Consider the following 72089-nt stretch of genomic DNA (forward strand, 5'->3'; position numbering starts at 1 on the left):
CCAGCACCTCTGAAAGAATCCAGCAATCTCGACGCCGACGGACGCCGCCGAATCCAGCTCGACATCGTGAGTAACGGCTCCAGTGTCCCGCTTCCTCGACGCCGGCCGCCGGGCCCGATCGACGCCAGCAGTAACGCCAGTGAGTAGTGAGTTCGGCTCCAGCTCCAAGTGACCCCGTGTCTGCACCGCTGCTGATCGCATCGACTTCGAGCCCTCTCGACGCCGTGAGCGCTGCTCACTCTTGCAACATCGACATCGACGACGCCGTATCCCGCTTCATCCCGTGAGCGCTGCTCCCGCCTGACTTCGGTCGACGCCGCTGCAGATCGCCCCGACTCCGAGGCCCGATCGACGCCGAAGACGCGACGCCGGACATCTCGACGCCGCTGATCATCGAGTGCTTCACTTTTCCAAGGTACTGTGTTGTTGGGGTCTGTGCGACTCCGGGCTCGACGTAGCGCTCCTCGCGGTCGACGCCGAACCTTTGGATTAACTTTGCCTCGACGTCGTGTGACTCCCGTGTGGGTTACATTGTTGCCAAGAACTGCGTTTTAGAGAAGAAGAGTTGCTTTTGATACTAAAGACTTTGTGCTAAGAAGAAACCGTGCTTGAACTATTATTTTTCCTTCCAAGAGTATTTATTAAGACTGTGGTATATTTTTGTCGTTATTTGGTCTTGTGCTAAACCTTATATAAAAATACTTATTTTTATAATACTACTGTGTCGTGTCCCTTTGTAGTGTATTCACTTCATTACTGTATGTGGTCATAAATGCTTAACGCACTGCCTCTGAGATAAGCCTGTCTGCTTTGCCAAGCTACCAAGGGGGTGACCAGGGGTTATCTAAGTGTGTGATCTCCTTGCCCTGACTAGAAAAGGTGTGTCCCTATTTGTCAGAAGTGTATACCTCTGCCAACTAGAGACAGCCGCTTCTAACAGTCGGTTAACAATGCTGGCCTGTGGCGGTAAGGTCATTATCAGTGAGCACATATTTGAGGTCTGAGGGGGCGGGCATCATCCTATGGAGGTTCCCGCCCAGGGGGAGGGGCCTGCGGGCCACTCCCAGAACTCCAGGGGCAAGGTAATAGGCAAAGGAGCGCGGGTAGGAGTAGTTCACGCTTTCCTTAGGCTGGTAGCCACCCCGCGCGCGTGGACTCATGACGCCACCGGCGCAGAGTAAGGGCCCTCCTTTAGTGGGTAAATGGAGTTTAGGGCGTAGACCGGGCAATTTCCGGGGTAACACTGCGCATGCGCACACCTAAGGGGGGAGGCGCAGCTTGTAGGACCTGACACCGGTAGTGACCCTGCCATATGGCCAGAAATGTACAAAAATCAAGTTTAGGATGTTTAGTCTAAGTTAGGAAACAACATGTATTAGAGTTTTGTTAAGGTCAGGCTCTCAAACTTGTTGATAAGAACTGTATAACTAAATGTCCTGCTGATTTTTGTATTCATTGTTGATTATGCAATTAAAACCTTTTTTAATTTCATACTTTAATAAATACGGCCGGGCGACTAGCGCCCGCCTTCCAAAAAGTAAAGACGTCTCGTGTCCACGTTCCGGGGTGTGGGGTGCCGGATTGGGGGGGAGGCGGCAGCTAGTCGCTGACCATGTGAAAAGGGGGGCCCTCGGCCCCACCTCACGCATGGCGGCGCGGCGATCGTCGCCCCCCCTTTCCCCTTTGTGATCATTCGGCGGTGGGGGCGTGCCCTGGGGGTGCGGCCCACCGCCGATTGGCCGGCGGCCTTCCTGACCCGGATCCAGTTTAGTGGGTCCGGGTCAGGGGGGGCGGGCGATAGGAGGGGCCGACCGGCCCCTCGGGAATAAGAAGTAGGGAGCGCCCAGGAGACCCCCTTGTCCCTGGACGCTCCCTCGCTGAACGTTGTGCCCCGCGTTCGGGGCTTCTTTGTTTTCCCACCCATCATCCCTTGGAACAAAAGTCTTGTAGCAGTTTTATGTCTGGTTGAATGGTAAGTTTTAAAGGTACGGTCCACAGGAGATATGGATCTGTTGGTGTATTTTGTGATGGGTTTGTGTAGGAATTTTTTCCCCTTTCTAGCGAAACATGTAGGAAGTGAATTGTATTTGATGCCATGTGTCTTTAGGCCTTTTTTCCCTTTGTAGCTATACGCTGATACTGTTAATTTTTAGCCAGTGTAGCTGTCCTTTAGAATTTTTTCCCATAGGTCGTCGTATTTATTAGGTATGGGGCATGCGGTAAGGTCATTATCGGTGAGCACATATTTGAGGTCTGAGGGGGCGGGCATCATCCTATGGAGGTTCCCGCCCAGGGGGAGGGGCCTGCGGGCCACTCCCAGAACTCCAGGGGCAAGGTAATAGGCAAAGGAGCGTGGGTAGGAGTAGTTCACGCTTTCCTTAGGCTGGTAGCCACCCCGCGCGCGTGGACTCATGACGCCACCGGCGCAGAGTAAGGGCCCTCCTTTAGTGGGTAAATGGAGTTTAGGGCGTAGACCGGGCAATTCCCGGGGTAACACTGCGCATGCGCACACCTAAGGGGGGAGGCGCAGCTTGTAGGACCTGACACCGGTAGTGACCCTGCCATATGGCCAGAAATGTACAAAAATCAAGTTTAGGATGTTTAGTCTAAGTTAGGAAACAACATGTATTAGAGTTTTGTTAAGGTCAGGCTCTCAAACTTGTTGATAAGAACTGTATAACTAAATGTCCTGCTGATTTTTGTATTCATTGTTGATTATGCAATTAAAACCTTTTTTAATTTCATACTTTAATAAATACGGCCGGGCGACTAGCGCCCGCCTTCCAAAAAGTAAAGACGTCTCGTGTCCACGTTCCGGGGTGTGGGGTGCCGGATTGGGGGGGAGGCGGCAGCTAGTCGCTGACCATGTGAACCCTGGTCCGGGCCAGACCTCTGCATCAGGGTCTGCCCCTCTAACCATTGAGCCACACGTCTCCAAAAGAAACACAACCGCCTCCTCTGCAACCCGCATGTGGTACACTTGTTGTCGTCGTGGTGTCTTGGTCGAGTGTAGAGAAAGGCAGTGGAATATATCCGAACTAGAGATAGGGACGTCATCCAGGACACCTGAGCGCTTGCATCCCATTGGTCTTGGTATACGGAGCCTGTAATGCAGGCACTCGAAGTTTCTCTTCTCTTCCCCCATTAAGGTTTCCCTCCAGGAGTCATGCACCAGGTGTAGTGCAATGGGAACTGCACCAGGTTAAAAGGAGTTCACATGTATCTATGGTTCAAAGAGGGACACATAGCTTTGGCATCTGCATACATGGCCTCACCCTGAATCACACATTGTGAGAATCTGTGAACGGTACAAGATTAGTGATATTTAAACAAAAAAAAAACAACTGACAGTGCATTTCGCTTTCGCACCAATTCCCTTTGCAATTTTGCTCATGCACTTTTTCACTATCTGGTATCCTTAGATGTGGTAAGTGCTTTGATAATTAAGCCCTTTGAGTAAAGCAGTTATATCGATGTTTGCGATGAAACAAACAAGAGTATGTGTTTCCCTTTATTAAAAAGGAAACTTTCCCCAAATATGAAGGTCGCATCTGTAGGCCTTTAATTCAGTGAAAAATATAAATGTTTCCTTCAGTTAATAAAGTGGCCACCTTTGTGTGAGGACAGATGCGATGTAGTAGAAATTAAAAACAGACCAATTGATCGCCATAGTAAAATGTCTGCGTGACATCAGTTCGGCACAGCGAAATGACACATGGATACCTTCTTTGAGAAAAGGTCTCCTTTATTGATGGAGCGAGACCAACATTAACTTTCCAATTTCGAAAAACAAAGCTAACACTTTCGGGTAAGGACGAGCCAAGTCTGTCTTTCTTAAATCAGGTAGGTAGGCAACCAATAAAATGGGAACTTGAGGAAAAACATTAGCTATTAGACTTGATGTGTTCCCTTAACAGGCCCATAATGTAAGTTTTATAGATGTGATGCTGTAAATCAGTTTCTGGGCTCTGGTGGAATTCTTGTTATGTGATGCAGCTGAAGAAAGTTGAGTATCTGGTGGCTTTGGGCCTCTGGTTTGAAAGGTGCTTTCATTTAACGAGCACTGCAGAAATGTTCTGCACAATTTGTCAGACTGTCTAGGCTGAGGAATCATGTTGATGCTCCAAGAAGTAGAACTGTGATTCAGTTGTCAACACATGAAACTTTGTAATCCTATCAGTGCTGTAGCAAAAAAAAAGAAAATTGTTGCATAAAACTCATTAGAATGAAGATACAATTAAATGCAGTCAAGATTCGTATATGGCTAGCGAAGCACATCCTTGGTCCAGGACTAGGACATCCGAGTTTCAAAGATGGTGGGTGTCTTGGTATCAATGGGCTAGATTTAAAAATAGGGGAATGGCCTGTTGTTCCACAAGAAAATGAAGTAAATTACTCTGTCCTCCTGGTGGAGGAACCGCTTGTTACATTAATAAACAACCGTCATGCAGGCACTCATTTATAATGTATTGACAGGAACCGCCACCAAGACAATGCATTTCGATGTTTGATGCAGGGCTTTGTCTGCTGGACAGAGCCCTGCCCCATTCTTTTTTTATTATCAAAAATAAAATGCCCCCATCGCCTTGGACGTTATCTTCCCTGGCGAGGAGGGCATTTTTTCTATTTTACTGTCCCTAACCGCAAGGGTTTCCCCAGGGGTGATGGACACTAAAAAAAATGGCTATATGTTGACCCATCCTAATTTAGCGTGGGGACATATAGCCATTTCTCAGATGGCCCTTACTCTGTCAGGCCATTTGAGAAGTTTGGCTATGACTGTGACAGAGTAGTCACCGCCATTGCCAAACGTATGGTCCACCCACCTCAAAATCTGGCAAATGAACCATTATCTTGGTGGTATAGGTATTCCGTCGCTATTGCAATTGAGTCCTATACCACCAAGATATAAATTATGCCTGTTAAAAATTGGGTTTCTGGTTGGCTAGGGTATGCACCTAAGCCAGGCGGAACCCACCACTCTAGTCAGGGCAAGAGAGTTACACACAGAAGATAACCCCTGCTCAGCCCCTTGGTAGATTTGCAGAGCAGTCAGGCGTATCCCACAGGCAATGTGTAAAGCATTTGTGCAGCACACTCACACAGCAGCGACACACTAGGCACACCACAAAAGAAACTCCACACAACATTATATAAATATAGCCTTTGTATTATCCATAAAAACACATTAAAATGCAATCACATATATTACACTGTGCCATTGGCACTATTCATGACTTCACAGGGAGTACATAAATCACTAGGCCAATCGGGCCACTGTCATAAACATTACAGTTAGGCTACCCAGTACTTACTGGTAGGATTGTACTTAGCACAACACATTATGCCTAAACATCTGCAACAGTGTACCATAGTAAACACTGGCCGCAGCGCACATTCCGTCAACATATCATGCCCCTCTTCGGCATAACCTGCACAGTATGACACATATCATAACCACAGCAGCAAGACAGTAAACATGACTGCATATTCCACATGGAGGCCATTGTAAAGCAGCAGGCCTTGCAATGCTGATCCTAATGTGTAGAGCTACATGACATCACTCTAATGGCTTTGCTCAGGGAGGCCTGCATGCCTATTTCCAGCACGACCGTAGGATTTAGTGGAGTGATACCTCCGTGGAGGATTCCCCTTCTGTTCTGACTTAGCCCAGATGCCCTGAAGGCACGTAATCAGGCAGCTGCCCGCATTCACACGGAACAGCTGTGGGTGGCACTACTGCACATGTTAGAGACCTCTCCTGGTCTTGACTCTTTGCTGGCCTGTCCACTTCGTTCCTTTTCTGGTGCCACCAGTGCTGGTGGCCGCTGCTCATGATGATGCGGCCAGCGGAACTCGCTCTGCTCTCCACCAGGGCAGGTTCACTACTCTCCTTGCTTGGAGGTAAAAACAGAGCTGAAACTGGCTGATGCGCAACGGTCGGGTGCTTAAGGATAAGTGACACGGCCCGGCTCCTCCGCCCTCACTCTCCACTGCTTAGGCAACACATGGGGCTCTCCTCTGCCTCTCTGGAGCCCCACCCACAACCAGGCTTGGCCTCTGCCTGGCTTCCGTTTGCTTATCTCCGAATCCCGCTCCCTGATCGGGAGGTCCTGAGAAACTAAATGCGGCTGGTAACAGACAAAAAGTGGGCAAGAGAGAGCGCTTCCCTCAAGCCCTCCCCTCATGCTGCCCTTAGCAATAAGGACCAGGCAGCACTGAAAGCGTGCTGCGCACCACTATCACAGCGCTCACCATGCGTTTTCCTTAAGTAATCAAAGGAGGCTCTTCATGGTCTTTCGCCAAGCAAAAGACAGAAGTAGGGAAAAGAGCTCTCCAGACACTGCCTAGTGCTCCACATGCACTCTGGGAAAGCAGGGTTAAATTCCAGCACTCACCATGCGCTGAGTCCAAAAGCACACAGGGTAGAGCTGGGCACAGGCAGGCCAGCACACAGGGTCCCTCAGTGGAGGGGAAGTCCTTTCAGCCCCCCATGCATGCAGCAGGTCAGTCCCAATTGGCAGTTCCTCTTGGCACACTCCAGTCCTCACAGTGTCTTCTTCAGTTCCAGATCAACAGACATGGGGTCAGATCCTCAATACTTATAGTACCAACAGTCTTTGTTCTGCCCTGGCACAGGGCCCTGAGCCCAGTTTAAACCAGTTGTGGCCTGGTGCACTTTAAACATAGAATTATCAGTGCACACACTTCCCATTCAAAGTGTAAGCCCTGGCTCCAGACACATCACAGGGGGTAGGAGCCATTGATGGAGCAAGGTCTAGGATAAAAGAGACTTGCTTGGATGCAATCCACTCGTTTAACTCACTAACAAGTTATTAATAAAGGTTGTGGATATAAATACACATCTACACGAACACTTTTGGCTTAGCGAAGCTTGGGTATGGATGTACTAATGCAGATAAAATTGAAGAAGGACTAATACCGCTTTAAACGGGAAATCTGTTTTGCACATGCGTCAACTACATCTATGTAGTATGATGAGGTAATGTTTGGAGGGAAATTCTGGCACATGAGCAGAAGCTATTAACATGGCAGCTTGAAAACTCGCATGCATGGCACCTGCTTATCCCGAAATTAGAGTACACTAGTTTACTAATGCTAATGTGGAGATATCTCTAATAAATATAATGTGATAGGGTAGAGGTGGGTGATATACAGAGCAAACACTTATTTTGAGAAATTAACATCCGTCATTTGACTTTTATCATTAGTGTGTATTTGGGCCTTTCTCGCAAAACTGAATGAGCTGAATGATGCGAAGTGTGTGCATGCCCACTGAGGGAAGTCATGAAGGTCAATGACACAGCAGTTGAAAGAAAGCTAAGAACAAGTGTCACAGTCTGGGAACGGATGGTGTAGAGCTCAGCAGTAAAATGTTCTATTCATTGTAATGTTTTAATTTTGCCTTATGGATACATGTAGTATATGGGAATAAAATGTATGAAGGAAAAGTAAGGGGTTGGGTTTGCAAACAATGGTCTGACTGAATGTTGGGACATGTAAGCATGGTGTGATGAAGACCTACCTATGCCGGATCAATTAAATTTCGTATTATCAGATATTGAAACATTAATGGGTGTAACATGCAGAACGAAAGGTATAATTAAGATATTTTTAATTAGTTAGTCAGAAGATGATGACTTGCTGAATGCTGGGGAGAGAAGCTGATGCCGAGTTGCTGATGAAGAATCAATTGCAGAACCTGAAGTAGAACTTCCTATCATAAATTAATTTTTGAGTTAGATTCGAAGATTGCGGAAGATTCTGGTGGAGGAAGAGAGTGTCAGAGTGGGGTGCGGCACAACCGTCGGTATCTTAGAGAGGGTAACTATCCTGTCCTGATTCCTGTCCTGAAGTCTTTGTCTCCTGAACCTATCTCAGGGGACCCCCACCGGTCCTTTGGCCAGGGGCTGGTCTTCCACACCATCGTTGGTAATTATAAATTTCAGTTATTCGTAAATGTTTTGATATGTTTTCTCTGTCCCCTCCTTTTCCGGCATTGATTATCATTTGAGTCAGAAATAAATGCATTGTGTTTACAGATTGAATTTTCTCTCCTATGAATGATGGTGACTGCACTGTATTGAGACTGTTCACATGCACCTACATTTTAGATAACAATTTTAAAAAAAACGTATAAAGTCTGTGGTGGGTAATTTAAAGTATAGAAAAGTTAGTGTATGTTAATTATCGCCATCAACTAGATTCAACTAATGGTCCATCGACCAGAGGAAAGAACTTATTGATCTGCAAAGGGTTAGTTGGAAATTTAACAGAGGCATTGCATAAACTAATCCTAAACAGGTTGTGAACTTTTTAATAAAACTTGAAAGCCTACACCAGTAGTTTATCCACATTGTGAGTTTATGGGCCCAGGGGAGTATATGGTAGTAGACTATCTGCTGTTGTTGGTGAACCGCTGGATCAGTTTTCTGGTAGCAACGCTATGGTTATTAATGACTAGTTTGGTGATAAGTATTGATTATTAATTATTGTTTATGTTTAACAAAAGAGTTAGCGTTATGTTGTCTAGAAGCACAGGTACAGTGGATACCTGAGCATCCTGGGAATGGAATTTTAAATAGTGGGTGGTAACCGAAGCCATACTGCTGAAGATTACTTGTCTGTTGATGTAATGCCGAAAAGTTACGGAGGGCTAGCATTGTTACATTAGGGCCTATATCGTGTAAGAGTAGAGTGCGAATGATAGCAGAGGGTGTTATCAGAGAGACCCAAGCCTTATTTCCCAAAAAGGGGTATCACTGTAGTAGAACAGGTACTCCCCGAGCTTGAATAAAGGGTAAACAGTGGTGTTACATTTCAGCCAAGTTAAATGCTAATATAGTCCAACTGACATTCTAGGAAGACTGGATTTCCAGCATAAGGATTGGCAATTCCAAACAGACTGAACAACTGATCTTGATTAATGTCTACATTTCCCCAAGCGTCAGGGAGAAAAAATCCAAGTTGAACCACCTAATCCATATTTTGAGTAACCTACAAAGTCATCACAGAGCAACAGCCTGTTTAATATCTGGTGACTATAATACAAACCTTTTTCAAGAACTTCCTGAAGAGTATGATGCACCTTTGCCAGATATTTTGGAACAAGCAAAACCTACTGGTAACAAACATAGCAAACTTGGTGAATACATGGTGCTACAACTCAGTGTTCTGGGTTAGTCAATTCTGAATGGTCGCTTCCCTATGGATAGTCCACCAAACTGGACAAGATTTAATGGTCATACTCATTCCTTTTTAGATTACACCATCTGCAAAAAGGAAATTCTCCCTTTGATTGAGAATTACACCACAGCTGCATGAGGAGACAGCGACCTCAAGTGATCACTATGTCACTCCACGTAGCACGGCACACAGTGACAAGCCGGGCCTCAGGAGGAATTCACACTGAAAACCTCAAAAGGTTGCTATGGTGAGATCCTATTATACCAATGATAATGACCAAATTCAGAGCCCTGCAAGGTTCAAGAAGCACCGACGTTTTCCCGCCTACTACAGCATGGGAACTCTTCTCCCGGGAATTGCTTAAAAACTTCCCACATACCACACGAAAAATCAAAAAATATAATTTAATAATGTCAACTGCTGAAATTAAGAAATTAAAATCATTACGCAATAGTACGCTAAGACAAGCATGTAGGCACCCAGGGGAATATCACATATTCAATACATGTAAGCAAGCTCAAAAAGCACTCCGACAAGCAATATTCCTAGAGAACAACAAGCGCTCCAAGCAGTTCTGGTTAAAACCGATACATGCAAGTAAAAACCACAACCCAAAATCTTTCTGGTCGCTTGTTAAATGAAAAACACATAACCAAGGAGGACAAAGTAGGGTGAACATCTCTGAAGCAGAATGGGTATCCTTTCTAACAACGCATTTTGAAAAACCAGAAAAGGAAGGTCCACTGGCCAAACCTCCAACTATGGCCCGCAACTTAACTTACGCCAATCGCTAAGTACCACACATGTTGGGACACCCAAGGAACCTGCTGAATTGAAGATAAGGATGCCATTGGCAACCGATAGCAAATTGTTGCTTCAGCATGAAGAACTGCCTCAGTGAGTACCCACAGCACTAGAAATTCTAATGGAAAGAACAGCACATATTATAACTGAGAGTCGCTCAGACGGAGCGCCTGGGCCAAATGGTCTACCCCAGGCTCTGTATAAACAGGACACAAAATTCTGGGCCAAACAATTGGCACCCTTATTTACTTACTGCTGGACTAACCAGGTACTACCGGAATCTTGGCGTGGTGCCATTATACACCCAATGTACAAAGGTGACAAGAGACCAGATCCGAAAAATGACAGGATGATTACTCTATTGAATGTGGAATCCAAATACTACGCCAAGTTGCTCCTTCAAGATCTAGCATCTTGGGCTACAAATAAAATATTATTCCCTTTAACCAGACAGGATTTGTGCCAAAATCAGGTACTATAACCAACTTGCTTGCAATATCTGTCCTGTTGGATGAAGTAGCAGCGTCAGGTATGCTAATGCATGGCTGTTTTGTTGACTTCAAGGCTGCTTTCGACCCCGTACCCCAAAGCCAATTATGGCTCAAACTACGATATGGGGAATTCCACCAGTGCTTCTACAAGCCATAATTGAGCTACACACTAACACATGGATCCGTATAAAACTTGGGGACGGATCCTATATCTCCAGAAAAATACAAACCTCTTGTGGAGTAGAACAAGGTTGAGTGCTGGCACCCCTTCTTTTCAATCTCTTCATTTCCGACCTGTCAGAGTCACTCGACTAAGTCAATTCTCATCCTCCAAAACTTGCTGGGGTAAGAGTTAGCAATTTAATGTATGCAGATGACCTTGTCCTGCTCAGTCATACCAGGGTCGGCTTGCAAGGACTACTCGATCAGTTGTCTCCTTACACCATCGAAAATGAACTGGAACTGAACCTATCAAAGACAAGGGCAATCACCTTTGGGTTAAGGAAATACCAAGGTGGTGGTTGGCAGTTCAAGGGTAAAAGTATTGACAGGGCCGCTTCATATAAATATCTGGTGGTCCACATGTACAGAAGATGTTCATTCTCCAAACATAGAGACGAGGTAGAAGCCAAAGCTTTGACAATCCAGGAGGCATTTATGAACCTCGCAAGGCAGTTGTCCAGCCCAAGTCTGACCCCTCTCATAAGGGTCATGAAGGCAAAAACCCTCAACTTCCTCACTTACAGCCAGGAGATCATGCGAGGGAAAGACAACAGCCTTGTGAGCAAAATAATAACAAGAATCTTCAAACAAGTGCTGAGTCTTCTGAAAACGTCTTCCTCTGCTCAAATACGACTTGAATTTGGTCTTCAATATCAGCAAGCGGTAGGGGCTGGAGCAATCATCAGGCTGTGTTACGTGCCTCCAGAGAAGGAGGAAGCTTGGAGGCCTTTTTCTGGTAGGAAATCTCAGCCGTTCAGTTTGGTAGATCATACCACTGTTATTTACAAGACTCTTTAAAACTGCTGGATGCAGAAGAAATCTGGAGCCTTAATCCATCACAGCAGGCACTTAAAATCCACATCAAAAGAAACGTCCGCTTCTGGTCTTTCCATTCCGACAGAGCCCAACTGGTACAACGTAAGCATGCTTGGTCAATCGTATCAGGGTTTAATCCAGGGATGGTGGTGCCCCATATGTCATGCACCTATTCGGTGATGTGGAACAAAAGATTGTTGGCCCTCAGAATGGGTGAATGGCCATTCCTGTATCACTTGCCAAGTTGGCATCGCTCAAATACCGACATAACGTGCAGGGGGTGTGGGAGCAGCAAGGAAACTATCAAGCATGTGGTATGTCTTTGTCCTGCATGCCTTGACGATTCAATTTTTTTGCTAAAGAGCGAATGGACCAAACTAGGCATCCGCACTTGTCGTCAAGCCATCCTTGCATCTATGAATCCAGACAATCCACTGCTTAATATCCAGTTCACCAAGTTTGTCACAAGAGCAGTAAAAAGACTTATAAACAGCGAGAGCCAGCAAGCTAACAATTGTTAACCATAACAGGGAGGAATGAGCCTGATGTTGTTTTGTCAATTTACTCACCTCACCGGACCACTCAACAGCAGTGGAATATGGCATTTTGCACATTGTTTACTTACTGTTCTCTGTCTTGCATGACCTTGGAACTTTTAAATAATTGCATGTAGGGATCTTACTTAACAAATGGAATTTCACTATTAGCGGTTTCGCTATTAGCTTTTAATAATGACTAATGTCTTGTCCTGTGGCCTTATTTAATGCCAAATAGGAACGGACCAAAACGGCTCTCAACTGTTTCTTAACTGTTTCTTAAAAAGTCCCAATTGTCTAGATGAAGTTTCTATTTTAACACAATGAATAAATATAGATTGTTAGTTTTTTTTATTATTCATTAATGAACTTCACATTTTTCTATTTGCTTGCGACGATATTAATGGATGCATTTAGACGGATTCTAAAAAATCAAGAAGAAATAATGTAAGCAAAAACACTGGATTTAGTTAACCCTTGTTTACTGTTCTATGTGTAAATATTTAGCAATTGTTCGACATATGTCTTTTTTTATCATTGATGCACGCCCTCTATTGTAATGATTTTTATCAATCAAACAATAAAGTATTCTTCATACAGTGGTGTTACTCGCAGTGAAAATAAGTACTTATTTACTTTGGAATAAGTTGAATGTATTCTTTATCTAGTGGAGCAGACAGAGTAGCGCTGTTTTTATGTTTACTAACAAATTTTATTAAGAAAAGTTAAAGAAATAAGTTTTCGTATTACCTTGTGAAAGGAGGGTCAGTCGCAGGAGTTATACTGAACTCACAGAGAGCCGCGCTGGGATTGGTTGAAGCAGTGGGCGTGAGAAGGGAGCAGATTGTAAAGAGAGGGTCAGTAGTGAGGAGCAAAACTGACATCACAAAAGGCAGCGCTAGTATTGGTTAGATGAGCAGCTAAAGGCTGAGCTTCAATTGCCTGCTAGATAGAAGATTTTTTACAATTGGTTAAGAAAGAAATTATATGTTGAATTCTTATTTGATTGCTGGTGTGAGTCGCGCTGAGATAGTACGAGACATAAGTAGTAGAGTTTGAGGGTTTACGGAAGACTCTTTCATATATCTCGCGTATAGAATGTATGGAGAAAAGAGAAAGATGTCAATAATGAAGAAGATTAAGAATTTCTTTAAGAAAGATAAGCTTGTTTTGACTAGAGAGGGAATTCCTATTCCGCCACCAAAAATGCCTGCTTTTATTATGATGATGGAAAGAGGATAACATACTTGCATATTGTTGGAGAATTGGATAGAGTATACAAAAGGTGGTGGTGTTCTAGCTTTCCCAGAATGTGGTACGTTTAATTGGAGAATTCTTCAGAATTTAAGAATGAGAATGAATGATTTAGAACCAGGATCTAGATTAACTCAGTGTGAGGCTTTCGAAGAATTGGTAACTGAGGCATTTGAACAAGAGAAATTCAGAGGTGGAAAGAGATTTAGAGGATTTTTACCTAGATATCCATATGAGTCATGTGAGAATCAAATGAAGCAATGGAGAAGAGCTGTGGTATTAGAAGGTTTATATCCAGTGTTAATGGCTGAAGAGCAGTCTGGAGGCAAGTGTAAGGTGAAAACGAAGCACATGAAAGGTTTGCTGGGCCCGCAGGAACCGGTACTTCGTTACTCCCTAAGCCCAAAAAATACTCTTTACTTCTTATTAATTGCCATTCACTCCCAAAACATGCTCATGAAATCCGCATGATATTGGAGGAGCGTGAGCCAGATGTCCTGTTCCTTACGGAAACGTGGTTAACCGAGGCCTCTGACCTGGACTTAGTCTGTGCCCCCCCCCCCGGGGTTCGTAATCTGTAGGAATGACCGGCAGATCGGGCGAGGAGGTGGGGTGGCAATTATATATCGAAACTCTTTTAGGTGCCGTATCTCTGAGAGCCCGCTCGCTGACTGCGAGAGTTTCTCGTTTGTATTAACCTTTTCCTCCACATGCTCCCTTTCAGGGATTGTGGTGTACAGGACTCCTGGATCACACACGAGTTTCTGCGACAATCTTCATGATAAAACCACCCATATCATCAGTAGCGCCCCCAATTTCTCAATCTTGGGAGATTTTAACATACATTTAGACGATCCATCTGCCCCTTCTTCGCAAGCTTTATTGGAAGGACTGGGGATGCTGCAACTTAAACAAATTGTAGCAGGACCTACCCATTTGGCAGGGCATCTAATTGATCATTTCTTTACTAATCTGGATGAGATTATTTGGGATGAGTCACTCTCTGTCCCTTGGTCAGACCATGCGCTGCTATCTTTCACTTGGACCCCGGCCGATGTCAGCCGTCCGACCACAACCTCTAAGAGATTGGGGCGTATTTGGTCGAGACTCCCTCTAGAGGAATGGCTATCCATATTAAATAAATCTCCCCCTCCCTTCTGTGCCGATCCTATCGCAGCGAATGAGGCGCTCAACAGGTGGCTAGAGACCTCTCTCGATCCCTTCCTGCCTGTAAATGAGATCAATCATCGCACCGGCGGGAATAAACTGCCTTGGTACTCCACTGATCTGAAGGATCTTAAAAGGAGCTGCAAGAGGGCGGAAAGAAAGTAGAGAAAGAACTTCTCCCTCGAGAATAAAAATTAGTATTGAATGGTTCTCAGGGATCATAAGAAGCACCTTAAAATGGCACAATCATCCTATTACCAAGGAAAAATTGCTGATGCCGCCAATTCACCCAGGGAAATTTTTAAAATCTTTAAATCTCTAGTTACTCCACCATGTCCGTCTATTGAGGTAAATGATCCGCAGAAACGGTGCACCGAATTGGCCGACTTCTTCGCCAAGAAGGTTGCCAACATATACTCAGCTTTTCCACCCCCACGTGTCACCGAGTCCACGATCTCTCCCTCTGGACCGACCTTCCTCACAAAACTCGAGTCCTTTCCACCACTAGATCTACCTACGGCTGAAGGGCTCCTCAGGAACCTTAAATCTGGCTCCCCCTCTGACATTGCCCCGCCTTCAGTTTTAAAACAGGCCTCTGACATTGTGGTTCCTGTTATCAAGGATGTTATTAACTCCTCTCTGGCGGCAGGTGTAGTTCCCCCTCGGTGGAAGCAGGCCAGTGTCAAAGCTCTGCTAAAAAAACCTAGCCTTGATCCAGAAGAATGGTCCAATTATAGACCTATCTCTCTCCTGCCAGGGGTTAGCAAAATTGCAGAGAAATATGTCAACCGCATACTATCAACATTTATTGAGGACGAGGGCGCCTTGCATGTCACCCAAACGGGTTTTAGAACGAGGCATGGAACTGAGACTGCTCTGGTCGCAGTAGTGGAGGAGGCAAGGAAAATTGTGGATGGAGGAGGCTGCGCTGCGGTGGTCCTTTTGGACCTCAGCGCAGCCTTCGATACTGTAAACCACACACTCCTTCTCCAGCGGTTGCGGGAGGTTGGCATTTTGGGGACCGTCCTTATTGGTTTCGGTCCTTCCTTGCTAACAGATCCTTTGCAGTTTTCAAGGAGGAAGCAGCATCCGATCAATTCCCACTGCATTACGGTGTTCCCCAGGGATCCTCATTGAGCCCGACCCTATTTAATATCTATATGAGGCCCCTGGCTTATGAGGTCCTTCCCTGGGGAATCCAATTGGTCACCTACGCCGACGATACGCAGTTGGTGGTTTCCCTGGCTAGGGCAGATGCTGTGGATTCCGGGGTCAATAACCTTTCCCCGTGTCTCACCAAGGTCCTCGATTGGATGGATGCCTCTTTTTTTAAACTTAACGGTTCAAAAACAGAGATTATGATGCTGGGATATAAGGCCCCATCAATCTTGACGCTTGGTGGCCCATATGTTTGGGTCTGCCCCCTCCCCCGAAGGAGAAAATTAAAAGTCTGGGGGTGTGGCTTGATCCCACCTTTAGTTTTCAAGTTCAAGCCCGTAAGGTCGCCGCTACCTGTTACGGCCTTTTGAAGATCCTACGGAAGGTCCACTCCTGACCCTTCTTCTGTTCGAGGCAAGACGGATCCTGGTTCAGTCCCTGATGCTCTCGCGGCTTGACTATGCGAACGCGGTCTACTTGGGGGCACCATTAGGGACCATTAAGATACTCCAGTCAGTCCAGAACTGCGCAGCCCGAATGCTTATGGATGTCCCTAGACACAGCTCGGCGAAGACGGCCATCCGGGCTCTACACTGGTTACCTGTTCAGGAAAGGATCCAGTTTAAGGCCTTGTGTATGGCCCACAAATCAATAATCAACAAGGGCCCTGCCATTCTGTGCCCTCTTCTGAGGCACCATCAAGGGCCCAGAGCTCTTAGATCCAACCACCGCAATCTGCTCTCTGTCCCGAGGATCAAGCGTTCTCGTACAGGGGGCCGACGTTTTGCAGTACAGGCAGCAAAAAGTTGGAATCAGCTGCCCGATTACCTGCGACTTGAGCCTAATCATCTACAGTTTAGAAAGCGGCTGAAGACCTTCCTGTTCTGCTGAGTGATTGTCTGAGATGGGTCTAAAGTGCTGGGATGCCCCTGGGTAGCCAGCGCTATACAAATCTGTACTCATTCATGAATGTGTCAGGGTATGGAGAATCAGATGATGAAATGTTGTAGGATATTTTAATTAAAAACCCTCCACCGTATCAAGAGATACCATGGAGTCACCCTGAGTGCTCCAGTGTTTGGAACGCCACTGATTCCACAGATTCTTCATGATACATCAAATGTTAGGGTGTTGCAAGACAGTGACAGAGAAGCTTTGAACAAAACTAGAGAAGAATTAGTACAGAAAATAAATCAGTTGAATTTGAATACTAAAGCTTTGACAGTACCAGTCTCAATTGGTCCTGTGTTTCCATTGTATGGAAATAAAAAGAGTAGTCTGAAACCACAAACTGTACAGTACCCTTAGGTCATTTTAGAAAGGAAATAGTTATGTCTGATGAGAGTGATTTGGTTATTTCATGAATGGATCTTCCAATTATGGAACCCTTAACTGAGACCCCAAAGAGAGTTACACCTGGACAGACGAAAGGAAAGGTTTCTACTAGCCCTAGTGAAACAGGAGGTTCAACAATGGTTACTCCTGAGGATATAGAGAGATGGGCACAAGGAACAGAAAAACAAAATTCACAACCAAAAGTTTTAGATATTAGCAGATTGAAAGTGGATTTGGAAGGCATTATAGCTGGAAATGTAAGCACAGAAAGATTGAATATTTATAGTGAAGAAGAATTGTTGTTTTTGTGTAAAAGCATAACTAGAAGAGCAAAGATTTTTCATGAGAAGTTAACAGAGGTTGCTTCAGAGATTGGAATAGATATAGAAAAATCGAAGTTGTTGCAGAAACCCTATCGAGTGGAATTCACTGAAAAGGATTTACAAAAAAATACTTCTGGTAAAAGACTTCAGATAAAATAATTAATGAACATTTTGAGAAAATGGGGAGACATTGATAAATGGTGAACTAGATGAATTAAAAAGAAAGAGGAAGCACAAGCTAAAGAAACATAGTCTGCGTTTCCAATTAGGGAGACAGAAAAGATTGAACGGGTATGTCCAATGAGGGATGGCGGTGGATATGTTCATGTTCGATGGAGTAGACAGGCTATTTTGTCATTTACAAATGATTTTTTCAGGTTGAGAGAAAAGCCTGTTGAATGGTACAAGCAAGTGTAAAGGTTTGTGAAAGTTTTAAAGGTATTATTGAAAGATTTGGATGGTTTATTTGACATAGTGGTTCCTGCTGATTTATGGACGAAGTGTAAGATTACAATTGATTGGCCGAATGAAGAGTATGCAAGAGATCCCAAAATAGGAGCCCAGTCAGAAAATGTGATGAAGAAGTATCACCAAGTGATTACTTTCTTAAAAGGGAAGATCCCTCCTAAAGAAACTGATTGGGTGAAAATAGATAGAACGACAAAAGAACCTAAGGAGTCTGTGCATGCCTATTATGAGAGGTTGTTACAGGTGTTTAAGCAGTATAGTGGCTTTGAAAATATTGGTGATAAGGATATGGGACATTTCGTGTATCGGTTTGTATATGGTTTGAAGCCGACGATTAGTCAGATGATTCAGCAGCACATGTTGTGCCGGCCGAGAAAGACAATTGATGAGATAATAATAATAATAATACCGATATTTATATAGCGCGAACAGCTACCTCGCGTGGAGGTGTCCCGGCGCTGAAAAGAAACCGCAGAACCCAAGAGGAAATGCAGGGAGAGGTGCTAAACTTTCTGCGCAAAGAGCCAGGTCTTTAGGAGTTTCCTAAAGATGGCTTCTGACGAGGCAGATTGGATGGCAGAGGGTAGGGAGTTCCAGAGCTTTGCAGTGCCTACCGAAAACGATCTGCCTCCGAGTCTCGCCCTTCTCGCTCGTGGTACGGCCAGTAGGATCTGCGAGTTCGAGCGCAGGTGTCTCTCTTGGTGGTAACGGGGGAGTCGGAGTTTAAGATAATTGGGACAGTTCCTTTTTTGTGCTCTGTACGCTAGGGTGAGCGCTTTGAATTTTACTCTGCTCGCCACTGGGAGCCAGTGCAGCTCGTGAAGATGCGGAGAGATGTGATGTTTAAAAGGCACGTGTTTTATCAATCTCGCAGCCGCATTCTGCACGCTCTGCAGGCGTTGTGTCAGATATTTCGGGAGGCCAAGATAGAGGTCGTTAGAATAATCCAGTCTGGATGTGACTGTCGCGTGGACCACCGATTTGCGACAGTCAGTTGGTAAAAGAGAGAGGAATTTTCGGAGGTTGCGGAGTTTATAGTGGCAGCTAGAGGTGATATGTTGTATGTGGGATGAGAAAGAAAGCGTCTCGTCCCACCACACACCCAAATTTTTTGCCTTGGTGCCAGGTGTGGGAGCAGGACCCATTTCAGTGGGCCACCAGAGGTCAGGGGGGGGGGTACTTTTCCCAAAGAATAGGACCTCAGTTTTGCTAGCATTCAGTTTTAGCTTGTTAGTGTTCATCCATCTGGCAACGTCACTAAGACATCCTTTTATTTTGCTGAACGCTGCTTCTGACACCTCAGCGTATGGGAAGACTAGTTGTGTATCATCCGCATACGAAATCGCCTTGACCCCCCATTTGGCGATTAAGGTAAAAAGTGGGGCCAAGTAAACATTGAAAAGTAGCAGGCTGAGGGCGGACCCTTGTGGGACGCCACACCACAGATGTTTAGGTTCAGAGGAAAAGGCGCCCAAAGCTACTTTCTGAGAGCGGTTAGTCAGATAGGAGTGCAACCAACTTAGTGCCGTGTCCTCTAGGCCAGTATCCTTCAATCTGAGCAGCATTCTATCATGATCCACAGTATCGAAGGCAGCAGATAGATCCAGGAGCACCAGCATAGCCGATGCTCCTGAATCCAGTGACCACCTGATTGACTCAGCCACCTCAATGAGGGCCGTTTCAGTGCTGAAACCGGCCCTAAAACCAGACTGTGTTTCGTGTAGAATGCCTCTTTTTTCGATGAAACTATTGAGTTGGCGTTGGATGAGTTTTTCAAGCATTTTTCCCGGGGCTGCTAGTAGGGAGATGGGTCGGAGATTACTCAGATCATCGGGGGCGCCATTAGGTTTTTTTTTCAATGGGAGAAGATTGGCATGTTTCCAGCAATCGGGGAACGTGCCAGTCTCGATAGACGTGTTCCAGATGTGTAGGAGTGGCCCTGCCGTGGCGTCCGACATCGTTTTCCATAGTTTGGGGGGACAGGGATCATCAGGAGCACCTGATTTGCATTTGAGTAGTTCTTTCACTGCATCCTCGTGGGTAATTGGGAGGAACCGAGTTAAGGGAGGGGTCGCCATCTCAATGATATCATGGTCTGCCATGATTGTAGGTTCGGAGGGGGTGAAGGAGTCATAGACCTTCAGGATTTTTTGGTCAAAGAAATCCGATATATCCTCACAAAGTTTACTAGAGGGAATAATTTCAGTTTCAATGGCCTTGGGTTTGAGGAAGGACTGAACTATTTGAAAAATCTCTTTGCTGGGTTGTTCCGCTTGTTGAATAGAGGATATAAAGAATAGTTTTTTTGCTTTTTTTATGGAGTGATGAAGGCTGCGCAGGGCTTTTTTATAGCAGATTTTTGCAGATTCGGAATAGCTTGCCCGCCACTGACGTTCTAGTCTTTTGCAATTGCTTTTCTCTGCTATCAATTGAATAATAGGTGAAGTACCGCAGTGATGATATTGAGGCAAAACACAGAAAGTTAAAAGAGAAAACGATGTGGGCACTAGTGAAGTTAGCAGAGCAGCAAGAAACGGATTTAGAGGCTCAAACAGAAAATCAGATGAAAGAGCAGAGGCAGAGTGAAAAAGTGTCGAACGGTAGTAAAGGAAGAGCATGAATGGGTAAAGAGGAAGCAAGGAAGAAATGTCCTTGTCATGCATGCAGAAAGCATGGACATTGAAAGAACGAGTGTAAGAATTTTCAGAATAATAATGGGGCAAATCAAAATTTAAATCTGCAGATCCAGAACAAAGTGGTTGTGAACCAGCAACAGCAGCAACAGGCAGTTACTACACAGTATCAGTTGCCACAAGCTCTTATGCCAAACCATGTGAACATTCAGAAATACAGTGCGAACACCGGATTTCAAGGAGAAATTGGTCAGAAAAACCCTGTGGTTTCACATAATTTTTTACAGAATGATGAAGATGACTCAGACTATGTGAAATGACGGTGCCTATGGGGTGAGGAAGAGGAGTGTGTGCTTGGCGCATCCTTGCCGGTAGATCAGACAGGTCCATTTATTGAAGGGATAGTTGAAGGTAGTGACATCACTTTTCTATTGGACACTGGTGCTACCAGGTCTACAGTGAGAATAGCAGACATCCCAAACCTACCACTCTCAGGAGAGACTATCCAAGTTGTAGGAGTATCAAACAAACAGATTAGAACCCCAGTTACAAGACCAATGGAAGTGCATCTTGGAAATTTTAAAGACGTGCATCAGTTTGTGGTGTGTGATTCAAGTCCAGTAAATTTGCTAGGTAGAGACCTATTGTGCAAGAGTACAATCTATTGTACTCCTGGTGGAGTTGCTTTCCAAACACCTGATGAGGAGATTGTTTACAAGATGTTGCTAGCTAAGCAAGGGACAGAAGTAGATGAGATGTGTTAATTAATGACTGAAAATGGCTTGCCAGAAGAATTGAAAACCACAGTGAATCCAGAGGTGTGGGATATATATATATTTTCATTTCTTTTTTTTGTCCTCATCTCACCAATAAGCTTCTTATTAAGCTTCTTATGAAGCAGATATTTCGATCTGTGAGCACCCTGGCTTACCGCACTTGCTTAGGTCGCCCGACCGGTCCCGTTCGTAGGGGAGCATGGTGTAATCATAGGACTAACTATATTAATCTCAAGTTACATCCCCATCTCGTAAGGGGCAGCCAGATGTTTGTTGAACTGTCCCCTTCTCCTTCATGGTCCAGGCGAGCCATAGCAAATGTGGCTTTAAGCCAGTCCTCACTCTTAGGAGGGAGGGGATCTTTCCACTTTTTACAGACCTCTCTCCGTGAAAGCAGCACCAGGTATAATAATAGCCCTCAATGGATCTGCGGTGCAGTCTGACAGAATAAACCATCATGCCCAAAAAGACTAGTGACAAATTAACATGAATGTTGGCTTTAAAAATATCTCGGAGAATGTCACCGACCCCCTTCCAAAAGATTTTTAATTTGGAACACTCAAAAAAGATGTGAAGGTAATTGGCAATGGGCATCATAAACCTGGGGCATTTTGGTGTTGGGGATGGAGCAAACTTGGCTATCTTAGCTGGGGTATAATAAAGTCTATTGATGACAAAGAAGTGATTCCTTTTTAGACTTGCGGGTTTGATGTATTTATATAGTACTTTCAATGAAGCTCAAACAGCGCATCTATAGAGGGTTCAAGGGAGGTTTGATTCCAGACCAAAGTTAGGGATTGGACTTCCAGGTCTTCAGCTTCTAAAAGATGGTTATACCACACTGAAATCTCTTTCTTTATTGGATGTACAGACGTTCAATATCCCAATTCCCTCTTACATCCCCCTTTACTGCGTCAAACCAGGATACCAGTTGTAGATACTTAAATGTGGAAAACCCTGTGCCGATCCTAGCCCTCAGCAATTTCCAAGGGTGGATCCCCTCTGAATCTAACAAGTCGGACCAAATATTTATGCCCGCTCTCTTGATGGGTACTGCCAAACTGTCTCTAAGACAACAAGGTGTTCCAGGGGAATCCCAAATAGGTGCTAAGTCTGAGTAGTATCCTATCCCCCATCTGATTCTGACTTTGTACCATGTTTCCAATGTTGCCCTGAGAACCTTCAGACGTACTCGCTTGAAATATTTTGGGGCCCCAAACTTATATAGGAAAGCCTCACCACCTCCTCCTCCTCCTTCCGTTCTTGCCATTTCTCCCAACAACCTTCCCCAAGCCGACTCTTCTGGTTTCTCAAGTAGCATCCGAACTCCTTTGAATTGAAATGCTACCACATACAAGCTGATATCAGGAAGAGCCAGTCCCCCTTTATTGAGTCTGCATCTCAGTTTCTTCCAGGATAGACTTAAACCCTCGTCTCCCCAGAAAAAACTCCCAATTTTACCCTGCACCTTGCTAATGCTCTTATGTGGAAAGGCCAGGGGTATTGTAGTAAACAGGTAAGACAGCTTGAGAAGGATGACCATCTTTACTAAGTATGGGCGGAAAATTCGTTCCGCTTGCAGAATTTGCGAATTTTTGTCAATTTTGTGATCCGCCAATTGCGCCAAGTTGCCCAAAAATCCGCAATTCGCGAGTTGGTGGATTTTTTTTCTTGTTCACGCTTCCAAAATACAATCTTGCCCGCGTAGCATTGACTTACCATGATTCTGCGTTCGCTGATGAGTTTTCCTCGCTGTTCGCGTGCGCTGCGAGATTTTGGTAGCTGGCCAAGCGTCGCTGCAATCACGAACACGTCATTGCGACCGGAAACAGGAAATTGCGAACGCGAACACGTCATTGCGACCCAAACAGAAAATCGCGAACGTGAACACGTCATTGCGACCCGAAACAGGAAAAAGGCAGTGCGAGCAAGCTGGTTAAGTGGAAACAATATGTGCGTTACCGTTGTGATCGCATGCGCTAGTTCTCGTTCCCAAACTGGTAAAAAAATCTTGCGAACTCGTAAAAAAAAAGAATTTGCAAACTCGCGGAATTTGGTGGATTTTTGCGAATCGCAATTACGAATTCGTGCGAATTTGCGTATCGCGAGTTCGCAAATTCCGCCCATGCTTACTCTTTACTAAATTTACTTTCCCATAGATGGTTGAGGGGAGGTTCCTCCATCTGCTAAAAAGGCGGTCTATTTCTTTGATGGTTCTATTTAAGTTAATCTGTGGATTTTTTCCAAGTCTTTGACAATGTAGATACCTAAGTATCTTAACTCATTGCTAGTTGTGCCCTGCCATTGGTCTAGGTTCCTGCACATCACCTCGGTTTTTGATGTATTTGCTAAATAACCTGACAGGGAGCTAAACCCCTCTAATAGCGCTTCCAAAAGAGGGATAACCACCTCGGGGTCATTGGTGTATAATATCAAATTGTCAGCATACAAAGCTAATTTACAGCTATAATGTTGGGACTTAAACGGGTAGATTGAATCGTCTAATCTGATGGCCTGCGCCAGTGGCTTAATATAGATATTAAACAGGAGAGGGGAAATCGGGCAACCCTGTCGGGCCTCCCTCTGGATGTTAAAACTAGAAGTCAGTAAACCATTCAAAAGAATCTGAGCAGAGGCTCCCCAATAACAGCTCCTCAGGGTTTGGATGAAAATAGGGCCAAAACCCATCACCTCCAGTACTTCCCAAGGTACACCCAGCAGACCCTGTCAAAGGCCTTGGCCGCGTCCAAGGCCACTATGACCAAAGGATCAGGGACCAGATGTAGGTAACTCATTTTTACGGATTCTAAAATACCGAATTTTACCGAATCAGTATTTTAGAAAAGGTAAATGAGATGTAGGAAACAAATCTGTAAAAAATACTGATTCGGTAAAATTCGGAATCCCCGAGTCGGTATTTACCGATTCGGTATTTACCGATTCGGCAAATACCGAATCGGCAAATCCCATTCATTCTTATGGGCCTGGATGCCCATAGGAATGAATGGGATTTACCGAATCGGTAAATACCGACTCGGGGATACAAAAAAGCAGGCAGTTGAGCTAACAACCAATCACGTGCCTCCACCCCGCCCCTCAGCCAACCAACAGAGCAATCAACCAATCCTGTGCATCCACCCCACCCCACAACCAGGAAGTGGCCACACCCATGCAGGTGCAGATTATCTGATCACACAGGAGAGCAGTTACACAGTGACAGGCTGTTGTGAAGCTGAGCTGTTCAGGACTCACAAATGGATTCCCAAGACTCCCAGAGGGAAGGTGCAGAGAGGAAGAGGAAGATGAAGTTCAGCACAGGTGAACTTCAGGTGCTGGTGAAGGAGGTTGTAAAGCACTACCCCAAGATTTTTGGAACGCAGTCTCTGCAGGTAGCAGAGGCTGTGAAGAGGAACACCTGGCTGGGGATCCAGTCAAAAGTGAACGCTATAGGAGTGACAACCAGGGAAGTGGACGATCTGAAGAAGAGATGGTATGATCTGAGGATCCTTACCAAAAAGAAATTGGCAGGAAGAATGAAAGAGGCCAATGCTACAGGTGGAGGAAAGAACAGGGCACCTGCTCTCACGGATCTGGAAGAGCTGGTGGAGTCCACACTGGAGCCAGAGTGTGTAGTAGGAATTGGTGATGCAGACAGCTCAGCCCGAGCTGCATCAAAGAAAGGTAAGGGACATGTCCATCATTCCTCACCACTTGCCTGTCTCCCTCCCCCAATGTGGCTGTGTGTTGAGGAACTCCAGTACAGGCTTCTGTATCCACCTTCAATGCATTATGGGAGTAGTAGTAATGAGAATTCACATCAGAGCAGGCAACATGAAAAATGTCAGGCATGCCACACAATACAATTAGAGACAGGGGAGGACCAGGAAATAGTGCAGATGACATGTGATTTAATTTTGAAATACACGGTGAAAGCACCACTAAGCCACTGTCCATATCTGTCCACAGGAGAGACTTCATGCAAGACAATGCAGGAGAAGGAGAAGACACATCCCCAAAGGGAGAGGAGTGAGGAAGAAGCCAGGAATGCAGGGCCCAGCACTGCAACACCTCTAGCACCCTGCACACAAGCACCTGCCACACCAGAGGCAGCCACCATGCAACTGCAAGCATCTCCTCTGCTCCTTGACTCACCACAACATGAGTCACAACAACTTGCCACACCAGCAGACTCAGAGGTGTCAGACATCTGCAGGGCCAGGAGGCATGACGTTCCCCGCTAAGGATCTTACAAACATCCTCCGATGAGGAAAGGGAGGGTGAGATCCCAATGGAGTCAATGGCAGGAAATACAGCTGGTCTTCCGTCCACTTTCCTGTCAGTCTATCCGGAGGCACAAGATGTCGTAGGGTCCGGGAGGCAAGCTTGAGTGGCCATGATGAGGGTGTCTTCCGTGGCCTCCAGACCACAATGGTCAAGGTGCAGCGCCTGCAGGCAAAAGCAATTAGTGCAGTGCACAGACAAATGCGCCATATGAACAAAAACTTTGACACCATGAACCGGGGGATAACATCAATGGCGGAAAGCATGAGGGACATGGCCGATGGGGTCAGGGACATGTCACAGTGTGTGATGTCACTTTGTGACGAACTACATGAGGACCGCGCACAAAGGCGCAGGGAGAGGCAGTGCATGCAACCGCAAACAAGGGGTATGCACCGTCTTGCAACAGCGACTTCACTGCTGTGTCGCTGTTCTGTTGCAATGCAGGAGGGGCTGGTGCACTGCTGCACAGATCTCACAAGGGGGATGGGGAGAGTCACTACAGCAATGGAAGTGCTGCTGACTAACCAGTCAGCCACCACAGGAGGTGAAGGTTTAGGGGACACAGACAACACCAGTAGCAGGAGCAGCACCCCTATCCCGGAAATTTGGAGGAGCAGCAGACGCCAGAGTACCGGCGCTGGCACAGCAGACAATGAACAAAGCCAACCTCAGGCATCACGCAGTGCAGTGCATGGGCGCAGGCAGTGAGGCTGCCAAAATCGGTCGGACATGTGAGGGTGAGGTAACCCCCGTCCACCCAGTTGCGCTAGGCACACTTAGGATGTAACAATTATGTCTTCAGACATTTAACGTAGTGCCAATTAAACTATGTTCATTGCATTTAAACCCTTGCTTTGTCTCTATACTTACTCAAAAGTAGTTGTGTGTGATCTCTGACCGTCTCTGTCTGCCGTCTGACGGTGTTGGTACTCCTACTGTGTTGGCTGCTGGTAGAGCCTGCTCATCGTCATGGTCTTCATAGTCCTCCAATTCCACCTCTGTGCCCTTCTTAGTTGCGAGGTTGTGCAACATTGCACAGGTTGCAATGATCTTACAGCATATTACTGGTGAGTACTGCCGTGCCTCACCACTTTTGTGGAGGCAGCGGAACCTGCTCTTCAGGAGGCCAAAGGTGCGCTCCACGATGTTACGGGTTGACTTATGTGCCACATTGTATCGTCTCTGGCTGGGGGTCGTGGGGTTGAGGTAGGGTGTCAGGACGAAGGAACGGAGGGCATATGCACTATCCCCTAATGTGAAAAGTACAAACCATTACTCACAGGCACACATTAACATACGTCAGCATTATCTATCAAGGAAGTGTCACACAGTAATTTACCTAGCAGGTATCCTTCCCCTAAATCCCCCGCTGTCAGGCGGGTGTAGATCCCACTGTTTTGGAAGATGTAGGAGTCGTGGGTGCTTCCTGGGTACCTGGCCACTATATCTGTGATCATGTACTTGGCATCACAGATTACTTGTACATTTATTGTGTGTGATGACTTCCTGTTCCTGTATATGTACTCAGTGGCAGCAGGTGGGCATATTGGGATGTGGGTGCCATCAATGCAGCCAATCCGTGTGGGAAATTTGCCATTAGGTAAAAGTCAGTCTTGGTCCTGAGCAGGTCCGCATCAGTGTCTGGGAAGTGGATGTAATGCTCCATTCTTTGCATCATGGCATCCAGGAACTTCCTGAAGAAACGGGACAGGCAGCTCTGGGACACCCCACCTACCACAGCAACAACACTCTGGTAACTCCCAGATGCAAGCAGGTGTATGCTACAGAGCGCCTGCACATGGGGTGGGATGGCGTGGGCCCTTGGTGTTGGATGCTCCAGGAGTGGGTGCAGGTCCCTGATCAGGTCCAGGATGGTTTGGGGGTGCAGTCTGTACCTTTGCAGTATCTCTGGCTCTGTCAGTTGGAAGAGTGTGATCCTCTGCCTGTAGACCTGCTCCTCCCTTCTTCATTCCCTCTCTCCTGCTGCCTGTAGCCGTAGCCACCTTGCTATGACGTAGAATGCCGCCATTCTGGTTACACTGTTGCATTTTGGGGCCCTATTTTATAGCCTGCACCTGGTTACCACCTGCTTTCAATCCATGCTAAATACTGACTCTTAAATACCGATTTTGCAGCGAAATCGGTATTTTAGGGGTCACCTACATCTCAAGTGTGTTACTATTTCCATTTCTTATTTTCCGAATCAGTATATTTACCGATTGGGGACATTTACCGATTCAGAATATTTTCCGAATTGGTAAATTTACCAAATCGGTACATTTACCGATTTGGAATACTTTCCGAATCGGTAAATTTACCGATTCGGAATATTTTCCGAATCGGTAAACTACCGACTCGGAATTTTTACAGATTTGGGAGTTTTTGGAAGCCCTACATCTCAATGTCCAAATACCGGTCGGTAAGGGCCGAAAATCAGTAAATTCGGCCGTTACCGACCGGTATTTGGCTACCTACATCTGGCCCCAGATCTTTCAATGGCCAGGTCAATATTGCCTATTAGCAATTGTGTCTGTTCCTGGATGTACCTTCCTGCAAAAAAGTCCTTCTTGTCAATATGAACCAGGTTGGGGACCAATTTGGCCAATCTCCCTGCAAGAATACCCATAAAGATCTTGTAATCGGCATTCAGCAGAGAGATTGGATGGTATGAATCGGCTTTCAATGGGTCCTTGCCTGGTTTTAGAATTAGGACAATTGTGGCCTCCTTCCAGGACTCGGGGACTTTACCAGTGAGGCAGTATACTGAGTTAAAGGTGGTGCCCAGTACAGGGGTCAGTTCCTCTGCTAGCAGTTTATAAACTTCATTCGGAAGCAAGTCCATACCTGCAGTCTTTTTATTCTTACATTTTTTAATTTCCTCTAAAGTAATAGAAGCATCTAAGTTGTTACGACTCTCTTCTGACAGGGAAGGCAAGTATTTAGTCCTCAGCCATGGCTTTATAGAACTTGGGGACATAGCCAGGTCCTCTTTATAGAGGTCTGAAAAAAGGGAAAGCAGACAGGTTTGCATATCTTCGATGCTGCTCGACTTCTCCCCATTGCTGTTAATTATCAATTTGTTGATATTGTTCTTGGAGCGATCGGGCTCTTGCTTTCCAGGCCAATAGTGCACCCGCTTTCTCCCCGTATTCAAACTTTTGCATATTCTTGGTTAGCCATTGTGCCCTACACTTTGAGTCTAATTTCCCCCTGTACTCCTGTCTTGCATCGTGTAGGTCACTCAAAAACGTGCCACAGACACCCTGAGTCCCATGATTTAATCTGTTCCTCTCATTTTCCAGCTGGAGTAATTTTTCCACTATTGTATTTAGGGCCCTAGCCTCTGCCCTAATCTTGGAATATATAAGGTCATGGAGCCTCCCCCTAAGGTTTGCCTTATAGGTGTGACAGTGTTTTTTTGCTGTACAACGTAAAGCCCCGTAAGTCTCCCTTCTTTGCCCTCCACACATCTACCAGATCCAAGTCATACAACACATTTAACAAAGCGCGACGTACCCTGGGGGCCCCAACATAGGGACTCAAATTGGACCTGTCTTTTAATGTGTCCAAAAGAACATTAAAATTGCCACCAATGTTCAGAAGGGTGTTTCCGTAATCAATATTGATTACAAATTACAAATATATGTCGGGTCATCTACATTTTGGCCATGAAACGAAGCACACACTAAATCTGAATTCTCCATTGCCAATTGTGCTACCAACTACCTCCCAGTCTGGTCTGTCTGCTAATTTTTTATAGAACAATGGGCACCATGTTTAATCAAGATTGCAACGCCTCTACTGTGAGTCGCCTGTTGCGATGTACAGTAGCATTTTATCCAGGGCACTCTTGAGAAAATGGAACGAATTTCCGTGAAACTCAAATGTGTCTCCTGCAAAATACAAACTTGGGCCGGGGAGAGCTCTAAATATTTTAAAATCAACCTTTTCCTGCGAGGACACCTTAACCCGTTAACATTCCAGGTGATAAAGATGATCTTACTATCCTTTTCGTTTTGGTTTCCTGCCATTGACTTGCAAATCTGTTATGCCGGCATGACAGAATTTCCGTAAATCTAAAGTGAGATGAGGTTCATTTTTTTCTTTTTTTACCCACTGCTCCCCACCCAATGTGCCCAACCCTCCCTCCCTCCCAACTCCCCGGGTGCCCCCTCTTCCTGTGAGGAACCCTCCCTTCCAATAAGCAAGCCTATTTGGCCCCCTCTACCCCTTGTGATAAAGAACAACGTTTAGGATTGGGATCTTGCTGTCAATGATAAATGGCACCTCCCCTTTTCCTCAATGACACCCTTCTCTCGCCCCCCCTCCTCGCTAGATCTTATCTGATGCATGTGGTTGTTCCACATTATGCATAGGTGTGGGATTTTTCAGGAAAAGAGATAGGGTTAATGACAAGTGTTGATCCAGTGAAAATAGTGGTGAAAGAAGGTGCAGTTTATCCAAACACAAAACCATACAAAATGAGTCCAGAAGTGAAAGCAGAAATTACTCTAGTGATTGATCAAATGATTGAGCAAGGGATTTTGAAAGAAATAGTAGGTAGTTCTTGTAATTCCCCAGTTATGGGACTTGAAAAGCCTAGGGACAAGTACAGAATAGTGCAAGATTTGCGAAAGATTAATAAGATTGCAGTGCCTTGTTGTCTAGTAGTACCAAATCCAGCAGTGATCTTTTATCAGATACCATGAAATATAAGTTGGTATACAGTGACTGATTTGTGTCAAGCATTCTTTTCTTTACCATTGCCCCGGATAGCCAGTATTTATTTGCTTTCCGGTTTGGAGATCATGTGTTGGCATGGTGCCGAGTTCCTCAAGGGTACATATAGAGTCCCTCTATTTTTAATCAGATCTTGAAAAAGTTTCTAGAGACATTAGAACTGCTCAGAGAATCTTTTCTCGTTCAGTATATTGATGACCTATTGGTGGCATCAAAGACACAAGAAGATTGTGTCATCAACACGATGCATTACTGAACCATTTGTCCAAAGGAGGACACAAGGTGTCTCCAGAGAAATTTCCAGTTTTGTCAACAACAAGTTAAGTATTTAGGGCATAAAATAGAAAGACGAGTTTGAAAAGTGACCCCCGAAAGAATAAAAATAATCAAACAGATGCAATTACCTCAGACTCAAAAGGAAAGGAGAATGTTTTTGGGAGTGGTTGGGTATTGTAGGCAGTGGATCAATGGATTCTCCCTGCTGGCAAAACCATTGATACAACTGATTTGAAAAAGAGCAAAGAATCCGATTGATTGGGATGATATATGTTTGGAAGCATTTGTAAAGTTGCGAAATTGTGTGTGTGATACGCCAGCCTTGGGAATGCCAGATTATACAAAAGAATTTGCATTATTCTGTTGTAAAAGAGAGAGTTGTGCACTTTCAGGTTTGACTCAAAGACATGGACTGAGCCGACGTCCAGTGGCGTATTTCTCTGCCACCTTGGATCCAGTGGCTTTAGCTTTACCTGGCTGCTTAAAAGCAGTAGCTGCTACTTGTGTGAGTCTGGTGCAAAGTGAATCGATGGTGATGGGACATCCAGTCAAGGTTTATGTGCCACACACAATTGAGAATCTTTTAACAAGAACTCAAACACAACACCTCACTCCTAGTCGGATGACTAAGTATGAAAGAGTGATTTTGAGAGCAGAGAATGTGACAGTGATAAGGTGCACAATGATGAATCCTGCCACCTTGTTACCAGATCCATGTTGTGAAGAGGTGAAAGATGAAGCAGATCATGATTGTTTGGATGTGACTGAAATGTGTACAAAAACCTCATCCAGACATAAAAGAAGTTCCTTTGACGGAATCCGATCATATATTATTTGTGGATGGGTCATGGCTGAGGATGGATACAAAGGAGGTCTAAATGCTGTTTATGCTGTATGTAAAATTTCAGGAGTTATTGAAGCATCCTGTTTATAAGGAGTCAAGTCTGCACAAGTAGCCGAGTTGGTGGCCTTAACAAAGGCATATAAAATTGGGAAAATTCGAGAGTAACAATATTTACGGACAGCCTATATGGGTAAGGGGTTGTGCACGAATTCGGCCAGCTCTGGATGTAGAGGGGATTTCTGACTTCTTTAGGATCTCCTTTCAGAAACAGTAAAAATGTGAAAAAATTGCTGGAAGCATTACAATTGTCAAAAGAAATAGCAGTGGTCAAATGTTCTGAACGTCAGTCAGGAAATTACTATGTGACGGAGGGCAATAGATATACCGACCAAATTGCTCAATATTGTGCAAGAAATGAATCAGCAACCAATAAGAAAATTTAAAATGTTGAAACCAGCTGTCAACTGATGTTTTTCTCTGCATTAGAAACATGAGACGAGGTCAGACAATTGCAGGAAGAAGCTGAAGAGAGAGAGAACGAAATCTGGATACGGTCAGGTTGTATAACAAGGACAGAAGATGAAGTGTGAGTGTACTCACATGGCAGACCAATAATGCCAGACTGCCTGCTCTCCCAAATGGCAAGAGTATACCATGGAGCAACACATATAGGCAGGAATTCAATTATTAGACTTTTCAGACAGAATTGGTATAATCCGAAGTTTAGGGTAGTCGCAGAGAGCCTTTGCCAACGATGCTTAATCTGTCAGCAGCAAAATCCAGGAAGGATGACAGTGGTTAGCTGGGGTAAAATTGGAAAGGTAGAAGGACCCTTCACCAGGTTGCAGTTAAATTTTATCAAGTTACCACCTTGCAACAGATTGAAATATGTATTGGTCATAGTGTGCTTGTTTTCAAGATGGGTGGAGGCATACACAACTAGGAGAAATGACAGTTCAACAGTTGCAAAACTATTGCTGAGGGAATCGATACCGAGATTCGGTTTTCCATTGACTTTGGAATGAGATAGAGGACGTCATTTTAATAATGAGATAATCAGATTAATCTGTGCTGCATTTAAAATTGAACAAAAACTGCACTGTGCATATCGTCCAGAGGCTTCTGGAGTAGTTGAACAGCTTAATGGCACAATTAAATCAAAGGAAAGTGTGTGCATCCACAATGTTGAAATGGCCAGATGTATTACCACTTGTATTGATGGGTCTCAGTAGCATCCCTGACAAAAAAACAGGATTGAGTCCACACCAAATCCTGATGGGAAGGGCAATGAGACAAGCATTCCTTTCTGAATATATCGTTATGAATATAACTGATGATCTGGTATTGGACTATTGCAAAGGATTGGCTGCTCTGGTGCATTCTGTCTTTCATCAGGTTGGAGAAGAAGCAGGTGCAAGGCCGCCTAGTCAAGCACATGATCTAAATATGGAGATTGGGTGTTAGTGAAGAAACACACCAGAAAATCCATGATAGGTCATACTGGTCACTATAACAGCCGTGAAGTGTGCAGGTTTACCCAATTGGATTCATGCTAGCCATACCAGAAGAGTACCAAGTCCACCTAAAGAGCAAGAACAGCAACTGACTAAACAGGCTGAAACGTCAGAAGCTGAAGGTGGTGAAGCTGAAGAATCTAGAGAGATAGATTGCGACAGACAAATAGATGAAGAGCAACCCAGTACAAGTCAAGAAGATTGGATACCAGTGATCAAAATTCCTGAAATTGTTACAAAGACAAGAAGAAGAAGTAATCTAGAGAGACAGGGAAGTAGAAAGGAAAAGACAGTGCTGGATGGACACACTCAGGAAGAAATAAACAAAACTATTGAGAATCCTGAGCAGGGACAGATAGAAGAAGAAGAACAGTTCAGGCAGAAGAAGAGCAAACTAAAATAAGACCTGAACAGGACCAGATAGGGGTAGAAGACCAGTCTCAGGCAGAAGGAGAATAAACTACAGTAAGACCTGAACAGGACCAGTTAGAATCAGAAGGACAAGTACCATTAAAAGTGGAGGAAGAATAAAATACAGAAAATACAGGACAAAGACAATCAGAGAGCGAAGGAGAACAAGAGCAAATTGTGCTTAGACAAAGTGAAAACAAAAGAACTACAGAGAAAGACATAGAAGGTGAAAGTGCTGTTCAAGTCAAAAGAGTTAGAAATGGTGACAATTGGCCAGGAGGAGTTAGGAGACTACAATATTATTTAAGAAACACAAGGAAGAACTCAGAGCAAGTAAATGAGGTTGCAGGTCAAACTGAACCAAAGAAGTCATTAGACAAAATCCACACAAAGAAGTCCAAGATTGAACATTTTGAACAGGAAATATAAGGCTCCTGAGTGGACCTATATCATACTCGAAGAGTTTGAAAATGTTGTTTTACGTGAAGAATCAGAGAGAGCCACTGTCAATCAGGTTGATAAAAGCAAATTAAAGCCACCCTAAGATAAAGATCACATTCTTCCTTTAAACTGATTAAGAACAGAAAAGAGGAAAAAGATATTTCCTTTGTGTTAAAATGACAGAAATTAAAGTAACTGAAGAACTGAAACGGGGTTTTTAATAAAAATGTTTTAGAGCTTGTTTATTTAGTTTTTCATTAGTAATATTTACATGGTTATTTCTAACAGTGGTACTATCTTTATTAATGGTAGCTAATAATAAAAACAATACAGTCACTAATGAGAGAGTAGCTAGTAATACAGAAAGTACTAAAACTGAATTAGAACAAGTAGAGGAAGCTATTTATCTTCATGATTATCTCTAATAATGATCCTTCTTTAAATGTGTTTACTAAGTTGTTGTTTCAGTATGTAGATACAATGGAAATTAGTGATCGGTATGTCTGTATGAAATTACCTGCAGCAGTATCAGAAGGGGTAACTTATCACCATATTCCTTTAACATATGGTGTGACATGTAGTGTATTAGCACATTTTTTTATGTACTTTGAAAGTTACAGTATTTTTTATTCTAATATAGATGAAGTATTTTCAGAATTACCTATTCGAAAGAATATGAATCCAGTATCTAGTAATAAGGATGCAGAGTTCATGGGTGAATTCTTTTTGACAATGATCCCAATAGATAGGTACAGGTATACAAGCATGATCTAACATGTATATTACGTGAAGAAGAAAAGGAGTTTCTTAATTTAGCCGAAGAAAGGAGACAGGATTTACCAAAGAAAGCTGCTGAACAGAAAACCCATGTACCTCCATGGGTTGGGAAAGAGGGAGTTTATGCAAAGAGTGAGGCTCATGCTGCGATGTCCCTAGACTTTGTAAAGAAGGGTAAAATTATCTCCATAGGTTAAGGACACAGTATAATAACATTTTCATTGGTTTCAGTGACTGTGAACACAACTTCCTAATCATAAGGGGATGGGGACCAAAAGGGGGTACTGATGCTGTATTTCCAGGCATCTATTATGTATGCAGAAATAATGCACATTATAGACTACCTGACAGGTGGTATGGTAGCTGTTACTTTGGAATAATATTTTCAAAAATGTATCATGTGGACAGAACCAATGGAATCAATGAAATATCTAACGGACTAACACGGATTAAGAGGGCTTGTTTTTCTGAAATAGTGGGTGATATATTTGGTGCACTGATACCCTCAGCTGGAGTCATTCTGAATTTGCACAAAATTAATAAAGTGCCAACAGTAGTTGATTGTCTTTCGACTGATACTGCTGGAGGATTTTTTATGGTTAATATCGAAATGGTTGCAATGAGATCTAGGGCCTTACAAAATCATCTTGCTGTTGATATTTTATTTGCAAAAAAAGGAGGAGGCTGTGGAATGTTGAAAATTCAACATAGTTGCACGTACATAGCTGATTAAAGTAAAGAAATTAAAGGGTATATTAAGAATATTACAAGAATTCATGAAGACTTGACCCAACTGGAGGTTGACGGTCAATGGGAAAGACTAACAAAGTGTATTACTGCAATATGGAATTGGTTTTCTGACTTTGGAAAGAGTTTCCTAGGACAAATAATAATATATAATAATAGTATTAATGATAACAATCACATGCAAGTGTTGTAAAGGAAAAGGAAAAAGGAGAATACGTGCAGAAATAGATGGGAAAGGAAAGAAAAGAAAGAGAATATGAGGAAATTCAGCTGGAAGAGATGAAAGCGAAGTTATATAAAATAATTAAAGAATTAGAAGGAAAAGAAGGAAAAGATGAAAATATAAAAGAAATAGAGAAAAACTGAGAATGGTTGCTGTTGGCATCTGGTTGGGATGGGTAATTTTGTGATGGTTCAAAAATGCCACCAGAGAGAGGATTGATGGAGCAAGGTCTAGGACAAAAGAGACTTAATCGGATGCAAATGCTCATTTAAACCACTAACAAGTTATTCATAAATTTTGTGGATAATAATGCACATCTACACAAACACTTTTGGGTTAGCGAAGCTTGCGTATGGCTGTACTAACGCAGATAACATTGAAGAAGGACTAATACTGCTTTAAACAGGAAATCTGTTTTGTACATGCGTCAACTACATCTATGTAGTATAATGAGGTAATGCTTGAAGGGAAATTCTGGTGAATGAGCAGAAGCTATTAACATGGCGGCTTAAAGACTCGCATGTATGGCACCTGCTTATCTGAAATTAGAGCACGCTATTTTACTAATGCTAATGCGTGGATAAGAGGAATTAATAAAATGGGATAGAGTAGATGTGGGTGGTATACAGTGTAAAAATGAGCAATAAAATGTGAAATAAAAATTGCATGAAGATAGAACAACACACTCTTGAAGTATAGGACATATGTAACAACGACAGAGAATAGGAACAGGGAGAGGGGAGCTATATTAAGACAAGGAATGTGTAATACAATCAAGCTTGATTTAAGTGCTGTGTTTCATATGGTATCCCGCAAAACTTTGCTTTAACGCCTCCAGGATGTTAGCATAGGTCCACAGACCGAGCATCGCTGCTCTCTTGAATGGTTGAGTAGGGGTTTCAGATGGCTCTGGATTGATGCATGGGGGCTCACAAGGACGTCTGTAAGGAGCAAAGAAACTTGCAGATTCTCCGGTAAATAGCTCCCGGAGCCTCTCGGCGCATAAGTCGCAGCCTAGCACCGCCCCCTCAGGCTCAACAATCGGCATTTATATTCATGGCTGTTTACAATACGGACCTTACACTATAAACAATGGAATCATAACTCGTTTCATGTGAGCGTCTCGTGAGCTGTGCAATTTCCTTGACAACCTTTACACTTTCTTGCTCCTGGCTACGATCAAATGCAGCTCTTTGGGTGTGAACTGGTGACTCAGCCTCGCAGATCTCATCGACATGAACAAAGGCAAGTTGTCTTTTCTTGCTTGCGTTTTTAATAGCCTGGCTCGATCCCTTTAACTTTATTTCATGTGGTGTGTTGCCTTTACTGAACTACCTTCAGTAAAATGGCCGACTTTTATTTATTTATTTTAAAAACCTGGACATTGGGGATCTGAACTAATGTAAGGGAAAAAGGACAATATTCCCCAACCATAGTGCAATAGGTCTACCCTGACCATTTCCACCTCTCCCCTCAAGTTGATGTTTGGACCCTCATGGTAATAGACATAGGACTTCATAGTTACTGATGATCTCTTTCTACTAAGGAAGCGGCCATATTGGAACGATCATTACACTGGATGTTTTGACCCTAATGGAAAGAATCAGAGGACTACATAGATGCCCATAAGACTTTTCTACATAGGAAGCGGCCATATTGTTATGAACACAACACAAGGACATTTCACACACACATCTACCACCTTCCTCTCTTCCCCAGGTCAAACTGCCTATTTAATAGTTCCATTTGCCTCTTTTGTTCATAAACTTAGGTGGTTAGTACCTCTGCTCAGGAAAAAGGTCTACAGTCCCATGCCACTAAACTGTGTAATTTGACTCATTTGACTACCCTGACCCTACACCACTCCCCTCCGTTTATTTGGACCTTCAAGAAAATAGACATGGAACTTCATAGACGCTTATAAGGTTCTCCACACAGGATGCGCCCATACTGAAACGATCACTACACTAGTGCACATCACATAAACATTCTCCACCTACCCCGCCACCTCCCTACTCCAGGCCAGTTTTTTGCCCTGGGCAATATTTGCGTATTCCAGAGACTTACATTCAAGGAGGATCCCCTTCCACCCTCGAAACTCAGTCAGGTGCAGGGCCTACCCACCCATCTACATCCCTACGTCAGATCAATTTTCCATTCTAAGAGATCTCTCTTCCTCTTTATCCACAACCTACCCCGCACGGTCCCAGATCCCGAGCCTTTTGAGGCTTCCTCACCTCCACCCACCCGCCCACATATAACATGGAACTCACTGGCACTCACTCACACAACATCATCTACCCTATTGCCTCTCAAAAAAATCGGCCAAACGGTTCAAACATAACCTCATTAAATCTCACCCTGAAAGCCTCTTCGCTGACCCCTACATCTCTACACGCAACGGACACTCAATCAGTGACACCATCTTCCACACTAAACGGCGAGCACCATGGAGGAAAGTTCTCCTAGCCACTTTTTCTATTTCTTCCACCAGAAAATCAGCACACGGTCTAGCTATTTGTATTGCCCCTTCCCAACTCTTCCAAGGTACAGCAACAATCACTATCTATAACAATGGCACCATCCTTTTACAAGCCAATGACCGTAGCTTAAACCTCCTAGACAACATCTTCCCTTTCATTAAAGAACAATTAGACAAACCGCTTATGTTTCCAACACCCACATACACACGCACCAACAGTACCAGGCATGATACAGCTAGTTCCCACCCTCCTCCCTCTCCCTCCCGGTCATTTCTGGCTCCTGATTCTCCTGATTCATCTCCTTCCATTACACCTGGCCCCCGGATGTGCACCCCTATCTATACTACTAGTAGCACCTCACCGATACTGCTCACGCTCCCCCAACCCATCTTGACCGAGACCACTCTTGCTCCTCACACTCCCACGGATACCACTACATGCCGGACCATAGCTCACCACCCCCTTCCCCCCCTATCCCCCTTCCTTCTGACTCCTCTGATTCTTCCCCCACCCCAGATACCCCAGATTCCCCCACCTATACAGCTAATAGCGTTACAAACACTGTTTCCATACAATGCAACCTATCCCCCTCTTACTCTTCCCAATCTACTCAAGTACCAAATTCAACAACGGAACCCACTACGGGAACCATCACTCCTCCCCCTCCTTCCTCCACTCACAATATCTCACCTTTGAAGGACAAGACGCTCGCCACCCAGCCTTCCTCAACCCAGTCCCCTGCACAACCCTGTCCATCCCTCGACTTCCTTAACACCAGCCCAACCTCTCTACAACTCTTCCCTCCCTTTTCTCCTCCCACTCATGCTCACCGAAATGGTATACCCTCTACCCAACCATCTACATCACTTCCTCTACCACACACACACACAACCACAAAATCGAATGCACACACCCCGACAATACCACATTCATCTAACAAACTGACACCCTTTGCACACACATTTAGCACACCTCCCCACCCTTCCTCAAACCCAGCAGACACTAGACTGGATGAGATCATGTCCACACTTTATCTAATCAAAGAAGATCTTCACGCTCTTAATACCAAGCTATCGTATCATCATTGGCCCCCAAGGTCCAACGCTCCAAACAAATCCCCCACATGCTCCCTCCGCACAATACATATTGCTCCCAGGTGGATATCAGTTCCCTCACTTAACTTACCCTCCCGCCCTTTGCGTACCAACAATCATCTTTCTGAGAACGACCTCCTTTCTCTCCTGCTCTCCTACGAACCGCCCTCTACCACCTGTTCCTCCTACATACATGCCCATACCCTCTATCCTCACTAATCCTCACAGGCCCACGTCTCACAACAACAGAGGAATCATCATCAATAATCTCTTTAAAGTCCCACTCATCCAGGAACCCACCTCCTCCACCGTCTACCCTCGCCTCAAATGCTCATTCTTGAATTGTAGATCGGCATCGAAACACGCCACTGACATAGCCGACCTCATTATCTCGACTAACCTTGACCTCATCATACTCACTGAAACATGGCTTACAGACTCATCCTCGACAGTTATCAACATTTTGGTTCCCCCTAACTATGACATAATCAGACTAGACAGGCTGGGAGGCAAGATTGGAGGTGGCATTGTGTGCATAAATCGCAGCAACATTACCATTAATAGAGCCATACCAGTGCAACTCCCTTCTTGTGAATACATCAGTCTCGACATCAACAACAATGGTAAACCTGTCTGCTCGCTCCACATCATCTACCACCCACCTGGCGAAAACCTCCTTTTCACAGAACACCTCATGGTGCAGATCACATCACTCACCGGTCGTAGTAACACACAAATTTTCCTAGGTGACTTTACCTCCATTGGAACAACCTTAACGACACAGTAGTCAACAGCCTTAAAAACTTCCTCAACGCCTTAGACCTCATCCAACTGTGCAACAGTTCAACTCACAATAAGGGCGCAATCTTGGATCTAATAATTGCCAAGACTGAGGCCACCCAATTGGAATCTATCCTCCCTTGTGATTGGTCTGGCCATCACATCATCACCTTCTTTATCAATGAAATAATCAAGCTGACATGTGCACAAGTCACAAAACCTAAGGTGTGGAAAAGAGACTGGAAAAAATTCAACACAAACTCTTTACCCCCCACTAGTAAGAAGCTACTTCTACCCCCCGCTGGAACTTCCAACGTAACGGACCTCACCAACCACTACCTAAACTCCATGACCTCGATAATTAACAAATTTGCCCCCCTGCAACTAAAGAGAGTCTCCACGAAAGACTCTAAACCCTGGTTCAACGGGCACCTGAACGATGACAGACGCTCTCTCAGAACTGCCGAATGCAACTGGAGATCAGTACCATCCGCCAATCGCCTCCTGACGCTAAAAAGAAAGAGAAATGCTTACTTTCGTAAGGTCAAATGCACCAAAGCAGTCTTCTTTAGCCAAAAACTTGACCAGGCAAAAACTCGCACCCAAAAACTTTTTGAATTGATCAAAACGCAATCTAAAGACCACTTGAATAAACTCACCCACTACCATCTTGTGATGACTTTTCTAATCACTTTAACATAAAGACGGAGAACGTCAAGAAAGACCTCCTCAAGGACTTAATTTCTCACTCTGGCCCCCTCAACAAATCCCCCCCTGCCCCCTAACGCATCTCAACAAATCCCATCAAAGCTTACCTTGAAAAACAACGCAACATGGTCTTACTTTCACCCCTACACTGACGAAGTTATAGGAAAATTTCTCAGTGCCCTGAAGCCTTCCAATCACCTCATGGACTCTCTCCCCGCAAATGCGGTCAAAGACCTCACACCTTGGCTACTACCCATATGGACCAAGATCATCAACAGCTCACTTCAACAAGGATGCATCCCAGACGCTTTAAAGGTAGGACAAGAGTCTCCCATCCTTAAGAAACCCACTGCTGACCCTACGGACCTCAACAACTACCACCCAATTTCCGTTATTCCCAGCCTGGCAAAACTTCTAGAAAAATGTGCTCATCACCAACTGTCAAAACATATCGACCACTTCAACCTCCTAAATAATCACCAATCCGGCTTCCGAGCAAATCATAGCACGGAATCAGCCATGTCACACATCATAGATGATGCACTACAACTTCTCGATCAGAACGGAGCATGTCTCCTCATCCTATTAGACCTTTCCTCAGCATTCGACACGGTCAAACACGATCACCTAATAGATCTGCTGAAACACAGAATGGGGCTCTCAGGACCAGTACTTGACTGGTTTACCTCATTTCTACATAACCAGACTCAAAAATTCAAAGTTAACAACACACTGTCCAAACCAGTTCCTGTAACGCTAGGTGTACCACAAGGCTCCTCGTTATCCCCCACACTCTTCAACCTCTTCATGGAACCACTCACCGATCTGCTACAAACATCCAACGTGCAATTCCACATGTATGCAGACGACACTCAACTCTACCTCAAAATCAACACGTTGGACGACCTTAATTTACTCAACAATACTCTTAAGACCACCAAATCATGGCTAGCACTGAATCACCTCAAACTGAATGCCTTAAAAACTGAATTCCTTCTTATTGCCCCACCCGCCAAAGTCCCCACTATGCACAATTTGATAAAACACATCACAGCACTTGATGTTCAACAAACCATCGTGGACTCAGCGAAATCACTCGGTATAACTTTGGATAGTAACCTCAACATGCAGAAGCATATTAGCAATGCTACGAGGGGAGCAAACTTTCAGATCAATACATTAAGGAGGCTGAAGCCCTTCCTACCCCCCAATGACTTCAAGCTAGCGGTTCAGGCCCTAGTTTTACCTCGACTGGACTATGGAAGTGTCTCTTTATGCGGTCTCCCAAAGACCACTACAGGTCCGCTAAGAGCCTCTACCAACGCGGCAGCAAGACTAATAACTGGCTCAAAAAAAAGGGCCCACTTCTCTCCTGATCTAAAATCATTAAATTGGCTGCCATTTGAAGCCAGAATCCACCTGAAACTAGCGTGCATGACGCACAGGGATCTACATCACAAAGCGCCCACCTATCTCACACAAAAACTCACAATATCTGGAGGTTCAGGATCAACAAGAAGTGCTGACAACCTCCTTCTGAAACCACAAAAATTCAAAAAGAAAAAAACGTATAGTCGCTCCTTCTCCGGAATGGCACCTAGGATCTGGAATGCCCTACCTCCAGAAATAAAACGGAACCCATCCTCCTCTTCCTTCAAACTGAAAGTAAAAAGCTCCCTTATGGCTAAATTCACATAATTATTGCCTCACATGACTATGGATCTGACATGTACAGCCCTGCTCCACGTACTGTTTTCCCTCCCATTCAATGCTTGAATCCTTCTTTTACAGCTGTGCGCCACTTATTTTTGTTGTTTTTGCCTTCAATGTATTTTCATCATCCATCAAACCCAATCGGTATGGTGTCGCACCTTACTTGACTTTCCTTTCTAACCATTGACTGTTCTCTGCTGCCACCCTTTTGGTCCTCATTATCCTTTAATGTTTGATTTTTCAATTGCTTTTGATGCCATCCTTATGTTACAGTTTATTTTATTGTTTGTATGTTCTATACACTTCTTTACTATAAAGCGCTCTGATACCTGCAAGGGTCTTGTTCGCGCTCTATAAAACTTTCAAATAAATAAATAAATAAAAATAAATAATAGGTGTATCCGCACTGTCCTAGTTTGCCTCCTTTCTCTCTGCGGGTTCTCTCCAGGTTGTTCCTCCACCCTGCAGTTCTTCATCGCATGCTCTGCACCACAGCATCCCCACGGCTGATTTTCGAGCCCTACGTTGTTTAATATTTACAATCAAACTTTGGCTCAGGTTGTGGAATCCTTGGGGATGGAGCTGTTGTCTTATGCAGGCATCACCCTGCTAATGCTCTCCTTCTCTCACAACCCCATGTCAGACCTGCCCAATTTGCAAAGAGGAATGCTGGCTGTCACAAAGTAGGTGGATGCTAACTGTCTACAAATGAATTTGAGCAAAACTAAAATTCTCCTATTAGGAAAAGATACAAACTCCTGGAGCAACCATTGGTAGCCTTGGGCCTTTGCCTTATCCCAAGACAGCTGTTAGTAGTCTAGGCGTTTGGGTGGATCACACCATAACTTTTAAAACACATGCGAAATCAGTGACAGGCATGTGCTTCGGATTCTTGTGAGGTTAAACCCCTTCTTGGACCTTTTGACTCTGGCACCCATCAAATTATCATTCAGATAGCAATTCTTTCCAGGCTGGATTGCTGCAACATCCTATACCTGGAAGTCTACAAGCCACTGATTAGAAGACTCCAGCAGGCTCAAATTGCTTGCGGCTAGGCTGTTGTTCTCTCTTCCAAAATTCTGTTCTGCCTCCTTAACAAACTGCATTGGCCCCCTGTGGAGAAGCGTGTGCACTTTAAAACCTTGTGTACGGCCATGCAATCTTGCATTCCCAGGAGGCCCCCATTCGGTCTCATCTGCTATCCATCCATCGACCTTTAGCCGCCTGTGCTCAGCCACCCATAATCTAGCTTCTTTCCCCTGTGTTAGGGGAGTTGTCTGTTTGATCTGTGAAAAAGCCCCAGCTCTCTGGAATGCACTCCCTCTGTCTATCAGAAACATCCAAAACCACTTGTCCATCAGAAAAACTCTGAAAGCTTGGCTTTTCTCTTCTTCACTTTTATCCTCCGGCTCTTTTTCTTTAGGTCACTGCCGCAGTTGTTTATTTAACGTACAGGCTAGCCCTGGGAAGCCCCCAGCTATGTGCTCTATACATTTTATAACATAACATAACATAACAAGAACAGGAAGATAGATAGATCAATGAACTCTGGGATACAAGACACCGTTAACAACAACAGAGATTAGAAATAGGTGCAGAGGAGCTATAAAATCAAGGAACAGAAACAGGGTTATAAGCAAACAGGGTTATAAGCAACCCTGGGGAATCAACTGAAAATAAATATGTAAAGCGCACAGAAGCAATGAAGACACTTCTAGAAGATCAGTAAGGCCTTCAACTAAACCAGGAAGAAAGTTGGAAGAGTTCATGGGACACAGGGAATATAAAGATGAAAGGTGAGAGTGCAAGCACAGATGCAGGAAGAGGGCAGGTGTGATTAATGTGCTGGGAATACGAGCTGTGCCTACAGAATTAATGAGTCCTTAGTATTTGGCCAAGAAAAGACCACAGAAGCAAAAAGACATAAAAAGAGACACTGTGAAACTAGGGACAGAGTGTGTATTAGACCTGCCATCCTTTGGGTGGTCTTCCCCCAAACTTTCTGCCTGCTTACCTCCTCTGTTTACTGATTCTTTTTGTTGGCCTTAGTACTCTGAGCACTTTACCACTACTGACCAGTGCTAAAGTGTGTATGTTTCTCCCCTAAACATGCTAACATTGACATTTACAAAATTGTCATATTTAGTTTACTTATAAGTTCCTGGAGAAGTGGTAGACTATATACCCAGAGATTGTAAATTAAATGCAACTTGTGGACCACGCACACAAATAGCCAAGTTTCAATCCTGTCTCAGGCCTGCCACTGCAGGGTCTGTGTCTAGTTTACTGCCACTTTGACTTGGCATTTAAAACCCTTTGCCAAGCGTTAAACTCCCCTTTTATTACACATAGGTCACCCATAAGGTAAACCCTAGGTAGCCCATAGGGCAAGGGGTTGTGTAAGTAAAAGGTAGGGCATGTATTTTCATGTTTTGCATGTCCTGGTAGTGACAAATACCCAATTGCATGTTTCACTACTGTGAGACCTACTCCTGTCATAGGTTAACATTGAGATTTCCTTAATACACTTTTAAGATGTAATTCCTGAATAGAAAGGAGTAGCTGTATTGTGTTTTATATAATTGGAGTAGTAATGGTTAATCCTCTGTACTAGTAAAGTTGGATTTAACCTTACTATTTTGGAAATACCAGTTTTAGGAAGTTGGCATTTATCTGCTCTTATTGGTCTGTGTGCCTGCAGCCTATCCCAAATACACATCTAGGGTGGGTGACAGCTTCACTTTGTGTATTCCCTCTGAACAAGCACAAACTCAGGAAGGTAAAGTATGTCTGAGCACTCATCATCATTTAGTTGGCACTTCCTGGGCAGGAAGGGAGGGAAGAGCTGACACTTGCAACAAAATAGGTAGTGTTGAGTCTCCACACAAAGTGCTGATTGCCCCTTACTGATAGTCTGGACCCGGCTCAGGGAAGAAAGAGCTTCTGTTCACTTCAAATACCCTTCTATGAAGTCACCACCGCTTCCAAGGCACAACTGGGTACGGGGCTCTGACCCCATCAAATTAGACACTACTGGATCTGTGAAGAACTCTTCCCAGAGGAAGGGTTGCTGCGCTGCTACAAAGACTGCCACTCTGCTGGACAGCTGCTCTAGAAGAACTGCTATTTTGCTCTGCTGTTCTACCCTGCTGCTTGCTACCCTCTGCCCTGCTGAGGAAAAGGACTGGACCCATCTCACTTGAACCCAGAGTGACTCCAAGGGCATGCTGGCTTGCCCCCTGTTTTGAAGTCTCAGGAACATCAAAGACTTCCTGCAACCCTTCAACAGCAACTGGACTCGGCCATCTTTGAGTCCCTGCCCAGCCAAGTGGTGCCAACTCAGTCCAGGGGCTTTGAAGGTGAGATTTTCTGTGCTACAACTCTCAAAGTCGATGCATCGCTGTCATTGTGCCAATCTGAAATGGCACAATGCACCTGACAATGACGCATCACCAACTTCTGCGCTGCTCAACGACAAAGTCTCCCCGACTGTGCAGCTCGACGATGACGCATAGCCCATCTTCAGTATTGCTTGACTCCAAAGCTTTCCCAGGTGTGCGGCTCGACGATGACGCATCGCCTATGACTCCTTCTGATCGAAGTCGACGCTTTACCTTCTTGCTCCTTGCACCTTGTTGTCGATGCAGGTTTTCCAAAGGAACTGTGTTTCTGAGGGCCAAAGCTGGTCCTCGTATCTGACCCGCATTCCATCACAGTCAACCAGAACTTTTGGAGGTGCCCCGGTCAAGCACGACTAAATATCCCAAGTTGGTACTTTATGACTCTAAGCACTATATTTTCATCTAATCTTTAAATATTCATAACTCCGGTTGTACTTATTGGGTTTTGTCATTTTGGTCTTGCTTTATTCATAATATTTGTATCTATTTTCTACTCCTGTGTGGAGTCTTTTTGTAGTGTTTTCATGGTGTTACTGTGTGTTATGCTGTACAAAAACTTTACACATTGCCTCGTTAGATAAGCCTGACCCACCCAACCAAGACAAGTAATGGAGACAGGTTGTAAGGTACACAGAGTTATAAGCACAGAGAAATGTCCACTGTCTTAAAGTGGCATTTTTAAAACAGTAATGTTAAATCCAACTTCACCAGTAAGGAGGATTTGCCTTTACCATTCCAGACATATGAAACATGAAAAAGCTGCTCTTTTCTGATCAGATATTGCTGCTTAAAAGTATATTAAGTAATTCCCAATGTTAACCTATGAGAGGAGTAGTTCTCACAGTAATGAAAAACGAAACAGACTGTTTGTCACTACCAGGACATACAAAACATTAAAGTATATGTCCTACCTTTTACAAAAGGTTTGGGGTGACTGTAAGAAAGTGGCTCTGTATATACTGGACCAAAGTAAGGTACAGTGTGCACAGAGTCCGCAGTCCCCAGAGGTTTGGCAGAGGCTAAAGTTAGATATAACCTTACTCTCTAAAGTGGTAGCTTGGTCGAGCAGTAAGGCAGTATCAGAGGACAGTGTAAAGCATTTATTGTACACAATCAGTCAGCAAATGGTCTTACACAGTCAAGAACTGAACTCTAGGCCAATTGTTTTGTATCACAATATATAGTTGTTTTATTTTAGAACCAACAAGGTATCAAAATATACTTTCTCAGAAAGAGTTACTTTAGTTAAATACTTTTGAAATAGGCAATGGACTTTTTGATTGCAATAGTTACAGTTGTTGCAATTGGCAACACAATTTCAAGCACAATGATACATTGAGCTCAATGGGAATTTCTAGTTCAATGCAATTAGTTACTTTAAGGATTACTTTTCTAACCACAGGACTGGATCCTAGATTCAGTCCTGGGACATCGCCTGTAAACAATTAAGTACAAGTGTTTTGGTTACAGTAGTGATTTTGAAGGAATATTATTGTATTTTAAAAGTTGACACTTTGAAACTTTTTCACATACTTTTCACCAATGTTATCCCATGGGAGGAAATTTACTTAGCAGGTAAGTAATGTTATCGTTACTTTTTCTTACTCAGTGCTGGATCCTGGATCCAGCACTGGTGTATCCCCTGTAAACAATTGAAAGAATGCTTTTAAGTCATACAGGTGACTTTTAAGGAATATTTGTAGTTTTTGAAAATCGACAGAAACTTTTCTGGTGAAAACCAGTGGATGGATTGCTATGGAGGAAATTTGAGTTAACAGTTAAACACGGTTAAAATTACTTTTCAGGTTTCAGTGCTGGGCTAAAAGATACAGCACTGTGTTCTCTCCTGATAACAGGTTAGTAAATTGGAATTCGTTGTTCGGCTGATTTTAGATGAATATTTTAAAGTTTCAAAACTCCACACTTAGAAGAAATTCTGAGTGAAACCAGTCAATGTTAGCCTATTGAGGAAAAGTGAGTTATCGGCTTTTGGGTAAGTCCTCGACTGGCAGAGTTAAGGTTCCAGGACTAGACTCAGGGGTCTCCGAGGGTCAGATAGGTACAGTTATTACACCCTCAGCGGCACAGGGGCAGCCGGGTGCAGAGGTAGTAGGCCCAATGTTATCCTACGGGTGGCAGGGGGCCTTTGGCTGGTGGCCACTGGCAAGCAGGCCATGCTGCTGTGGTAACTGGGCTCCTGGTCATTTGCTCAGAGCAAATGGGGAAGTAGGTTAGGGCAAAGGTTGCACTCCCAAGAGCACTCGGTCGGCTGGGTGCAGGGTGCTTTTGAGAAGTCGGGCGCTCAGTGTTATTCCATGGAGAACTTGGAAGATGAACAAAGGCTGCAGGCTCGGGGACAGAGATTCTTCAGGAGCGACCAACACTTTGAGGGGTAAGTTGGGATCTTGGAGGATAGGTAGGCACCCAGGTCGCGGTTGGAGGGGTCCCTTGTTGTGCGCTGCAATCGTCGTCTGGGTCATCGAGGAGGGTCCTTGGGCACTGGATTTCAGGTCACAATCGCCGGGGGGACGTCCTCATGGTCTTTCTCCACTCAGGCACAGGCCGGGCTCGGCGGGTGCAGAGTGTTCTGGATTCGCGGTTCCTGGCTGGCACCAGAGGTGTTGCTTTTTGAGCAGAACCACTGCTCATGGGAGTTCCAGTCTTGGTAGAGTCTCCAGGCAGTCAGGTCCTCCGGGGTTTTTGAAGTTGCTGACCACGGAGTTTCGCAGGAGCAGGTTCAAGGATCAACAGGTCGGTTGGGCTGGGGCCAAGTCAGTTGGTGTCATCCTCTTGTTAGCAGCTGCATGGCAGGTCTTCTGGTTTCTTGATCTTCTTGCTTGTTTCAGATCGGGATCTGAGGAAGGAAGGTTCAGGGTGCCCCTAAATACTAAATTTAGGGATGTTACAGGTAGGGCAAGCGCTGAGACCAATAGGTGAGTTCACCACCTATCCTGCTCCTCTCCTGTGGGAGGGGGCAGGTGACTAGCTCTGATTGGGTAGGGCTCCCCATCCTCAAGATGGTGGAAGCCCGGAGTTGTGCTTCACCTCGCTTCTCCCAACTAAGGGGTGGGGTTGCCAGAGGCTGGCACACCCCTTTCCTTCCTTTGTGTTTCCCGCCATTCTTCCCGCCAAAGTGGGGGTCAGAACCGGTGGGGGCCAGTTGCTGAGTACAGCAAGTGGCCTGGAGAAGCTCACAAAGGCGGCATGCCTTTTAAGCTTCCCCTGCCCATCCTGGGGAAGGAGATCTAGCACCTCATCCCAGGATGTGCATTGTTGCAGTTCCAAGAGAGCAGAGGGCTCTCTACCCAGAGGTCCAGCAACATGTCTGCTGGGTGGCAGCCTAGGCAGCCTCTCAGTCAGGACATGGGTTGTAGGTTAGTTTCAGGGGGCAACTCTAAGTTGCCCTCTGGCGTGCATTTTACATTAAATCCCACACTGGCATCAGTGTGGGTTTAATGTGCTGAGAAGTTTGATATCAAACTTGTCAGTCTTCATTGTAGCCATTATGGTGCTGTGGAGTTCATAATGACAACCTCCCAGCACCATATACTCTTAATGGCATCACTGCACTTACAGTGCCCAGGAATGGCCCTGGGTACTGTAGGGGCACAGGGTTCATGCACCTCTGCCCTCACCACTGGCATAGCACACCCAGCTAGACTAGAGGGGTGACTTATGTAGGCCAGGGCAGTGTGTTTGTGGGCATGGCACACAGGGATGTGTGCCATGTCGACTCTTTGTTTAGTACTGCACCAAGACACTCAGCCTGCAAAGGCTGTGTGTGTGTGTCAAGGTACAGGCCTCTAAGGGTGGCACAATAAGTGCTGCAGCCCTTAGGGATCTTCTCTGGTCACAATGCCCTGGGTACCTAAGGTACCATTTACCAGGGGCTGACATGTGGACAGAGATGCCAATTGGGTTTTGTTTTAAACACAGTTTTAGGGAAGGACACAGGCCCTGGGAACCTGATTTGCCGGAATCCAGGGCACACCAAGTCAAAGTGCATCAGGAATCTAGAAAAAAAGGGGGGTTTACTGCAACAGAAACCCACTTCTTCACATTCACCCTTCAGAGAGGGACTTTTTCCAACCTGAGGTTATCATTTGATGTGTAACTAGCTTTCCCTGACTAGAGTGGTGGTCCCTACTGAACAGGGTGCATACCCCTGCCAACGAGAGACCCTATTTTTAACAGTGTGAATCAGAGCAGAGAAAGAGGAAAATCCAAAAAGTGTTACATAAGGGTCAGTAAACCTTTATGGACCAGAAAAACCTAGAGAAATAGGTATCTTCCTCCAAGTAAAGTTTGAGCAAGGAGAGCACAACATGGAACATACTGCATCAGTATGGTATTATTAAATGTGAGACACAAGTGAAAAGGGGTGAAAGGTTTGAAGAATTTCAAGGTGAGTTCTGTAATATGCTGGTCTGATGATAGGATGTCCTATGGCCCTTGTGAGCACCATCTGGTGGCACTGTGGCAAAATCTTGCCAGGTGCGGAAGGAGGTGCTTGGTAATGAAATCATAACTCTAAAGGCACTTTCTATCCAGAGTCAGGTTGAAAAAAAGCTGCCAATGAGCAACATCTCCTGCTACTGGTTCTCTTGGCTCCTATCACCTTTCCACTCTCCTGTCTATTCTGGTCTCTTGGCTCCTATCTCCTGTCCGCTCTCCGGTTTCTTTTCATGTTCACACACAATGTAGCGCTTCAATCCCCTGGCCTCTACAGTAAAAGACAGGAGCCCTGGGTAACAACAGCATATGCCACAGTTCTACACATGCAATTGTTTCTAGAAGATCTGAGATTTCTCCAATTGATCTTTAGTTGGTTTAGTTCAAATTGACGGCACATCCAAGCTGAAGAGTGTATTTCTCCATCACTGTAGGAAACATTTCTTACTTGTGCAACTGTTTCTCAAACTTTAGCAAATACAATGGAGACCAGAGCACATCACTGCTTGGCAAAAGCTGATCAGCAGACAATGTTCCAGAGAACCCTATTTTCATTCACTGCCCGCAACGTTTTTCCGGGATCACTGACATAATATCGAATACACAAATATAGAATTACCAAAATATCGAAGAAAAAATATAGAATGCAAAAATATCGAATTCCTATCTACAAAAAGGTAAGTACAAAAATATCAAATCAAAAATATTGTTAAAAAAAATATAGTAAGTCAAAATATCATTTTTTTTAAATGTCTTAAAATTAATTTAAAAATACTGAAATAATAAATATTATAAACTAAAACATACTTAAAAATACTTAAATAACCTTAAAATTATTAAATAATTAATTTAAGTAAAAAAACCATACAATTTTATTTTTTAATACATATATATATATATATATATTAACATAATAATAATAAAAAATATACAATAATTTTACCGTAGGATAACAGGAGGGTAACATTTACTATTACCACTCCAGTGAGTGCAACAGTAGGGAAAACGTTGGATAGCTTAGGGGGAAAAATTACTATTCCCACTCCAGTGAGTGCAACCAGTAGGGAAAGCGATGGATAGCGGGAGGGTAAAAATTGCTATTCCCACTCCAGTGAGTGCAACAGTAGGGAAAGCGTTGGATAGCGCGAGGGCAAAAATTACTATTCCCACTCCAGAGAGTGCAACAGTAGGAAAAGCGTTGGATAGCGGGAGGGTAAAAATTACTATTCCCACTCCAGGGAGTGCAACAGTAGGGAAAGCGTTGGATAGCGGGAGGGTAAAAAATACTATTCCCACTCCAGAGAGTGCAACAGGAGGGAAAGCGTTGGATAGCATTGGGGTAAAAATTATTATACCAACTCCAGAGAGTGCAACAGTAGGGAAAGCATTGGATAGAGTAGGGGTAAAAAATACTATTCCCACTCCAGGGAGTGCAAAAGTAGGGAAAGCATTGGATAGTGGGAGGGTAAAAATTACTATTCCCACTCCAGTGAGGGCAACAGTAGGGAAAGCATTGGATATCAGGAGGGTAAAAATGACTACTCCCACTCCAGTGAGTGCAACAGTAGGGAAAGCGTTGGATAGCGGGAGGGTAAAAATTACTATTCCAACTCCAGAGAGTGGAACAGTAGGGAAAGTGTTGGATAGCGGGAGGGTAAAAATTACTATTCCCACTCCAGAGAGTGCAACAGTCGGGAAAGCGTTGGATAGCGTAGGGGCAAACATTACTATTCCCACTCTTGTGAGTGCAACTAGTAGGGAAAGTGTTGGATAGCGGGAGGGTAAAAATTACTATTCCCTCTCCAGAGAGTGCAACTGTAAGGAAAGCGTTGGATAGCGGGAGGGTAAAAATTACTATTCCCACTCCAGAGAGTGCAACAGTAGGGAAAGCGTTGGATAGCAGGAGGGTAAAAATGACTACTCCCACTCCAGAGAGTGCAACAGGAGGGAGAGCGTTGGATAGCGTAGGGGCAAAAATTCATGTTCCCACTCCAGTGAGTGCAACCAGTAGGGAAAGCGTTGGATAGCATAGGGGTAAAAATTGCTTTTCCCACTCCAGTGAGTGCAACAGTAGGAAAAGCGTTGGATAGCAGGAGGGTAAAAATTACTATTCCCACTCCAGTGTGTGCAACAGTAGGGAAAGCATTGGATAGCGGGAGGGTAAAAATTACTATTCCCACTCCAGAGAGTGCAACAGTAGGGAAAACGTTGGATAGCGGGAGGATAAATATTACAATTCCCACTCCAGACAGTGCAACAGTAGGGATGGCGTTGGATAGCGGGAGGGTAAAAATTACTATTCCCACTCCAGAGAGTGCAACAGTAGAGAAAGCATTGGATAGCGTAGAGGTAAACATTACTATTCCCACTGCAGAGAGTGTAACAGTAGGGAAAGCGTTGGATAGCGGGAGGGTACAAATTACTAATCCCACTCCAGTGAGGGCAACAGCCACCCTGAACGTTAGGGGGACAACCGGGAAAGAAGCCCAGAGCCAGATAAGGCATCACTAAATAAACTACTTAGATCACCTACTCTGTAACTAACTGTGCCTCTTTACTCTCTTTACTCTCTATATCTCTATACCTCTCTCTCCGCGCCACCAGGGGAGCGAAAAGACAATCGGACAGTCTGCAAGGGGGAATGGGGAATGCCGAAAGAAACAGGAAGAAGAAGCAACAATAAAATGGACAAACGGCGGCAAGTCACTGCTTAACCACCCCCTCCCCCTCCGGGAGCCTCTTCCTGGTCTTTTTTCCCTTGTTTTCAGTTATCTCCCATGTATATCCTGTATATCCTCTGCACCATGTAAATATAATTTTCAATAAAAATGTACTGAAATAAAAAAAAATGCCTTTTTTGCAGAATGCTAAACATGGTTTAAATCTGTCATTGTGCAGAGACTAGAAACAGATTTTTATTGAATTTTCTACTGAGATCACACCCTCGATTTCAAATCTCTAAGTGCAAACCGCGGCCAAAAGGAAAAACATCTATAACGTGATTTTGTGGAAATTACGTTACATCAGGTGGTTTCCCACTTGCCCATTGTTTACACCTGTTTGCCAATTTACACTACTTTGCAGGAATTTTCTCAGTTTGACTATGGTGGGATCTTGGAGTATTTTTTTGCTGTTTCAGGCCCTGTTGCATAACTTTTCGTGGTATCATGTTGTGTGTGCTCCACAATTGTGTTTCAGAGCGGCCCGTGTGTCATCTTTCGGCACAAAAATAATTTTGTACGCAAAAGTTATTTAACAGTGTTGTTTGCGCCGTTCTATGTCACATGGAAGCGCTTAGCACGGCACAAGAGTGTGCGCTAAAGTCTAGGAAATTATAACCATATATTTGAGAAAAGTAGTATTAGGCTTAAGTATGAATGATGTCATAGACTAACAACTTGTATCATATAGAGCGATTTATTTTAGCACACTGTGGATGTGATAAGGCTATCTATAACCTCATTACATTGAACAATAGAAAATAATACATTTAAATCCGAGCTAGGGGCTCGCCCAGATATTCAGTAATGTGATTATATCGGAAAATGGTCGCTTTTGCTGCACCGTGTTCTGTTTTGCAGAGCGCGCGCTCCATGTGCTTCCGAAAACATTGTTTTTATGTCAAGTCGTGTCTGGCAGTGCAGTGCAATTAGACGTAACCTGTCATGTCGGGCGCGCCACCAAAAATATCATGTTCCTACACGCCACAGCAGGTACTCTGAAGCGTAACTCTAAGTTTCCTACAGCTGTTTTCCGTCCACTTCAATTACTGTAATCTGTGACCTGCGCGGGTTTCAAGAGCACACCGCGGGCAGAGAGATGTCTGGGTAATTTCCAAAAATACTACCTCTGTCTTGGTGTAAGTAACAAGGACAAATGAATACAAACCACGTGGAACTTTAGCATTTGCAAACACTTAATCTGTTCTGTCACGAGAACAAGGCTGGTGAATAGGCCGCGGTAACTCAGGCTGCATAAACATGCCACTGCAACAATTATAGGATTGAAAGCCCTCTAGAACAACAAGAGCCTACCGGTGGGTGTGCTGGAAAAAGGAAAGATAAGTTTGACAAATGATCCATCGATGTTCATCCTTTGATCTGCTTCTTGGAACCGTGTGAAGAGGTGAGGCGCTGGTTCAATAAAATAAGCCCCTTGATGAAACAATTTGATTGGCTGGAGAAATTTCTGCCTTTACCTTTTCCAAGAAAGAATACAATGGCGAGGCTTTTTGGGGGAGCGGCGCTACTACCAAACCAATAATTACTTAATTATTCTCCTAACAACATTTAAGGAGCCGGAGTGCCAGTTAGATTTGGTGGAAATCCTGGCCAATGATGCTGAACTGGAATGGCATGGGGAGCAAAAAAACATGGATTTAGGCCCAGATACTGTACTGGGGGGAATGTATGACATTGTTCAGCATTCTGTCCATAAATTGCTCTTTTTTGCACTTGGCAACCTGAGTGGGATGGGTATGCCCAGACGTGGGTCCTGGGTTCTCCATTCCACTGGATTCAAGCTAGCCTGGCTGAGGAGGGGTGATACCCCAAAACTGGTCCAAGGATGCTTGTTTCAAGTCCAGGGAGGACCTGGCCTGGTAGTTCCAAATGGACTGTTCCCATGAATAACAGGACCAAGCCTGATTTGCATATGGCTGGGTCTAAACTGAATGGCACGGGGAGCAAACAAACAATGGATTTAGGCCCAGATCTCTGTACTGGGGTGAATGTTAATGTTAATGTTATCAGAGCTTATATAGCGCAGAGCTGCCCCAGCAAAGGGGCATCCCGGCACTTCCAGCATCAGAAAATGGGCCCAACCACTACAAAAGGATATCTACAACAAAAACAAAAGACCAGAGAGCTAAACTAAGTGAAAAAGGAAAGTTTTAATGGCTTTTCTACAGTCTAACAGACACTCCAAACCACGTATTTGAACCGGCAGGGAGTTCCATTACTTGGCCGGCCGAGCAACGGAAGGACCGCCCCCCTGCTTGACAACGTTTTACACAGGGAACAATGACCAAGTGCTGCCCTAAGGAGCACAGCGGGCGAGGGGGGGGAGTATACGGGGTAAGGCTAGGCGTAGCGAGCTTCAGTATCTTGAAAGAAAGACACAACGTCTTAAATTGAATCCGCTCCGCCATGGGAAGCCAATGAATTTTCCGGATGGTACCAGCAATAGGACAGAACCGAGGGAGCCCCAACAAGGTTCTGGCAGCAGCGTTTTGAACGCGCTGCATCAGAATAATTTCAGCCTGATTGGCCCCCAACAGCAGAGAACTGGCATAGTCTAGTCGAGATAGAATAGTCAACTGGACAATCAACTGGCGTGTCGGTGGTTCGAAAAACTTCAAGAGGGGCTTAAGACCTCGCAAGAGGCCAAAGCACGTACCGGCAACTTTTTTGGTATGGATTTGGAAGCTGAGAGAGGAATCCATCCAAACCCCCAGGTTCTTAACCAACTCCTTTGGTTCAGGAGTGTTACCCAGGGCACTCAGTCACCAATGCTCACCCCAAAAGCTTGCGTTCTTTCCTACTAACAAAACCTCATTTTTATTAGCATTTAGCTGCAAATAGTTAGTGGTTATCCATTCAGCTACGGCCGTCAGGCCATCTCTAAACCTGGAGGCATTCAAAGTAGAACCTTCAGCCAGAGCAACCACTAGCTGAGTATCGTCTGCATATGAGACCATAGTAAGGTCCCACTGCTTGGCGACCGCTGCCAGCGGCTGAACGTACAGGGTAAATAATGTGGGACTCAGTGCCGAGCCCTGAGGCACCCCCTGATCGATGAAATGGACCTGTGATAGAAACTGGGGGGCAGAGACTCGGAAAGATCTTCCGGACAGAAAGGATCTGAACCATTCCAGAGCCGAGCATGTTACACCTGCATCCTCCAGCCGCTGTAGCAGAACACCATGCAAGACCGTTTCAAAGGCGGCAATCGGATCCAGCAGGATCAGTGCCGCCATCTGACCAGAATCGAGGATTGTCCGCAGATATTCAGTCATGGCCAGGAGAGCAGTCTCTGTACTATGGCCGGCGCGGAAGCCATTTTAAGATAAATCCAAGATGGGTTTGGAATGCAAAAAATTGTTTAATGTGATATTAACATGCGCCTCCGCTATCTTAGCCACCTAGGGAAGGAGAGATTAAGGCCTGAAGTTCTTCAGGTTTAGCCGAGTCAATCGACGGTTTCTTAAGAATGGGGGACACCCATGCCTGTTTCCACTGCACCAGCACCGTTGCTAAGGAGAAGGAGGAGTTAATTATCTGGCAGAGAGGTGCCAGAAAGAACGAAAAAGATTCCTTAAACTGAGCTGGCTTTAAAGGATCAGCTGGAGAGCCAGATTTAATTTTCCTGCTCAGCCGAGTAAGCTCATCTTGTGAAATCTCGGGGATAGCAGTAAGACAGGAACAGAGGTCTAGGAGAAATAGAAATAGGGGGGGAGGTCGCTGGAGGGAAGGACCTATAGATAGCACAAACCTTCTTCACAAAGAAGGAGGCCAAATCTTCAGATTGCTGTTCGGATGAGATAGCGGGCATCAAGTTATTCCTAGCTCTAAGATCTTTTAAGATCTTAAAAACACATTTGGCAGGGTTGGGACTAAGCTTGATCTCGTTAGCATAATAGGCTGCCCGAACCTTACAAACGGCTCTATGGTAAGATTTTATCTGGGCCAGATACCATGCTTTTTTCTGGGGGTCATAGTCTTTTCTCCACTCTCTATTACAGGCCTTCCTTAATGTGGTCAAAGAGTCGTTATACCAGGGACTTGTGTCGTGAGTACGTCCCTTAAACCAACTCGCCAGGAAGGGGGAGTCTAGTCCCCGGGTAATCCAATCACAAAATGCATTATAGCCTGACTCAGCGCTATGAAAAGGACCCAGAGGATCAGTACCAAGAAGTGCATGAAAATCCTCTAGTCTCAATTTACACCAAGGGGGTTTAAAGACAGGTTGCGGAATGCCCTTGTTAAGCGGCTCTAAGACTGGGAAGGACATTTCTATCAACAGATGGTCGGACCAGCCCATAGGAGTAGGCACCGCCACAGTAGCAGATTTAATGTTAGGAAAAAATAGGATCTAACAAATGGCCGCCTGCATGCGTGGGACCAGGGACTAATTGATTTAGCCGAAACGCAGCAAGATCTGCAAGCAAGCTACAGATCACATTGTCTTGCACAAGATCAAAGTGCAGATTCAAATCACCAAAAATGCTAAAATTAGCAGTGCCCACAGCAAGCATGCCCACCATCAGAAAAAATATATCCGGGGCTTTCTCAGTGATTAGGTCATGAATTTCTAGGTACTGTTTACCTAGTGATCTTACATTAAGCTGGAGGATTTTCAACCGCCGCTGAGATTGTATGGTGGAAGGGGATAAAAGGGACAAAGGAGTAGGGAGAGCATACGTACAACGTTAGCAGCTGGCTGGACCACTCAAAGGGTTTAATGGCGGAGCTTTACAACATTTAGCTATATGTTTAATAGCTAATAGTTCTTCCCTAGAGTAAAATCGGGACCAGACATGCCTCGACCAGCATTTCTGGCGAGAGGCGATGTACTGGCACGAACGGGCGCAGACGGGCTTGCCTTTGGCGTGCCGCCGGCGCGCCCGCTAAACGCGTCCACTACGCTCCCGTGCCATGCCGCGCTCAAATACTAGGCAGCAGGGAGTGCAAAACAACTAGACCGCCAGCTAAGATGGCGTCTAGAAATGTGCAACCGGAAGTGATGGTTTCCAGCACTCGAGTTCAGGTCGCCCTCCACATCAATCAGCCACAGAGGCTGCGGTGGACCGGGGCGCTTGAAGCCAATAAAGTGGAGCAGGTAAGTAAAGAAAAAAGCACTACAGTACAGCGCTGGTAAAAACAGTAATAGAAATCAAAAGACGATCCTAATTGCAGTTAGAATCGTAAGCATGGAATTAAAATTACAGCGTCCCAACGTAGCTGCAGTTTGTACTTCTGCTGAAAAAACAGTGAACTAAGCATGCCCAACCCCGTTAAATACAGGGGCAGCGGGAGCGCAAAATAACTAGACCACCAGCCAAGATGGCACCTAGAAATGTGCAACCGGAAGTGAGGGTTTCCAGCACTCGATTTCAGATCGCCCTCCACATCTATCAGCCACAGAGGCTACAGTGGACCGGGGCGCTTGAAGCCAATAAAGTGGAGCAGGTAAGTAAAGAAAAAAGCACTACAGTACAGCACTGGTAAAAACAGTAATAGACATCAAAAGACGATCCTAATTGCAGTTAAAATCGTAAGCATGGATTAAAAATTACAGCGTCCCAACGTAGATGCAGTTTGTATTTTGCTGGACAAACAGTGAACTAAATGTGCCCAACACCGTTAAATACAGGGGAAGCGGGAGCGCAAAATAACTAGACCGCCAGCCAAGATGGCGCTTAGAAATGTGAAACCGGAAGTAAGGGTTTCTGGCACTCGAGTTCAGGTCGCCCTCCACATCAATCAGCCACGGAGGCTGCGGTGGACCGGGGTGCTTGAAGCAAATAAGGTGGACTAGGCAAGTAAAGAAAAAAGCACTACAGTACAGCGCTGGTAAAAACAGTAATAGACATCAAAAGAAGATCCTAATTGCAGTTAAAATCGTAAGCATGGAATTAAAATTACAGCATCCAACGTAGCAGCAGTTCGTACTTCTGCTGGACAAAATGTATGATATTGTTCAGCATTCTGTCCATCAATTGTTCTTTTTGCAATGCTGCATTGCAGGCATGAAAAACGGTATCTTATACATATCTTTGATCCACGAGATAGAGCGCCATCTTGGAAAGTCGAATGTTTAGTTTCCCGGAGGACTAGCTTTCTTTGATGGTGTGGTAGTGCAGGTATTTTTTTTTATTTTGTATCATTTTTTATTTAATGCGATTTTATATAGCGCAAACTTTACCCGAAGGTGTCAGAGCGCTTTACATAAGAACCAGTTGAAAAACATAAGGACTAAGGATTACATGCGTTACATAAAAGATACAAACAGAAAAAATTGCAAATGTACAAGATGTAAAATCACACAAAGAAGAGAGGGGCTACGGCTGGATATACTCTAAGAGTCACATAGGAATGGTAGAGAGTACAAAGGTCTACTGCATATACTAGTGATTAGAGTTATCTCTATATACATAGGGAAGGGATATGGATGGATATACTCTAAGAGTCACATAGGAATGGTAGAGAGTACAAAGGTCTACTGCATATACTAGTGATTAGAGTTATCTCTATATACATAGGGAAGGGATACGGATGGATATACTCTAAGAGTCACATAGGAATGGTAGAAAGTACAAAGGTCTACTGCATATACTAGTGATTAGAGTTATCGCTATATACATAGGGAAGAGATACGGATGGATATACTCTAAGAGTCACATAGGAATGGTAGAGAGTACAAAGGTCTACTGCATACACTAGTGATTAGAGTTATCTCTATATACAGAAAAGCAGAATTCCATTAAGTGGGGTCAGAGGGAGATGCAGTCACAGCACCAAGAGAAGGGCAGGAAAGTGAGACAAATGAGAGAGGGAAGCAGAAAGTAACCAGTAAGACAGTAAGACAGCGAGGAGTGTGTCAGAGGCAACAGGAGAGACAATAGAAAGGTCGCTAGGACAGAGGGGGAGGTCAGAGATTGCTAAAATGGCGGAGGAGAAAGGTAGAAGAAGAAGCGAGTCATAAAAAGAAAATGGCGGGAAGCACAAAGGTCTAAGTCCGAAAGTCCAGGAAGAGGGCTGCCATAGCCAGCAAGTCCGGGGGGAAAAAGGCAGTCCACAGCAAAGTCACAGCCTCATTGTCCATGAGGAGCTGGGGCACAGGAGTACGAACTGGAGACCAGGGATCAGGGAAGAAAGACCACAGGCGCCAAGGCAGCTGTTCGCAGAACGGGAGGCAGCAAAGTCAAAAACAAAGTTTAAAGGGAAGGAGGAGGGGGCCTCTCACCAGAGTGATCAACAGAGTTTCATGTGGGAAGAAAGTTGCCCCGGGTGGAAGGCTGTGCATCTTCCTTGGAGCTTCGTCTAGCAGCGCCTCCTCTCCCTCGCCTGCTCCAGACGTAGGCGGCGTCTCCGGGGTCAGAAGGGGGCGAGTCCCCTGTCCCAGGGCTCCATGGCTGCTACTCTGAACTCGGACCCCCGCCGGCCGGTGCCCCTGGAATACCCTGGCCTGTGGCTCCATGGCTGCTGCTCTGAGCTCAGACCCCGCCGGCTGGTGCCCCTGTGCCACGAGGCAGGTGCTCCAATATAGTGATTGCCCACGAGCCCATGTCTTAAAGGATATGTAAGTAAGACTAATCACATTTTTTTCATAATTAGATACATAGAATTTTTCTTGATCTGTTCTTTCCCTAAATTACAGGTCACGGACTTCACTCGTGATACAACTGTGAGCTCTCTTTGGTGTACCAATATGTGCACTCTTGGGTTCACTCATCACTACCAAGATTCAATATGTTTTCTTCACCATTCACTGTTTTTCCATTCTCTCTTCTTCTTCTTTCAGCTAACCACTACCAAATTGTATAACTACGCGTAACTCCTTGAACCATGGCCAAGATTACTATTACAAATTCCATGTATGCTTACACTTGGTTCTGATTTTGCTTTTTCCTCCCTTCAGCTTCAATAGTCACTTGTGCTCAAAAAGGTATTTCTGGTCCTGATGATGATCCGTACATTTGCAAGGGGTGGAACACCATCAACAACCATACGGCATTAAAATACACTAATGACATGCACCAAAGAGAGAACTATACATGTTTTCCTGACTATCATTCAATTTTCAAGGGTCTCTTTCTATTCGAGTTACCAATAGTCTTTTTCGCTATTTTTTGTTTTTCATGTATGATCAGGTTTTTGGGACACCATTCACTTTTAGCTTCAGGTGCTAACTATACACTGAGCACAAATTTAAGGTGTAACATTAATGATTATAATTGACTATCTGACTATGTTTTTATCTTATATCAAGCAACTACTTCCTCTTTAAACTTCTTACTGTGTTTGTAATTGGTCATGTCCCGTATCTTCTTTCTAATGCATGAACAAGTCTGATGCAAACAGTTTAATTTATTGATTGGGTTGTATACCATTTATTTTGGATAGAACATATACTAAAATATCAGAATTGTGTGGCCTAATGTGATCTCAAACTAGTCACAACTGATTACAATTCACTTTGAAAAACTGTGGGAGTGTAGAGGGCAGCAATATTATGATTCAGCTAATTGCTGGAGTGCTAGGACAGAGGGGATAAGGGAACAACAAAAAGAAATAGAATGGAGAGGATTGAATGGGCGACATTGAAAAAGTGGATGAACCTTTGCATGTGCAGAATTGTGTGTAGATCTAGGGCATCATTTTGGACCATATGTTCATCAATGTGATAAATCAGATTGTAGCAAAATAGCTAGGCATAGATGAGTAGACAGGGGACCTCACCTTGTTTTTTTGGGGGGAGTTTTATATAGCGCAAACTTGACCCGAAGGTATCAGAGCGCTTTAAACTAGCACTAGTTGTGTTACAGATGGGAACATTCATTTTGTTAGGCACAGGAGATGAAGTACCCAGAATCACCAGATATTGAGCTGTCCCTGCCAGACTCGAACCCCATTCCCCAGCTTTGAGGTTGACCGCTCTAGCCGTTAGGCCACATCCTCCCCTCCCCTGAAGTGCACAGCTGTCCTTTGACTGTTATGGAGGGCCCCAAGTAAATATAGGACATGCAGCAGAAGATGAAGAGTCCTACTTGGATTTATGTGCATGGGTACAATCAATCAATCAATCAGAGCATTTATATAGCGCACTACTCACCCGGAGGGTCTCAAGGCGCTGGGGGGAGGGGGTCCGCTACTGCTCGAACAGCCAGGTCTTGGGCAGACAGGAGATCATGGAGGTGTGTAAAAGTGGCCTCCATTGCACTGGAACTTGGAAGTGTGACTTAGTCATTCTCCCACAGTGCACTCCTTTATGGAGTGTTCGATTTAGCATTTCCATTCTCATGACACATTAAAACTTCCAACTAGAAAGCTAGTGACAGTGAGGTGTCCTGAGACCTGAGCATGGTACAATGCCAGAGAACTTATTGAAAGATATCCAAGGGGCTCACATGAATGGCTAGTGGATGTTATAGAAGTTGCAAATAAGCAGCAACAGTAATGCCCCATTAACCTAAAAAATGCCCCCCCCCCCCAGCAAAGGGCATCAGTGTGAGTACATATGTGTTAGCGAGCGAGAGAAAGAGAGAGAAAGAAAGAAACATGAAATAAATAGGAACTCAGAAGCGCATCTTAGACACATTCGGGCAGTTAGCGCGCCTAGAGACATATTTGCTATTATTTCATGCAACAGTGTGATAGGATAATTTGCTGCACTGCGTTGTGTGAAAGGTAGTGGGCAGAAATGTTCCATATTTAGAAAGATATGGAGTACTTCTTTTCCCCCTTGTGTTGGTGCACATGTTACAGGCGGGATTGTGTTTGTGCAGGAAGGGTAACCTTTCTGCACAAAAGCAATCATTAGAGCCTTACTACCTCTTTCTATGTGTGCTGCATAATGTGCTCCAACCATGGAATGCTTGCTAACTGAAAATGTAATGTAACACAATGCAAGCCACTGCACTACATTGCATTCCTTTACAAAGCTACACAAGGTGGAACAAAATTCCCCTTGTGTAGCTTTTTAAGCACGAATTTTGGAATTGTGCTACCAACAAAACTACTTGATAAATCTGGCCCCTGTTGTGTAGAGTGGGAGAAAGTAAAGCAATATGGCCAATAACCATATCTTTCTCGGCTGTTGTATCTGCTGTTTTTGTTATCCCACATGCAAGGATCTTGTAGAGGGCATACCACGGGTCACAAGTTACAAACATTCCCTTGATGCATTCTGCTGACATAAATATTAGAGTATCCTATTATGAGCGGACAATAGATAATACCTAAGGTTAGGGGGACTTGACTTCCCATGTTTCCCGGAACAGTCACGGATTTCAGAGAACTGTTCTGGGCCCCAAAGCTTAGCATAGCTTACTACGTATCTTTATGTCTCAGAAACATTTACGAAACACACTCACCTGATGATGTCATCAATGATATTATTTGAGATATCATTAGTGATGTCACTGACCATGTCACGACTGATGTAATATGTGAAGTCATAAGCAGTGCATTGCGAAGGAGTCAGTTACAGTTAGCTGAATTTCTCTAGTTTTGTAGGAGTAAAACGCTAACCTATCTCCATAAACCTTGTTTTTTCAGTGAATTGATAAGGTTTTCTTAAGCTTATTTCCCAACTCTAATGTCCCTGTTACCTTTGGCTTTTTCAGTGAATTTCTGAGGCTTTTTAAATTCTATTTCCTAAGAATAGGTGACCTGTAACATTTGTTCTTTTAAATGAATTTCTCAGGTTTCTATTTCCTAAGTGTAACCTTTGAGAGTGAGTGTATGAATGAGTACATGAGTGTCTCAGTGGGTGTGCAAGTGAGTGCGTGAGTGTCTCACTAGGTGTGATATATGAGTAGGTGACAGAGTGGGCCTGGGAATTGCTGCATGAGTGTCTCACTATGTGCGTGAGTGGGTGCATCAGTGGGTCAGTGAGAGGGTGCATGAGTCTCCAGGTGGGTGTCTGAATGGGTGCATCAGTTTCTGAGTGGCTGATTGAGTGGATGCCTGAGTGAGTGCATACGTGTCTGAGTGGGTCTGTAAGGGGGTGCATTTGGCTCTAGGTGATGCTGTGAGTGGGTGTGTAAGTCTGTGAGTGGGCCTGGCAGTGTGTACATGAATCTCTGAGTGGGTCTGTGAGTGAGTGCATGAGTTTCTGAGTGGGTCTGTGAGTGAGTGTGTGAGTCTCTGAGCGGATCTGTGAGTGGATGCATGAGTGTCTGAGTGGGTCTGTGAGTGGGTCCATGAGTCTCTGAATGGGTTTGTGACTGGGTGCATGAGTGTCTCATTGGGTCTGTGAGTGAGTGTATGAGTCTCCGAGTGGGTCTTCGAGTGAGTGCCTGAGTCTCTGAGTGGGTCTTTGAGTGGGTGCTTGAGTGTCTAAGTGGGTCTGTGAGTGGGTTCATGAGTCTCTGAGTGGGTTTGTGACTGGGTGCATGAGTGTCTCATTGGGTCTGTGAGTCTCTGATTGGGCTTTTGAGTGGGTGTGTGAATCTCTAAGTGCTCTATGTTTAGCCCTCTCCTCCTCTGTTTTGCCTTTCTTGCTTGTTTTTCTCCCCTCTCTTTTACCCTCTTCTGGTCTGTTTTGCCTTTGCTGTTTGCGTTTCTTTCCGCTGTTTTGCCTTTTCTGCTTGTTTTTCTGTTCTTTGTTCTGTCTTTTCTGCTTCTTTTTCTGCTCTCTGTTTTGACTTTGCTGCTCCTCCCAGGGCTTTACTGATATTAAACAGGGGCCATGAGAACTCGCTTCAATTTATCTCCAAGAGCGCTGGGGACCACCACCTCCTTGGGGCTTTATTTTGACTAAAGGAGGGTGGGAGCATGGACCCCCCTTCCTAGGGCTTTCATATGCCATCACCTCCCCGGGGCTAACTTAATTTTATGCGGGGCAAATTGGGGACCATGGGGGGATCCTAAGGATCCCGTAGTCACTGCTGGTTCCACACCTCTTGCGGGAGCAGGCATTGCTCTCACAGACGAGAGCTGCTAAACATGCAGCTCCCTGTCTGTGAGAGCAATCTTTTCACCTGTTTCCCAGCACGCTTGACAGCGGGCAAGGAAAGAGAAAAATGTTCCACTCTCGCTTGCTGAGAGCATGGTTGATGTTTGCTCTGACTTGGCTTGAGCTGTCAAAGCTACCGCCAAGTCAGAGCAAACAGCTATGTCCTGGGGTGGGTAACCCATAGCAGCAGCCTGCCCTGGGGGTGGCAGTCCCCAGAGCCACACATGGCTCCAAGAGGGTTGCCGCACAGCCCCCCTCCTTCTCTGAGAATGAGCCTGCACCAGGGAGGTGGTGCTCCCCATGGACTGGGGTTCTACGAAGCACCCCATTTTGTGATATTTAGCCCCTGTGAGGTGAGGGTCCCTTTGGCCACCCAACATTACTTCTTTAGCTTCGGGGAGGTGGTGATCCCAGGGGCTTATAGAGTTGAGGGGGGGGGGGATCCTGTGCGCCACCTCCTTTTTTATAAATAAAGCTCCGGCGAGGTCATGGGGCTCTAAGAGCCTTAGGAGGGAACCCCCGTGCACCACGTCCTTTAAAAAAAAATTGACCTGGGACCTGACCCACCAGGGAGGCTGTATGAAAACAAGCACTGGAGCCCTGGCTTGTTTCTTTTTTTTTGCCAAGAATTCACATATTTTGTAAATTTGTGGCAAATCTTTTTTCTAAAACAATTTTTTTTTGCCCTGCTGGAAACCAAGGCTTGGGAGTCTGGGTATTCCTACCCTGCCCAACTTTTCTTTTTTTCATACTTTTTGGGTACTTGGCGGAAGCTGAGTTCCAAGATGACTGCCAATACTTCCTGGTTGAAGTTTGGTAGCCAATCAGAGCTCTGCAGTTCTCTGCATGAGCTCGTTATCATTCACAAAGTAACCACAATCACAGATATATAGATTTGGATTTCCTTACATTTCTCAACAACCACTGAATGGGTTTCCACCAAATAACACAAAGCCCACTCTGCAGACCAAAAGGTAACTTTCTGCCAAATTTGTTATAATTCCATTCAGGGGTTTGGATGCAGCTGTGCCTAAAGAGTCTCTGGGAATTAAATTGGTAAAAACACATTTACTGACCCTCCCTTTTTCTTGGCCAGCACTTTATGCATACCGCTGAAACTTTCAATACACAACAAAACTTACTATGGCACTTCTCTTTGAAAATTTTGTGAAAATTTGTCAAACGGCGCCACAGATATAGGCAAGCCAAAAAAATACTTTTCCCATGGAACATGGTCCAAACTAAAATTACCTACTGGCAACCGCCAGTTGGTTTTATATATATGTATATATCAGCTCCAAACTGCCAAAGGGTAATCGTACCCTACTCCACAGTAGACAGCACTCACGGGGGGAGTTCCAACAATGTATTTATTTTTAGGAACTCTGGACGCACAACAGACGCGTTTCGGCTAAATGCCTTCTTCGATGTTATAGCACGAAACGCCAGCGCCGCCATTGTTTTTTAAAGAATTTTTCGCACTACTGCTTGGGCAACAGAAACAGTAGATGGACTGATATGGCAAATCCCCACAATCTGGGTGCCGGAGTCCCGCCATCTTTGAATATCAATGAACTCAAAATCACTGCAAATATTACATACATAATGCGAGAAATCCCAACAGTAACATCATATACCTGGGAGTAAAATCATCTTTGCAGTCAATAATCATCATAACTTTCAATCAAGCCCTAAATGCGCAATTGCCACTGTTACCGTAAAAAGAAAAGGTATAACATCTACAGCGCGTAGCAAATATTACCAATTCATATGGCGACTGGAGACAGCCACTTCATATATTACCAAAAGTAGTGGAACATTTTAAACTGGAGACAAGTTTTACTCATTCAATGCTGGGAGATAAAGGAACATATCAAATAGACACGTGAAATGCAGGCATATAAAAACATCAGAATATAATTTTTCAGTCCCCCAAGTGCACGGCCAATTCCTCACTACTATTGAGACCATGGGGCGTTTTGCTCTGGAAATCAATGATATATCGTGACTCAAGACGTCTGAGTCTTTGAATCCTATCTACCCCTCTTGGATGAATTGGTACCTGAGCTACACAGAAATATGTAAGTAAATCTCTGTCGCATTTATGGTATTGATTAAAATGTCGTGCAACAGGATATGACTCGTTTGCATTAGCAACTGCCCTCAAATGTTCGAGAATTTGAATCTTTGCGGGATGTATGGTGCTCCCAATATAGCAGAGCCCACAAGGACAAGTCAGACAATAAACTGTGTATGGAGTAGTACATGTGAGGAACTTGTTTATTCTTTTTGGGGGTTTTTAAACCAGGAATATTGTATGATAATACACGTTCACTCTTCCTGCACGCCTTGTATTTACCGCAAGGGAAGAAACCATTCAATGCTCCAAACGGGGACTTTGTGTCTGCAGTGTTTTCATAGATGTGGACCAAACTATCTCGAAGGGATCTGGCTTTCCTATACGTGATCAAGGGATTAGAAGGTAAGTCTTCTCCTATGACTGTATCTGAAAGGAGGGTCGACTAATTCTTTTTCAAAATAAGTTTAAGATGACCCACATCCTTAGAGAATGTGGTGATCATCCTAAATTGACCCTTATTTTCTCCCTTCTTGTGTTCACTGTAAGCATCAAGAAGATCTCTTCTACTCTTAGATTTCACCTTATTCATTGCCTTCATCAATACATCATCACTGTAGCCCCTCTGTTTAAAGCGATGTATGCTTTCCTGGGCTGATAGATCAAAATCAAGATCCCTTGTGTTGTTCCTCCTTATACTCAATAGCTCCCTATTGGAATACTTTCAATCAGTCTTTTAGGGTGACTACTAGATGAGTGTAAGATGGCGTTGCCTGCTGTAGACTTATGATATAATTTAGTATGCAACCTACCATCAACCACAAATACACTCAGATCTAAATAGTTTACCTGTTCTGTACTCACTTCCCCTGTGAATTTCAAGTTGATACTGTTGGAATTCAAGACTTTTATGTTTTCAGATGCCTGTTCGGGAGAGCCATTGAAAATAACAAAGAGATCATCGATGTATTGATGCCATGTCACGATTTTATCCGTCCAGATCTTATTGGGCTCGGCCCAGGCCACCTGCTCCTCCCACGAACAAGTTTGCATGGCTGGGGGCAAAGCAGGTGCCCATAGACATTCCAGACACCTGTCTATACAGCTGTTTCTGGTAGATTAATGTGTTGTGGGTCAAGCAAAAATCAGTGAATTCAGCCCGCATGACATTGTGATCTCTAAAACATACTGGCTGATTGGCTAGAAAGAAACTGACTGCTTTCAACCCGTCACTATGGTCTATACAGGTATAAAGATTAGCAATGTCTAACACCATCAGACAGAACCCATCTTGCCAATTAACTTTCTCCATGTGTATCAAAAAATCTTTGGTATCCCTTAGATATGATTTCAATTTCACAACCTGTTGGAAAAGAAAGTGATCTATGTACACAGATAGATGTTCAGTCAGATGCCTATTGATGGCACAATAGGCCTTCTGGGAGGGTTTTTCATATCCTTGTGAACCTTTGGTAAATAATAAAAGGTGGGAATCATTGGGTTCAAACATCCTAAAAACAAGTGTTCATCTGCTTCCAGCATGTTCTTCCTATACCATGAAGATATCATTAGGTGAAAGTCTGTGATACCCTGATTGTAGATTTGCTTGTCTGTTTTTTCAAAATATGTTGTATCAGTTAATTGTCAGTAAACCTCCTGATGATACTGTTCTTGAGTAAGTAGGACAATATTTCCTCCCTTGTCTGAAGGTTTACAAATTAACTTGTTGTCCTTGCAGATTTTTAAGTGCCAATTGTTGTTTTCTAGAGAAATTGTGTGTGCCTCTGTGGTACTTCTAAATCCTATTAGATCTTTCATGACTGATTCGGATAAAATATCCACCGCATCTACTGGCATTTGTGGGAGAAAGACGACTTGGGTTTGAACGGACTATGTTCACCCATCTGCGGAACCTCCAGATCTGCCAGCAGTTGAGTTTGGCTGATGGTTGTTTCTCCAGCCTCCACATTCACTGCTAGCATACTGTCCATTGTTCGTAATACCTCCAAATCAGTGCCAGTTAATTCCCCCACTCGATTCGCTGCTCCATCAGAGAGTGTCGATTTTCTTTTATTTGCCACAGGTTTTAACTTGAAATACTTGTGTAATTTCAGCTTCCGGGTGAATTTAAACAAGTAAATTCTAGTTTGTGTAAATTCCATTTTCCTTTGAGGACATAATGAAAGTCCCAATTCCAAAACTGACTTCTCAGTTTCTGTTAAGATCTTAGGTGTCAAATTGATGATTGTAAGTTGGTTTGTGTCCTTTACCACCACTTGTTGAAGCTCTTCTTGCTGTGGGTTAGTGGTGACGAGCATTCGTTTTTTACGGCCCCGCCCTCCTGCCTCGTCTTCCCATTCCTCTTCCTGAGGATCTCGGGGGTTTGCCCTTGCCCCCCCTTAGCTGTTGCTTGCGAATCAATTTTAACTCCTCGTGAAAAGGAGTAACTTCCCCATCACAGCCTCTGCTGGTGTCTTCACTCGATAGTTCATCCCCTGTTACCTCTGACTCGGAGGTATCTCGATACTCAACTGATGGTTGTGTCTGTTTTTGGTGCAACTCTTTTCGCGGATTATCATATTTCCGAGCGAAGGTCAGGACTCGTCCCAAATTGTAGTCGCGCTCATCGTGTTCAAATTTCTCTTCTTTGTGTTGTTTAATTTTCTGTTTGTATGCTTTCAATCGTTTTTTGATTGATTCTCTTTTCTCTTCTACCTTTGTTTGGTCAGTTTCTTTTGACAAATCGTCTTCCAATTCCTTGATTGCTGTCAATGCCTTGTCTTGATCGCTCCACGCGAATATCACCAGTATGACCAACATCTCCTTGCAGGACTGGGCCGCGTGTTCCACCCACTCATCCAGCAGACGGGGATCGGTGTTCTCGGATGCGGGGACTGTATAAATACGTAAGCGCTGCGGTACTCGATTGACCTCGATATAATTCTGTAATGAGGTGGCATCCCACCATTTTCTAACTTCTCTCTCGTATAACCTCTCGAGAGTGACAAATTTAGTGGCTAGATTTGTCGGTGGTGGCCCTTCATTACTCTCTGCTCCACTTGTTCCATTTCGTTTTTGAAACATGTTTCGTGCTGCCTCCCGGCGATCCAATTCACAGAACATGTTGTGATCTTGTGAAACTGCATGCACAGTTGTAGTGAATATTCGCCCTTGTTCCCCACAGTTCTTGCGATAACAAAGTGTTCACAGATAAAATCTGCTGTGATATTCTGATGTTTTTATATGCCTGCATTTCACATGTCTATATGAGGATATTTTCCTTTATCTCCCAGCATTGAATGAGTAAAACGTGTCTCCAGTTTAAAATGTTTCACTATTTTTGGTAATATATGAAGTGACTGTCTCCAGTCGCCGTATGAACTGGTAATATTTGCTACACGCTATAGATGTTATACCTTTTCTTTTTATGGTAACAGATTAAATTGCCCATTCAGGGCTTGATTGAAAGTTATGATGATTATTGATTGCAAAGATGAATTTACTCCCAGGTATATTATGTTACTGTTGGGATTTCACGCATTATATATAATATTTGCAGTGATTTTTAGTTTATTAACATTCAAAGATGGCGGGACTCCGGCACCCAGATTGTGGGGATTTGCTGTATCAGTCCATCTACTGTTTCTGTTGCCCTTGCCGTAGCGTGAAAAATGCTTTAGAAAACAATGGCGACACTGGCGTTTCTTTCTATAACATCGAAGAAGGCGATTATCTGAAACGTGTCTGTTGTGCATCCAGGGTTTCTAAAAATAAATACATTGTTGGAACAAACCCCATGAGTGTTGACTTCCGTTGGCAGTTTGGAACTGTCATTTACAAGCGGGAGCACCCCCGCTGTGGCAGGCACCGTTCATGTGTGCGAAAGGCTGGTGCGACTGAGGAGCGAAAATATATGTATATATACACACAAACACACACACATATATATATATATATATATATATATATATATATATATATATATATATATATATATATATATATATTACCTACTGGCGGTCGCCAGTAGGTATATATAGTTAGGATTTTTTCTCTATGGGTTTTTTGAAAATTCTATGTCTAATAACTTTGGCGTTTGTGGACGGAATTGGCTGAAATTTTCAGGAAAATGGCACATTTTGTTTCTGAGCAGCCCTTGAAAATTTGGGGGGGGTTCGTCCAGTGGGGGCCGAGAAAAAAGGGGGGTCCCAAAACGTGTTTTTAACATTGAGTTTTCCATAGGGCGGTTGGCCTCACTTTTAGCCCGAACGGCTGAATGGATTTGCACGAAACTTGGCAAAATTGTAGGGACTGGTAGCCCGATGTGCCTTTTGTAGGTCTCAATATATGTGCTCCAGTGGATTTTGAGAAATTAACGTTTAAAAAAAGATATATATCTGTAACAGCGGACCGGGCAGCGCACTGGTTCGCGGACTTTTCGCGCAACGGAGCTTTGTGAAGCGAAGCTGATTGGTTCTCCGGCGTCTGTCAACATTCCAAACAGTCCGTAGCGGCCGCCATCTTGTCTCTCGGTAGGATCGAGAGACAAGAGGAGGTCAAAACAAAGGGGGAAATAACTATAAGGGGGCATAGTAGATCCTCGCTGACCCCCTAGGTTTGATGTGGAGGTTTTAAAAGGGCCCCGCGGGGCAAAAAAAAATAATAATAATAATAATTGAACGGCTGAATGGATTTGCACGAAACTTGGTAAAATATTAGGGACTGGTAGCCCGATGTGCCTTTGCTAGGTCTCAATATATGTGCTCCAGTGGATTTTGAGAAATTAACGTTCAAAAAAAGATATATATCTGTAACAGCGCTCCGCTTCGCGTAACGGAGGTTTGCGAAGCTGATTGGTCATTCTGTCACTGGGCTATAGTTGGGCTACATCTGGCTGATATTTGGGCTACATTTGTTTTTTTGTGTGTCTGGCGGCCATCTTTGGGCTACATTGGGCTTCATTGGGCTACATTCGGCTAATTAGCAAATAGCTCATCGCAAACTAGGAATGGTAAAGAATCGCTATTTATTCCTTAAAGTTCGCTATTTAGGAAATGCAAATAACTTTGATGATACATATGGCGGTTCATCTCTAACAAGATAAGAAGCATAGGGATACATTTATGATGACTGGCGCATCACCAGGGATGTGTTAGTCATTTTGTGCCGCTGTTCCGTCACCTATGGTGTGCTGCATTTACAATGCGGCGCATCATGGGGCAAAAACAGCACAGATGCGTGATGTATCTGTG

Source organism: Lissotriton helveticus, chromosome 12 (assembly GCF_964261635.1).
Source record: "Lissotriton helveticus chromosome 12, aLisHel1.1, whole genome shotgun sequence".
Classification (NCBI taxonomy): Eukaryota; Metazoa; Chordata; class Amphibia; order Caudata; family Salamandridae; genus Lissotriton; species Lissotriton helveticus.